Source organism: Neolamprologus multifasciatus, chromosome 3, assembly GCF_963576455.1.
Source record: "Neolamprologus multifasciatus chromosome 3, fNeoMul1.2, whole genome shotgun sequence".
Lineage (NCBI taxonomy): Eukaryota > Metazoa > Chordata > Actinopteri > Cichliformes > Cichlidae > Neolamprologus > Neolamprologus multifasciatus.
The window spans coordinates 35,116,553-35,187,396 of NC_140441.1; the positions used below are offsets into that span (position 1 = coordinate 35,116,553).

A 70,844-nucleotide genomic window follows, 5' to 3' on the forward strand; every position below is an offset into this window, starting at 1 on the left:
CCCTGTTTTTCTGATGAGATCATGAGGGGGATTTGACATAAAGAGTGGGTGAGTGAACCACTCTATAAAACTGAGAGAGCCCTTGATGTAAGGAAGTTCACTTTCGGTTGTGCTCTGGTCTGTGTCTCTACAGCTTGATCGCCTCCTTTTTGTCTGTTTTTTTTTTTTTAGTTTTCTTGGTGTATTGAAAGTTGAAAGTTTCTTTCAGTGAACTATTCTGCATATTAATGTTCCATCTCCTGTGGAGTTTTTTTTTCTTTGCATGCTTAAAAAATGCTTGTAACATCTGGCTTGATTTTTTTTTTTTTTATTCAACAGCTGACCACTGACAGCAAATTTTCTGGTTTCTTTGCTCTGACATATTTACCAGCTGAAGGACTGGTGTAATCTCAAAACTTCAAAGAACAGAGAGGAAAAACTCAGAATCTGAAGCTGAAACACACTTTGGTTTTCTGTGGAGAAAGAGAAACCAGCATATTTACTGCTGCAAAGAGGACCAAAAAGAGCATCTCACTATGGATCTCTGAATTCCAGGAGAACTCGGGCTCTCGTCATGATAAGGTGATGAAGATTTTCTTTTTACTGATCAACAGAGTATATGTTAGGTCTGCATTATGGATGAACATAAATGCCATGAAACACTCCAAGCTGCAGCAGAAAGGAAGAATGATGTTTTACACTCAGCAGCAGAGCCAGAGACCAGAGCTGGATTCTTAAAATATTCACATAAAATTACACTGGATCCAAACACAGCACATAAAGAGCTCTTACTATCTGAAGGGAACCGAAAAGCAACATTAAAAGAAGGCGGACAGTTTTACTCTTGTCATCCAGAGAGATTTACTGAATATGAACAAGTGCTGAGCAAAGAGAGCCTGACTGGACGTTGTTACTGGGAGGTGGAGGGGAGAGGGGGAGCAGTTTATGTAGCGGTCGCATACAAGAATTTCAGCAGAACAGGAGGTTTATATCACTGTGGATTTGGACTAAATGAGAAATCTTGGGCATTACGTTGTGACACAGACAGTTATATATTTTACTACAACAAAGTCCAAACTGTCCTCTCAGGTCCTCGGTCCTCCAGAGTAGGAGTGTACCTGGATCACAGAGCAGGTATTCTGTCTTTCTACAGCGTCTCTGAAACCATGACTCTCCTCCACAGAGTCCAGACCACATTCACTCAGCCGCTCTATGCTGGACTTGGTCTTGTGTGTTATGGAGTCACTGCTGAGTTCATTCAAGTTGAGACTGAAACACTGGGTGGACCGAGCTTTTGCTGTTGTGGCCCCAAAATTAAGGAATAATTAGCCCTCCGTATTAGGCTGGCCCCAACACTTGAGATTGTTAAATCACTTGAAAAAACATACCTTTTTTCCAAGGCATTTGATTAGTAGTACCATTCAGTTTTTGGTCACTTTTAATCTTCTTTAGTTTGTTCATTTCATTTATTGTATATTTTATTTTATTCATTTTTACTATTTTTTATTTATTTATTTTATTGTTATTGTATTTTCTTTTTGTGTGTAATGATTGGTTTTCTAACTTTTATCACTGTTTTTCACTGGAAAGTACTTTGGTCAACCATGTTGTTTTTAAAGTGCTCTATAAATAAAGTTGGATTGAAGTAAAACCAATAGGTTTATCTTGAGCCCTGATTTTCAGAGTGTGCCTCAGGGAAATACAGCCCTCCTAAAACAAAAGAGTGCACAAAGGTATTAGTATGTGCAAACTCATTCGGGGTCGGAGTGGGTGGGCTGTCCCATCTTGCTTCCATCGCAAATAACGAAGTTCAAAAAGACTGAAAACAAACGTGCAATAAAGTCACAAATTTAAGAAATGCCTTAGGATTTTTTCCTCAATGTGGCCCTAAATCTCCTTTGTAGAGACACACACCAAACGTTTAGCGTTTACTGAATCAGGCACGTAGTACGGCCGAACGTCAACACGAAGGTCATCAAAACGAGCCCGACACAGACGTCTGTCATTTTTTTCCCCTGTCCACACGTTACTCCAGTAGGTGGCAGTAATACACCTGTAAGCTGGTTTGCCAACTGCCATCAAGCTCGGAAGAAGGAGAAGGAAGGAAGTGGAGGGCAAAGTGTGGCTGTTTGAGTGGAGCGGTGTGTGCAGACATGGCGGCTTTTTAACGAAGCGAACTGAAGTCGGAAGAGAGACACAAACCAAAGTATCGATCCCGTCACGTCAGTGTGGATCTGATCCCAACGTCGGTTTCACGTCATCGATGCTTGTATCGATCCGTCCAGCCTCAGCAGCGATGAGATCGTATCAGTATCTGAGAGAGTTCATCAGGCAGAGACTAACTGCTGTTTGTGAAGAAATCTTCTCAGAGGTTCAAAAAACCATCGTCCAGTATGAGGAGGAGATCAACCGTCAGCACAGACTGCTGGATATCAGCCGGAAACCCGACAGAAACTCACACATCATAGGTATGGACATGTTTTTAACTCTGTGCTGTTCAAGCTCAGATTCTTCAGTGTTTGGTTGATTGGTGATAAATCTGACAGGTTATCAGCTTCTCCAGGATTTCTCTAAGCTGATGTTAGCTGAGAGCAGGAAGCTGTTACTATGGTGATGAATTCAGAGGAGCAAACGGTGATAGTTCAAGAAGAGCACACACACTCTTAATGAGACAGGGTGAAAACTGTCTGCTGACTAACATTGATGAAGATGAGTGTCCACATCTACTGTTTATTACATTTATTGTTCATGAGAGCATCAAAGTGAACACACACATAAAAGGGACTGTTTGATTGGTTAGGGTCTAAACCAGGGGTGGGCAATTCCAGGCCCCGAGGGCCGGTGTCCCTGCAGGTTTTAGATGTGTCCTTGAACCAACACAGCTGATTTAAATGGCTAAAATAGCTCCTCAACATGAAGTCCTGTTCTCCAGAGGCCTGGTGTTACGACCCGTCTAGGGCCAGGCAATAACATGAGTGAGGCACTGGTTCCCCCCCAGACCCAAGCAACCACAAGAAACAAATCCGTTAGTTTCAATGTGATTTATTTACAATGTGAAAAAAAGGAACCAAAACGGGAGTGTCAACACTTCAGGGTGAGCCAAGGCCAAAATAAACGAAAATCTACACAAATCCTGCACCCCTGACCTTACCAAAATAAAGACAGAGTCTAACCTCCTTAACTAACTCAAAACAGGAGAAAACGGGTGATCAAAAGAAACGGCAGCTCACCCCTACCCACTCCACTTCCACAACTTTTAAGTGCACTGCAGCCAGCGGCTGCCAGAGGAATACTGCTGGGTCGTGAGGAGAAACGCGAGGACCTCTCCGGCTGTAGCTCTGCAGCCTCCTTTTAATGGGCGGGTCCTCCAGCTGGAACCAGTCACGTCAGGGCAGTGTGTCCACGCACCAATCGGAGCAGGGCCCTGGCACAGCTAAATTAACATAAAAAGATACAACACCTGAACAAAACAAACACATGGACATGCAAGTTCGTAACACTGGTAACAAACTAATCATATGATTCAGGTGTGTTGACCCAAGGTGAGATCTAAAACCTGCAGGGACACTGCAGGGATACACACTTTTCTATTCAGTTTAATTTAGTTTTAGTTAAACAGCACAAAAGCAGTTACCTTGAGGTAAAGAAACCTGCTGCAGAGCCAGGCTCAGGGAAGGGCAGCCATCTGCTTTGGCCTGTCGGGGGAGACCATTGTAAAATAGTTTTTTTTAAGTGTGTGTTTTTGTCATGACATTAGTGATTATTGTTCTTGTGTTTCTTCGTTCCTCAAGACCCCCTACAACAACACAACTGTAAGGAAGAGGAGGACCCAGAGCCTCCACAGATTAACAAGGAACAGGAGGAGCTCTGCAGCAGTCCGGAGGGAGAGCAGCTTGGACTGCTGGAGACCATCTGTGAACCTGATATAATGTCACACAGAATAGGTATGTAAAACTGTGATGGTCGTAATAAAGAATGAATTAGGCCTGCAGCTATTGATTGTTCTATCAAATAATGGATTAATTGGATAAGAAGTACTTCTGTCTCATTAATGTACAATAATAAATATTATAAAGAGAAAAAACACTTTCAGAGTGAACTGCTCATTGGTTTCCATTTATGTTTAACAGTGAACATTGTCTTTTTGTGCCATGTTAAAATGTAATTTTTTAAAGAAATCTTCTTAAATCCAAAAATAAATCCAGAATTTCAAGTACAGTAATGTTAAATACAATAAGGTATGCATGCAACCTCACATAAGGCATGAAAAATGAGCCTTTTCTCTGTTGGAAGGTTTTATCTCCTGAATATGGAAGATTTGGTTTGTGTTCAGATTTGTTTTTTTCATGTTTAAGTGTGCAAGGGAACGACTGAGTATGTATTGTAAGCCTTGCAGTGGGTGAAATGAAGAAGAGCGAGCATGTCAGCATTCTGAATTTTGTTCTGATCTTTGATGCAAAATTTTGTGCTGCCGAAAACGAGACGTTATGACAGGGCCTTTTACCGACATGCATGCTCAAGCTGTAATCACCATTAAGATCTTTACTAGGAAAATTATCAGGAGTCCTTCATCAAACCACTTGATCAACAAACTCTGACAGAAAAGCTTTGCACCTGCTCCATCCACCACTGTTTCTTTTACACAGAAGTTGTTTTAAAGTATGCAGATAAACTATTAACTTAGTGTTTAAATTATGCAACTTGCTGAAGCTGGCCTATTTTATACAGAAGCAGTTCTTGTAGCAAACAGGGGCGAGCCAAAAGGGGGGCATGGGGTGTACTAGATCATATTAATTTCAAGGCTAGCGTAACATTTTTCAGATTGAAGGTGAAATAACATAAAATATTATATTAATTAAATAAAAATTTCACAAGCCAATAAAAATGTTCAAGGGCCAGTAAACTCTGAGCCACAGTCTTGTTGAGGGTTGTCAGGTTGGACACTGAAGTATTATTATTATTAAATAAAATCTACACCATCAAAACGTCTTGTTCTCTTTTCAACAGCACAAAAACTGTCCTTTGATTAAAATCAGAAGGTCTTCCAAGAGGACAAAATACAAAAAAATTTATGCCATAGTTTAGATTACAGATATCTATATAAAATTTTTTTTTTTACTTTGATCTTTGACTGTACTTGAAATTAACCTAAATACTAAGAGAAAGATCATGTGTGTCCTGCATGAGGATAGCGATTTGTGTTGGTGTGTGGGGCTGTAGCCTGTAAGTTTATATAAATCCAAACGTGTTGTGTTTTCTTTTATTTTTCTTGGTTTAGCAGTTCGCGTTTTTGGTTTAAGGCACTCTCGAGCCAGGAGCCGGCTCCCTCCGCAGCTCCTGCACTGCAAACACTCCTCCTGTCAGTCTCACCCGTCACTATATATATGGAGAGAGTCATTAGTCAGCACACACACCTGTCCCCTCTGCCGCCCTGACGCCGCCTCAAGAGTTCACTGCACCACCCTTCCACTGCAGCAGGCCAGAGACCACACCCCTCCCATAGTAGCATACTGCATTACTTTAAAGAACGGTTATGAAATACCTTCAACATGCACACACATACAATTAATGTACATGTATGTAATGCCTTTGATATGCTGCTTAGAGATAGTCGGGACTCTCAAAGTGGAGCCAGTGAGAACCTGATAACAATAAGAGAACCATTATAAATTTGAATTGTTAAGTGATATTGAGAATGGAATTGGAATAACTAAATTGTCATCAAATCTGATCACTACTGAGGGGTCAGATCAGAAAATGTTTTCTCAGTGGCTTGTTTTTCTGCATTTGTCTCTTCAGACCTCCAACAGCAGCATGTTGGCGAGGAAGAGGAGGGTCTGGATGAGCAGCAGGTCTGTAACCAGGAGAGGAACTCCAGTCTGGACCAGGAGGACCCAGAGCCTCCACAGATTAAAGAGGAACAGGAGGAGCTCTGCAGCAGTCAGGAGGGAGAGCAGCTTGGACTGAAGCAGGAGGCTGATACTTTAGCAGACAACACTGCTGCTTCAGAGAGTCAAACTGAAGCAAAGGAAAAGTCTCTACAGTGTGACACTTGTGGGAAAACATTTAAGTATAAATGCTTACTGGCTGCACATTTGACAGTTCACACAGGAGAGAAACCGTTTCCTTGTAGCAAATGTGGCAAAAAATTCAGTCAGCTGACACGCTTGAAAAATCACATGAGAATTCACATATGTGAGAAGTCGTATCCTTGTAGCACCTGTGAGAAGAGATTCATTCGGAAGATACATTTAAAGAATCACATGAGAATTCACACAGGTGAGAAGTCGTATCCTTGTAGCACCTGTGGAAAAGAATTCAGTCAAAAATCAGCTCTAAAATCTCACGTAAGAGTTCACACAGGCGAGAAGCACCATTGTTGTAGCACCTGTGGGGAAAGTTTCATTTGGAATATGCAATTAATACGGCACAAGAGAATTCACACAGGTGAGAAGCCATATTTTTGTAGTACCTGTGAGAAGAGATTCATTCGGAAGATACAGTTAAAGGATCACATGAGAATTCACACTGGCGAGTGTCCGTACTCGTGTAACAGCTGTGGGGAAAAGTTTATTGACCTATCAACATTGAAAGCTCACGTGAGAATTCACACAGATGAGAAGTCGTATCCTTGTAGCACCTGTGGAAAAGAATTCAGTAAAAAATCAGCTCTAAAATCTCACGTAAGAGTTCACACTGGCGAGAAGCACCATTGTTGTAGCACCTGTGGGGAAAGTTTCATCTGGAATATGCAATTAATACGGCACAGGAGAATTCACACGGATTAACAGTTTCATGCTTAGAGAATATAGGCGGCTCCTCTGTGTCGGTAGAGCCGACACAGAGGAGCCGCCTTTTGCAGGAGTCTGCTCCTGTTGTGTAGGCTTGTTCAGTTCAGTTGTTTATTATCCAGGGATCGAGTTCTGTTATTGTTCTACTGAAGCCTCGTCTTTTTCTTTTTTAATCAAAGCAAGAGTAACCAAAGCTGAGTGTGTTCATTCAGGTTTTTAAGGCTCAGTTAAACATCTAGTTTTAGTTTTTATATATACTTGAATATTAGAGGTGGGAATCACCATACATCCCACGATACGATATTATCACAATACTTAACGCACGATACGATATTATTGCAATTTTTTAAAATATTTTGCGATATTCAGATTCTGTACATAAAGGTAAACTTTATCAATATTCATTTTATCTAATATCAAAGTCTCACACTCAGTCTTTCTCTCATTTCAGTTTTATTGTTGACAAACTGAACGGTTTGTATTACAGTCTAGTCCAACTTAACTGAATGCAACCATCTGGTACAATTATAGCTATTCTGAACTATGCAGTTTATGAAAACTATGCAGCCCATTCAGCAACTGAAGAATTTGAAAGTAAATTAAAACCAAATATAATTTTATATTAAATAAAAAAGTTTTAAACTTAATTAAAATAAAACATATCTTAAATTAAAATAAGTAAACTGTCATGTTTATTGCTGCCAAAAAAAAAAAGTTAAACACATTTGGACAGTGAAGGAATGTCAGGATTCTTGCTCAGAAAAAGGAGCTGATCAACATGCTCTGAAGTCAGAGCATGTTCCAGTCCACAAAAACTGTTTTTGTAACAAAATATCGATTTCTGCTGCCCCTGTATCGATACATTATTAGCAAACAAAATATCACGATACTACACAGTATCGATTTTTTCCCCCACCCCTATTGAATATATTGTCACACAGTGTAAGGATTTTCAGGCATGGTACTTGAACTTTGCTGATATTGTTGTTTTTTTTAATATAAAAAAATCCAGCTGTGTCTGCTAAATACAGAATAAACTATAAACTAAATAAAGATTCAAACTTCTTTTGACAGAGTTTCACTTTCAGGAGGAAAATGTTTTAATAGGGCACTTATTGTGAATTACAAAGTCTGTGGCACACCATTTGCAAGAAATCCAACAGCAAATATATTGTCTTCTGCCTGTTGTGGTAGCTGCTACTAGGAGTGTTTATTTGTTGGAGGGTGACATGTTATCAGAACGAGTGCATAATCAGCTCAAGCCTGTCTGTCTAGAACACTTCCCTTGTGGGCCAGTGGTGCAATGGACAATGACTGACTACGGATTTAAAAAATCCAGGTTCGACTTCTGGCTGCTTTAGTCTCTTTGCAGCCTCCCTATGAGGGCGAGAACACACTTTATGGACATGTAGATACTGGGTAAGGGAGAAATGCTGGTGCTATTAATCGTTTGGATTCAAATGAAAGTTAGAACAGCAGCTCTAATGTCTTGTGTGGATCTAACTGTATACTGAAAATATACATACATATACATATACAAAATATATATACAGACACAGTGTCACGTCAGTGCACTCATAGAATAAAAAAACAAGAGCTTCATTTCTTTGAATAATAATTTTGTTTATGTTGTTTCTCTTCTACTTCACGGAGAAATCAGTAGTTCTTTATTGGTCACAAAGATTTTTTTCTCACTTTGTACATTTGTGAAGAATGTGTCATTACTTCTACATTGATCTGTTTGTCTGCTGTTTTTGACTCGGCAAACACTGCAGGAAGTTTACTTTTCATTATTATAATCAATGAGTTCATTGTATTTAATGTGAACAAACTCAGGTTATTTTTTTAAAAAGGAAAAAGTCTTGTGTTCATTCCAGGATCTGACAATGTGAAACTAATCTGAGAGAATAAATGAAGCAGTTTTCCTCCTCGGTGCTTTTGCACTGATTTTAGTTTCTGTTGGCAGTGAGTTCATGAGCTCTGTGTGTCTGACTTGATTTCATATGCAAAAAAATGATTACACACAACTAAACCTGCAGAAAACATTAAAGTGAGACTGAAAGACAACTGTCACACAGAGCTGAGGGAGACACCTGGTGGACAAACACAGACATGACAACAAAAAACACTAAAGCGCAGAGGGATGACAAACAGCTGGAAATAACTCCAGGAAAGGATTGCTGTGCATCAGAAAAACACTCAGCACACACTAATATCTTGTTGGCTTAATTAAGGAAGTGAAACTGGCTGATAGAGTGAAGACACCAGGCTGTTTTTTAATAACTGGTTTGTTTTTCAATCTGAGCTCCAAAGGTTGAAAACACAAATCCTTTTTCATGATTTCCTGTCCTGTCGACATATCACTGAAACAAGCATCGAGGTGAACGGTGGCTTTAAACCTGGAAGAGAGGAGAACTAGGACAGAGCCAAGCTAACGACAAATAACAGGACACTTTCTCTCTCTTAAGAAAGACACAAATCATTTGTGTGGCATCTTATTTAATGCAGAACAGATAAATAGCCTGAAAATAGTTATTTCAAAAAAGCCTTGGCTGCATTTTTAGGTAAATAGCTGCATATAACTTTGTCTGCAAAACTTATGCATAGATTTTTAATATTTACAATTTATATTTGCGCTTCAAATTATGAAAATGATTCGTTAAACATGTTTGTGGTTGTTACAGTAAAAAATATCACTTTTTTCTACTCTGATTTTGTTTTTTTTGTCTGATTTAAGATCAATTGTGTTAATACAGTATGTCAAAATGAAAAAAATAACTGTAAATTCAAATAGGTTGTGCTGAAAAGAATGATACCAAACAAGGGAAGATAAACTGTTTTTAAAGGTGAAATGTAGAGGGAAAATCAAAAGTAGTCAAAAACGGCCAACTAGACCCTGGACCCCAGAGGGTTAACCCTTTAAGGCCTATCGGAGCAGGCACACTTTGTTTTGCATAACTATTTTTAAAACCTAGTAGAATTGCAACCACATAAGCTAGCAAAGGATGAAAATTATGTTTTCTATTCAAAGTAGGAAAAAAATGGAGACCAGGCAAAGTCAGAGCTGAAAACTTTTTCTTTTAACTTTTTTAAATTTTCACCTTGAAAGCAGAGCAGAGGCTTTTACTGAAATATTTTATGAGTTGACAGCACCATGTGCTACTTTCTCTCTGCTGATATGAGTAAATGGAGCTCACCCACCTGTCTGTTTTTCTATGTCTATAAGCAGCAGGTACACCACCTACTGAAACTGGGGTGAAGTGCACCAAAACCTTGGTTAGTCGTGATCACGTGACGTGGGTGTTTTGAACCACGCTTCAGAGTTGTGTTTGAAAACATCTGTGCTCCAGAAGCTTGACTCAATGTAGAAACGTATTTTTATAGCTTCCCATCTGCACTGATAACACATCTTCACTATGCTCCAGCTGCAAGAGTCAACTGTAGAGTCAAAGTGAATTCCCAAAGAAGGAAAGCTTATAACTCTCTCCAATCTCTTCAAATCTTCATCAGTGAGCCTCCACTGTTTTTTTGTGGTTCACTTGTCCAGCATATTTATTCACGTAAATTAATCATAACAAAATTTAAACCAAAACAAACCTTTCATTCTGAGCTTGCAAGGACCTCTCTCACCACTGACTGGTTAGTCAGTCCTACTTTTGCGCACTACTCCTGGCATCGTAGTGGGTAAAAATCAGAAACAAAGAAAAACTTCAGCTGAATAAGAGAACACTCTCATGCTGCATTCACACATTAGAGCAGGGGTGGGCAACTCCAGGCCTCGAGGTCCAGCTCCTGCAGCTGATTCAAATGGCTAAATTACCTCCTCAACATGTCTTGAAGTTCTCCAGAGATTTGGTAACAAACTAATCATGTGATTCAGGTGTGTTGACCCAGGTTGATATCTAAAACTTGCAGGACACCGGCCCTCGAGGCCGAAAAAACAATGAACAAACAAAACAGGAGCATACTGAACTTTAACCTTTATGAAATGTAAGATGAGTTTGGCTGATACAATTATAAGAATAAAGCAGGAAACCAAATAAACAACGTCTTGAAATACTGTGTTGAACATGAATCATCTTTTCACTCAGGTGTTGCAGTGATTTGACTTCTGGTCAGTATGAGTTCCACCAACACATTGCTATGACTCAGGGCTGTATCACATTTTCAAAGTATTAAACATTTAACCAGTGTGAATTTTCATGTGTTTCTTTAAGTTCATCCTCTGACTGAATCTTTTACCACAAGTGCTGCAAGGATATGGCCTTTCACCAGTGTGCACTCGTATGTGAGTTTTTAATGTTGATTTCTCATTGAATCTTTTCCCACAAGTGGTACAACAATGTGGCTTCTCTCCTGTGTGAATTCTTGTGTGAGTTTTCAAGTGTGCCAGCTGTTATCTGACTGTTTTGTTTAGCTAATGTGCCTTATGAACTGAAAAATATGGTACTACAAAAAAAAAAACAGAGACAAAAATGAGAAAACACCCACAAATGTTTCCAAAAATGTAGTGTTTTGTTTCTTTTTTTGTAATCAAACTGTTTATTAGAGGGGAAGTGTGTTTTAGGACACTCAAGCCTAACATTAGCTGGCATAAAGTTAGCTCAAAACCAGCCGTTATTGTTGTTTAGCAGGCTCCTTTTGTCAGCAGTCCAGAGACCAGAGGTTCACATGTCTGATCTCCTGAAAAATCAGTAATTGCAGCAATAGCTGAAATAAACAGGATGTTTCTGTCCATGTTCATGTGTTAGTGCTCTGACTTCAGTTCAGGAAATTAGGGTGTGAACAGTTAAAAACACGTCCATACCTATGATGTGTGAGTTTCTGTCGGGTTTCCGGCTGATATCCAGCAGTCTGTGATGACGGTTGATCTCCTCATGCTGGACGATGGTTTTTTGAACCTCTGAAAAGATTTCTTCACAAACAGCAGTTAGTCTCTCCTTGATGAACTCTCTCAGATACTGAACTGAACTCATTGCTGCTTCAGCTGAGGCTGGGTGGATCGATCCAAGCATCGATACAAGCATCAATAGAAGTGATACAGACGATGGTATCAGATCCACACTGATGTGACGGGATCGATACTTTAGTTTGTGTCTCTCCTCTAACTTCAGTCCACTTCATCAAACAGCAGCCATGTCTGTTCACACTGCTCCACTTGAACAGCCACACTTTGCCTCTCCACCTCCTTGCTTCTCATTCTTCTGAGCTTGATGGTAGTTGGCAAACCAGCTTACAGGTGTATTACTGCCACCTACTGGAGTAAAGTGTGGACAGGAGAATAGCAAGAAAAAAATTTAAAACTATATTCTTTCCATCAGCTTAAAATCTGAATGTATTCATAAAATAATCCCCGGTTTATCATAGAGTTTAAACATAGAGACCTGTTGGGAGTTTACCTATTTGGATTGCATGAGTTAATCCTCTGTGTCCTATTCTCATCCAAGTAAACAGTGTCTCTTCCTTTGGGTTCCTACCCTGCGTCATGTTCAAACATATATACTTTTAGATATGGTGAAGATGTCTTCCCATTTCAGCTGCGACCAAATATTCCAGCCAAATATTCTGCAAATAAATGTAGAATATTCCTTTACTACACCCACTCTAAAACCCAGAGAAGACACTGTTTACACTCTAAGATATGGGTTAGTCTCTGTTATCATTCTCTCCCAGGTCATCCCAAAATTTGATGTTAATACGATGGGTTTTTACAGGCTTTGCCAGTGCTACTATAACTGCCTGCTTTCAGACTGATGGGATTGTCCCTGTGCGATATGACCAAAATCTCATATCCCGATATAAGACAACTATCGTCCCGATAACAATATAAATCACAAAAATGTAACATTTTCTGTAAATTCTGTGAATCTTGGGCAGCTGAAGTGTTTCCAGCTGGGCGTCGTGTACCTGGAGTCAAGTGTTTAACCGATGTATTAAACCATACATTTTCAGACATAAGTTGTAACGGCCGCCGTTTTCTTTGTGAGTATTTATTACACGGCGTGCTGCGGGGAAAAGCCTGTTCTAATGTTTGAGTCTAATGTTTACTTTTTAGCACCTGACGACTCCTTTTTGCTTCTCATCCGTAAATACTCTGCATACTTTTTCACATGATTCATTTTATTTTGAAAAGTCTCAACAGGATCTTGAGCTTTATTGTGAAAGGTTTATGTGGAAAATAAACAAGCGGACATGCGAAGATTTTACTAGTGATGGGATTTCCGGCTCTTTTTAGAGAACCGGCTCTTTTGGCTCCCAACCGGCTCTTCAGGTTGTTTTGCACGAAAGGAATTACTAATGTAAAAAAAAAAAGTGGTTTTATTTATATATGTTTATATATAAATATATGCGGTGGCCCCTAGAGACAAAGCACGTACAAACTCCAAAACACATTTCTAGCGTTAACTGAACTTCCAAAACAGCTACCTAGATCACTTAAATTACACAATTGAAAGCATATGTGTATTGTTTGTGTATTTATACACAAGCACTCATATATATTCAAATAATTTAAAAAAAATGTTCATTTACCTGTTACTACCACACACCAAATCCAGTCTTGGTACTTCCTGGCTTGTGTAGCCACTAGATAATAATAGATAATAACACTGCGCCAAGCATTCTGGAGCACTTCTGTTTGGTTTTGTACGTGCTTCGGAGCTTGTACGTGCCGTAAATATACTTTAAATATACTTTTATTTATTCACTCCACATAAAATGTATTAAATAAATCATATAATACAAAAACCAACTATATATATTTAAACGTTTAACCATTTAAATTTTCAGCTTTTTCCTTTTAAACAAATTTAAAGTGAAACAACACAAAACGCTGCAAACCACAACACAATTAAATATAAATTAAAATATGAAAACAAAAAGAAGATGCATATTCTCTGTCATATGGGCCTGCATGAATAAACTTTCCACTAGGGCTGCAACGTTTTGTCTCTATAAACAATCACGCGGACTTTTAAAATTCGTGGATGCGTAAAATTCTGAAACCACGTAAATGTGTTTTTATAACTGCTACACACTACAGGAAGCTTTGGGGGCAGTGTCTGAAAAAAATTATTAACAATCAAATTTGTGATTAGTAACAGTCTGATTCTGTTTTATTCTGTTTTAACTGTATTAGGCACAGGCGTATAGATGAGTTTGTTCTGAAAAAAGGGCTGATGCACCTCTCAAATGGCTGAAGTCATGACAGAGAGCATGTTTAGTATGGTTATCAGCTGCAGCTGGAAACATCATGTAAAAGATAAGATTACTGATTACTAAGTTACGGAAATAATCGCTGACTAATCAAAGGGATATTGGCAGATTAGTCAACTGCTGATATAATCTTTAGTTGCAGACCTAACCTCCACCTCTCTCAGTCTCCCCATAATTCCTGATGGCTGTACACCCATATACAAGAAAATCCTACTGTGATTTCAACCATATTTTATAAAATATATCTCACGAAGCTTGTCCAACAAATTTGAGATGTTTGTTTATTTTTATTTACCACTGGCTACAAGGTTTCTTGGTTTGCACGTTAAAAAGGCAAATATCACGGAGATCCACCAGCCATGACTAAAAATGGGAGTTTCTCCCTTTAACGTTTCTTCCACTGTTTCACCACGTAGTCCTTTAACATTTCTCAGCTGATTTCACAATAATCATTTTCCTGTCTGTGCTGAGCTCTTTGTCCCTTCGATCATAAACAATATTAATTATTTCTTGCTCACAGTCAGAACATCTTCCTGTATCACCATCTTGCCAGTTTCCACCACATCTGTTGTTATTGTCTGTGCTCTCTGACTCGGGTTCAACCTGCTGCTTGGACACTTTCCCCACACTACACCTCCCTTACACTTATTTAATTCAGTCCTGTGTACCTTGATGAACCACATCCCTACAAGCGCTCATCAGAGATCCGTATCTCAGTATTTTAGCACTCTTCATCTCCCTACAGGCGTATTTATCGCTGTTGTAGCTGAATCTGGTTCCACTCACCGAACGACGACCGTCTGGAGACGACTTTATGATCACTTTAAATCCGTCCTCGTGTCTCGTTGTCAAGGTTACACTGCCCTCACTGTCCGTTTCCTCCACGTTACAGGTTTACTTTCGCTTTGGCTGTTTTTGCCTATTTTTCACCTTATTTCCGCTCTGTCATGAACATCTTCATCTCTCGCGCCATCTACTTCCTTTCATTACACTTCCTGATACGTCACTTTCTGCCCTCTCTGCTGTGGTTTGATCGAAAATGTGACGTCAATCAGGGGTAAAAGCGCAAAGGATTGTGGGTACGAGTGGCAAGCGGTACTAGCGCACGCAGGCTTTCACATGAAAACAGTCACACATCGATAAAAAGAAACACAAATAATGGCAAGAAGCTGTTGTATGATTAACTGCAATAGCTGGTCGCATGACAGCCACGGGAAGCCGACGGGTAAAGAGATCGTTTTTTATCGGATTACGTCGTGGAAGAGAAATTGTTTAAGCCATGTTTCCGAAGTAAGAAAAAAGACAAATAGATTGCGTTGGCCTGTACAGGAGATAAACAGCTGTCAAATCACCAAAGTAAACTGGACCTGGGCTTGTTGCAGGGATCTGAAGTTACTAAACATTTTGTGAGTGTACGCACTAAAACTTAGGACCATATAATAATAAATATGTGCGTGATGGAAGTTGGGCAGCACACTAACGTCCTTACTCCACTTTGTATGCTCGTATGGGTCTGACCCTTTCAATCCTTTGATTTTTTCCTCGTACTTTTTTTTTTGCCTTTTCGTCAAGTCTGTCTTTGTATGGACCTGACGAGTTCTCCGTTGTTTTGTACAGACCTGATTTCTCGATCAGATATATTTATTTATTTTTTATTATTTTGTTGTTTCAGCAACATTACATTTAAAAACTGTACTTTTGAGTTAATATATATATATATATATTTATAATTTTAATAAATGACAAATTAAAAAGGAATGAACATGTTTTTGTATCGAAAAAATATAGAAACGTGACTAGGGATGGGTACCGGTATCCGGTGCCATGATGGCACCGGTTCTGACATAAACGGTAGTAACCAGACCGAAAAGCAGCGCACATTTCGGTGCTTTATTTCGGTGCTTTTTTTTTCCTGAGATGTGACACACTTTGAATTCTAGCCAATCATTTTACGTTTCCGGGGATAGTAGGCGGGTCCAGGTACGTACGTTCTTTTAGAGCAGAGCTACAGATTAAAAATGCCCAAGGCGAAGCGGTCAAAAGTCTTGCTGTACTTCACAGCAAAAGATGCAAACTCAGCAGCCTGCAACAAGTGCTTTAAGGTGATACTGTGGAAAGGAGGTAACACCTGAAATCCGATGAAACACCTGGCGACGCATAGCGTTTTTTTTAAAAGCCGAAAAATGCGCCGTATTTGATAGCTTGCTGCGAGACCTCACACCGAGCGCATCTACTGCAGGTGTGGTGCCTGTTATCGGACGAAGAGTTAGCAACATCCCCCAAAAAGCTGAAGAGTAGAGTCCTGGCCCCTAGCCCTGCCAGTGTAGCAGAAATGATGAGGATGATGATGGCAGCAGCAGCAGCCGTTCTTCTCTGCGTGAGTAGCTTAATGTTGTTCGTGTATAATTTACGTAGAGTAGGCTAACCACGTTATTACATTAATGCATGTAAGGTGAACTAGCAAACATCATCATAGCTACATGCGGCTGTCTTCTTGTTTGATGGCAGATACTCCCTTCACCCTGGCCAAAAAGGCAAAAATGACCAAATAAAAAGTGGGAAACAGTTAAACATGAGAGGTTTTTGGATAAAGTTTTTGTTTTTTCCATTGTTAAAGCACTGCTTCCAGCCAAGAGTGATACCATATATGCCCTATAGCTGCAGAAAAGGCTAACATTGTTATCTTTTTACAAAAAAAACAGCTGAACATGAGAGGTTTTTGGACCAATTTTGTGTTCTCCATTCTTTAAGCACCGGTTCGAGCACCGTTTAAGCACCGGCACCGTTTCAAAAGTACCGGTTTGGCACCGGTATCAGATAAAACCTAAACGATACCCATCCCTAAACGTGACACCAAAGTATCGAACCGAACCGAACCGTGAATTTTGTGTATCGTTGCACCCCTAATATATATATAATGTTTTTAAATAATAATATTTAAAAATATTTCTTAACGTCATTATGTGGCCCGCAAGTAAGGGTGACATAGGCCACGAGATTGACACACATGCATTAAAGCAGAACCCTCTGTTATGCTGCTTACATAGAGATTATATTAGAGATTACACCTCAGGGAAATAAACACTCAAAAGATTTTGAATAAAATCTTTATTTGAACCATAATTCAATTCGATTTTGATTTATAGAGCGCCAAATCACAACAACAATCACAACTGCAAGGTAGACCCTGCAATAATACTTTAAGAACACATAATAAATCAAATAACTAAACAATGAACCAACAGGCCACGAGCATGCAGCATGTTAACCTTCATGAAATGTAAGACCAGAGTTTGCCTGATACAATTATAGGGATGAGGGGAAAAAGGCCTAATAAACAATGGTGAGAGTTCTTCACTATTCTGCACAGAAAATACTGACTTTAAAATGGATCATCTTTTCATTCAAGCATTGCAGCGATTAATTTCTGCTCAGTGTGAGCTCACACACAGTTGTCCCACATTTTGAAAGTCTGAAAGTTTAATGTGTGTGAATTCTCATGTGCTTCTTTAAGCTGGTCCTCTGAATGAATATTTTCCCACAAATGTTGCAACCATGCGGTTTGTCACCTGTGTGAATTCGTACATGACGGGCCATATCCGATTTCTGACTGAATCTTTTCCCACATGTGCTACAAGGATACGGTTTCTCGCCTGTATGAAATCTCATGTGTTTTATCACTCCCGAGATGTCAGAAAATCTTCTTCCACAGATACTACAACAACGTGGCTTCTCACCTGTGTGAATTCTTATATGTGTTCTCAATGATGATTTCTCAGTAAACTGTTTTCCACAAGTACTACAGGAATACGGCTTCTCACCGGTGTGAACTCTTATATGAGTTTTCAATGTTGAGTTCAGACGGAATTCTCTCCCACAAGTGCCACATGAATACGGCTTCTCGCCTGTGTGTGTTCTTACATGACGTTCCAAATCTGATTTGGAAATGAATGTTTTCCCACAGGTGATACAAGCATATGGCCTCTCACCAGTGTGAAGTCTTGTGTGGGTTTTCAATGTTGAGTTCAGACTGAAACTCTTCCCACACGTGCTGCAAGAATATGGTTTCTCCCCTGTGTGAATTCGCAGATGTGTCGTCAGGTGGTTTTTTTTGCGAAAGGTTTTTCCACAGGTGTCACACTTTAAAGACTTTTTTATTATGTCAGTTTTACTTTGACTCCCTGACACAGCAGTGTTGTCTGCTCTCTTATTGTAACTTCTCTTTCTGTAATGTCTCTTCTCCTTTAGCTCTGCATTTTTAGTAGATATTGAGTCCACATGCTGGCTTTCTTCCTGATCCCGGCTCTCTTCTTCAGGTGAGCTGTGAAAAAGGAGCTGCTTACTGTTTGGTTCTGGTTCACTGTAGTCACTTTTCTCATAAGTCGGAGTCACCATCAATGAAGTATCAGCCTCCTGCTTCAGTCCAAGCTGCTCTCCCTCCTGACTGCTGCAGAGTTCCTCCTGTTCCTCTTTAATCTGTGGAAGCTCTGGGTCCTCCCGGCCCAGACTGTAGTTCCTCTCCTCGTCCTTAAAGACATGCTGCTGGTGGAGGTCTGGAGAGACAAATGAAGAAAAGAAAAGACAACATATGTGAAATATGAATTACCGTCAATGTAGACAGCAACAGATATGGGATTTTTGAGGATTTATCACAGTTAATTGTTGTATTATCAGAAACAGACTGGATGTAATTTCCAACTTGACCTCATTCAGCTGCAGACTGATATCAGACTGACTCAGACTTATGACACTATTTACGGGAGGTTTTAGTGACAGTGTTGGTGTGCTCATTTTGCAGAACAAAATTCATTTAGCGTTGACTTATTGAATAAAACAAGCTGACAAAATTTAACTCCAAGGGCCATAATTTGCAGCTGAAAAAAGATGACAAATCACTCAGTATACTCAGTATATTGCCAAATGCTAAATATCACTATATCAAATCATGAGTGTCGTATTGTGATAGTATCATATTTTGGGGTGTCTGGTGATTCCCAAATCCCACCATTTTTTACTCTGAAAAAAGTTGGATGTTAATTTGATGTCTTCATTGACAGAAGACCAAAGCCACTTAGAAACTAGATTATTTGCCTCGGTTTCATTAGTCAATGATGTTAGCAATTGCTAGTAAATAACAGTTAGCTCATGTGGTCCATGAGGTCAGCAGTGCTTTACTCACACTATACACACTGCAGGTAGAGCTTCCACTACTGCCCGGGCCACTTTCTGCTTGGCCTATTGGTACCTATCAACTGCTTCCGAAGTCCCACAGGTTAACAATGCCCGACAGGACTCCTTCTATAGCTTGGTGGCTCCCTTCACCTCTGGTGTCCACCATTTGGTTCGGGGGTTACCACAACAACACGCACCTTGTGCCTTGTGGCCACAGCTCAGTGCAGTGGCTTCAGCAATGGAGGTACTGCACATGATCCATTTGGACTCAATGTCCTCAGTCTCCCTCAGAATACTGTTGAAGCTCTGCTGGACGTGTGCGTTGAAGATCTCGCGGACCAGGGCCTCTATCAGGAATTCCCAGCGCACCCTCACTATACGTTTAGGTGTGCCAAGTTTGTCCAACATCCCCCGCCACCTGATCCAACTGACCACCAGGTGGTGATCAGTTGACAACCCAGCCCCTCTCTTCTTGTCTCCAGAACATATGACCTTAGGTCTGGTTATACGATAATAAAATCGATTATCGACCTGTGGCCTAAGGTGTCCTGGTGCCACGTACCATTATAGACACCCTTATTCTTGAACATGGTGTTCATTATGGACACTTCATGTATCTCATAAGCAACACACTTTAGTTGTTTATACAAAGCGTAAAGGTAAAAAACATTGATGGATGAGCAGAAGAAGATGAATGGATGCATGAATGGATGTAGAAAAAGATGCATTCATGCTGCTTATTGCAGTTTGACCTTTAATTCCTGTGCTTCTAAAACTAAATGTAACTTTGAGCTCTGGTTAGGATCCTACATTAGTCATATTCATTGTTATTAAGTCCATCACAGTTTTACATACCTACTCTTTGCAACTTTATCACAGGTTTCCAGATGGTCTTTAGCAGTCTGAGTCGCTCTTCCCCAGTCCAGACGATAATGCCTTCAGCCTCCTGCTTCAGTCCAAGCTGCTCTCCCTCCTGACTGCTGCAGAGCTCCTCCTGTTCCTCTTTAATCTGTGGAGGCTCTGAGTCCTCCTGGTCCAGACTGGAGTTCCTCTCCTGGTTACAGACCTGCTGCTCATACAGACCCTCCTCTTCCTCATGTTGGAGGTCTTGTGGAACAAAGAACCACTAAAGTGTTATTAATCTTATAATATAAAAACACACAAAAACTGTTTACCATGGGTCCTACAAGGACAGAGTTTCTCACCTGTGTGAACTCTCTGGTGTTTAGTAAAGTTATATTTTTTGCGAAAAGTTTTTCCACAGACGTCACATTGAAAAGATTTTCCCCTTGTTCCAGTTTGACTCTGACTCATTGACACAGCAGTGTTGTCTACTCTCTTATTGCAACTTCTCTTTCTGTAACGTCTCCTGTTCTTCAGCTCTGCATTTCTAGTTGATCCTGAGTCCACATGCTGGCTTTCTTCACTTTCCTCATAAGCAGGCGTCACCATGAAGGTATCAGTCTCCTGTTTCAGTCCAAGCTGCTCTCCTTCCTGACTGCTGCAGAGCTCCTCCTGTTCCTCTTTAATCTGTGGAGGCTCTGGGTCCTCCTGGTCCACACTGGAGTTCATCTCCTGCTGCTCATCCAGACCATCCTCCTCCTCACAGTCATTTTGTTGTGGGAGGTCTTGAGGAACAAATAAAAAGAAGGAAATGGTCATTACTGTGATTACACAAAACTATTTTTACAAAAGCATGTGTTAAAACCTGAAAAAAGTTTTAGGTATTGGAGAGACGGCAACCACAGACTGCAATATGAGTGGTGTGCAGTGAGGTGTTGATCGTGTCAAATAAAATATATGAATATACAATGCTTTCATCAGCTGAGGTGCTCCCTGGTGGCACGCTCAGGTGCCATGAGATACTGCAGTAGTTTGGGGTATAATTTAAAGGTATCAATGATGCAGAAATTTTCAGGTATTGATGATGCAGAAAATACATGAATTTTTTTCCATATTTGAAATAATCAAGTTCAAAGTTTCAGATCTTAAATGTGCAATTCTCAAACACAAGCAGCAACAACAAACCTGATCAGACACTTAAACATGAAAAAATAAAACAATGCTAACAAAAGAAAAGTGGCTAAAGCTAAAGTTTCCAGAGCTCAGAGCCAACCATTGGCTAGCAGCCTCAGTGTAAGCAAAGCCTCAAAACAGGAGTGAAATTATAGAAACAAGGGAAAAGAGAAAAGGCTGGATGTTGGATTTATAAGCATACTGGTAATGACACCAGCATGTACCTGACATTTGTTTGTTCTGTAAATGTGCTACACCTACTTTTGTTTGCTAAGGAAGAATATGTCAGGTAAAGGTGGGTATACAGAAACTCATTTTCAGTTCATTATTTGTAACCTTTTCCAAAATTACAATTGTGGACTTTAAAAGTTTACTTTTGTTTGTAAATGCTGTCAATTAAAGCTCTTAGAAAGAAATTCAAATTCACTTGGAAATCAGAACGGGCCAAAGTAATCAATGCACGTGTACCACAAGTTTATAGACTATATAGGCTGTAGAAACACAGACACACAGAAGACATTACAAAATTTAACCAAGCCTATTATTAGACAACACTACAGTAATGAAAGCAGTATTATTGTGATTATGTACACAAACTTGTATCTTTGCAGTTTTTAATTTTTTTGCATTTTGCTTTTTTTTTAGTCATTTATCTTTTAGCTGAACCACTTCATTCAAGACTTAAAACTCTTTCTAAGGATTTTTCTGAAATGTCAGTGAAGAAAATGAATGGAAAATCATTTTCTTCACTTAAAGTGAGTCCTTAAAAAGACTCACTGCCATTGTTGCTTTTGTCAGCTTATGTTAAGAAAGCCTTTCTATTGAAACTATCATTTGGATTATTAAACAAATATACGAGTTGTGTTGGGGCTCACTTGAATGGCACGCAGATATTTTTTGTTTTTCTTAAACAGATTGTACTTATATAGTGCTTTTCTAGAACAGGTTTTATTCACTCATACACACACATTAATTTCTAAACCTAAACACTTCCTGAAATTCACACATTCACAATACAATGGATGCATCAGGGACAGCCCAGGATTCAGCACCATGGCCAAGGATACCACATGCAGACTAGGGGAGCCGGGAATTAAACCACAAACCTTCCAGCTATGAGACAACAAGCTCTACAAGTGAAACCACAGTGGAAACAGAATATTCACTGCTTACTGCATTTCAGCTTATGTTACATGTGCACAACAACAAAACAAGCAAGTGTTACCCGTCTTCTTCAAATGGCCTATTAGTAACAAGGTAGCTGCTTCAACAACCCCCAAGACAGCAAAATATCATGTGTTTCATATGCATCATATGCTTTCTGATATGGCACAGTGTAATTCCTGACCATCTTTAATGCTCTCAAAGCAAACACTGCAGTAGAGCTCTTTCTCTATCTCAGCATGTAGTCATCACCTCTCACCTTTACCCAGCTTCAGCAGCTCTTTCCCAGTTCTATGGTACTGATCATCAGTTTATCCCTCTGTAGTACTTACTCCTTACTATCCCTGCACTTCCTGATTCACTAGCTGTGCCCCATCTGTTCTTCCTCTGTCATTCTCTGCATTCATCAGCTCCTCATTCTTTTAATATTCTCATCACACTCTTTACTTATTTGTATTTCCATCTCTATCCTGACCCACCCTATCTTGTTGCACACCCCTTCCAGCTCGATCTCTCTGTTTAACCAGTCGATAAAAATTATTTTCTCTGCTAGCTTTTGCTGCAGATGTAAAGACATTAATTACAGCATTATTTGTAATGTGGACAGCTTTTGTTCTGCTTTGGAGAGTCACTGTGTGTGTTCACTTGAGGCTCTCATGGAGAATAAATGGAATAAACAGTTGGTGTGTAAGAGTGTGTGTGCTCACTATCACCGTTTGCTCCTCTGAATTCATCACCAAAGTAACAGCTTTCTGCTCTCAGCTAACATCAGCTTAGAGAAATCCCGGAGACGCTGATAATCTTTCAGATTTATCACCAATCAATCAAACATCGAAGAATCTGAGTTTAAAGAGAACAGATTTAAAAACATGTCCATACCTATGATGTGTGAGTTTCTGTCGGGTTTCCGGTTGATCTCCTCCTCACACTGGACCATCCTCTTCTTGATGCTTTGATCGGTACCTGCGTGTTTTGTCTGTCCGTTGGTCCTGATTCATCACACATCAGCCATGTTTCTGTAGCCAACACTTCGCTCCTCCCCATAGTCCCCTGCTCTGCTGTAATTCGCTGTCGTGTGGTCACGTGACTCAGCAAACGCACGCAGATTCGTTGAACTGTAAGAGTTGAAGATTTGTGTCATCTCCGGTTACACGACTGCACCTGTGTTTATTTATTTATTTTTCATGGATCCCCTTCTTTCTATAAATGAAGCCAAGTATTTTTCTCCTCAGTGTTAGTGGGATAACCGTACATGTACACTTATTCTAAATTTGTCTCACATTCCTACATGTATCCTAGATTATTTTATACAGTCCAATGATGTACACTTACTGATGTCTGAATGACAGTAAAGTGGCTGTTCTATTCTATTCTATTCTATTCTATTCTATTCTAATCTATATAAATCTACATAAATCAAGTGTTTATATGTGATTATAAATATAAACACAATTTTATACTCCAATGTGGTAAACTTGGAGTATAAAATTGTGACTTGAATTTGCGGTATGATGAGGAATATTTTAAAATGAAGATAATTCATTTTGAAATATAACAATAAATGTTAAGGTCTGACTGATATAATGTGGCTGAATGATGAGTATACCCAAAGAGCTACTGTCTGTATATTTGTATGGTGCAAGACCACATTCTGCAGAGAGAGATAACAGGCTATCAATGACAGAGTTCAAACAGCAATAGAGGACAAATTACAGCAGACAACAGGCTTATATGATTTTTTTTTCTGTGTTATCAATTGGATGGAGAAGCTGGTGGATGCTGGGTAATCTCAGACCAGAGGCTAAGCAATATCAAAAAATAGTCTACGAAAAACAAATAATTTTATAGAGTGTTAATATACAAGTTCGTCAACTGGGAATAAACCAGCCAAAATACTCTCCACCAGTTAGGGCCAATTTTACTTTCAAACTGATCTCTTCATATTTCTCCTTGAGTGCAAATAAAGTGTTAGAGTGTGTGCTGTGGTTTTCTCTTGAGGTTCGACAATTCTTTCTAACAAGTATTTCCAGCTGTTTGTCTCCCCTACGCACGTTCTGACTGTATGTGTCCACCAGGTGTCTCCCTTGGCTCATTTAATCAGTGAGCTTCATTTGACTTCACATATGAAGTCAAATGAAGCTCACTGAGCTCAACATGAATTTCTAACAGAAACAACAGAAACAAAAGTGAGTGCAAAGGCAACCAAAATATTTGGCGCATGCTGTGAGGAGTGAGTGGTCAAAATTCAGGAATTCCTTTTTACCATCGAGTTTTACTGTGCTGATGTTAAAACATGTTGTTAGGTTTTAATAAGACTCACATGGCTCTAGATTTGAACTTGGACTGGCTGTATTGTGTCTGGTCAGTTTAAGTCTATTAGTGAGTGATTTAAAAAATGTCCTCATGTAAATCTTAAATGGTCTATATGGAGGTAGTGGAGGGCACATACTAGTGACATAGATGAGTGTTTACAGCCATTCAAACATGTTATGATCATAAACTGATTTTTTTTTTTCTTCAAAAAAAGCTTTACAGGACCAACAAACACCTGGAACATCAGTTTCCTGGTGAACTTTCAACCCAGAAGTTGAAAGAAGTAACAGAAGTAAGTAACATTAAAGAAGTAAAACAGTAAAGAAGTAACATTAACAAGCTAAAATGCACTCATTCATTTTTAGTTTGCTGCAGTTAAACTGAGACATTAGGTAGTTACTGCGCCTACAGAAGGGTTTTTTTTAATCCACAGCAGAAAAGCTCTAAGCATAGTGAACTTCCATATTTTCTCTCCCATGTTTCCTCAGTATGTTTCCTGTATTAAAACTTAAAAAAACAGCAACTCATTTTCCAGACTGAATACAAGTCGTAGTCACTGCTGATACAGGAGTATTTGTCTTAAGTATTAATAACTAATATTCTAAAATTCCACTTTCTTAGATTCATGCTGCTGTGGGAAATAAAAATGAGGAGTGATGAATGTTAAGAAATGTTAAGTGAAATTAAGCTCATTGTGAAACCTGGCCCCACCCTATCATGTGATTTCCTGAGGTCAGATGGCCCAGGATGTGAGTGGGCGTTAAGGCGTCTGGGGAGGGAACTCAATGCTGGATTATAGATGGCAGACAGTTGGTGTCGTAAACCACCGCCTCCGTTCAAAGATGGTCGCTCACAGTGGACATAGATGGCTTCTTTCACTCCTCTTTCAAACCATCTGTCCTCTCTGTCCAAAATGTGAACATTGGCATCCTCGAAAGAGTGTCCTTTATCCTTAAGATGCAGATGGACAGCTGAGTCTTGTCCTGTGGAGGTGGCTCTTCTGTGTTATGTTGCGCTTGTGAAGTGGCTGTTTGGTCTCTCCAATGTACACAGCCACTTCCAAAGCGCATGGCACAACATAGAAGAGACTCAGCAGTCCATTCGTTTCACAATGAGCTCACCTGAAACCCTGGCTGATTGGGACCCACACCCAATTTCACACCTTGGCTCAGGCAATTAGAGGATCATCAGGGGGTCCTTTTGTCCCTCTGTGGGGGGAAACTCCCACTATTTTTAAAACTGGGACTCCCCACCATTTGACCTTAGAACTGAAGAAGCTTCTCGGATGAGAGGTGAAACGTCTTCAAGCAACTTAAAGAAGTCCAGACGCTTTTCTTTGCAAGCTCCTTTGACTACGATGACCTGGATGACTGAGAACCTTCACAGACATATTCAGGTTTTAGTTGTTTTTCCAGTTTAGGTTTTGTTTGGTTAGACTTTGTTTTGCTTTCGCTTTTTCCTTTGCATGGTTCAGCCATCAATAAAGGATCAATTTTAATTTAGTTTCAGTCTCTGGTGTCTGCATTTGGGTCCACTCTACACTCCACATGATCTGCCAGCTCAGATCCTGACATCGGGACAATATTTTGTATGTCAGGAGAAGGATTTTAAATCAAAGTCTGGATTTAACAGGGAGCAAATAAAAAAAAAACACAAATATGTCTTCATTAGTTTGAAAGATGTGTCCGCCTCCTCCGAGAGCCAAAGCAAGATATGTATCAGTTAGAATTAAATAAACCTATTTTTAATCCAATTTTAAACTTCAACATATTTTAGTAATTTAGTTTAACATGTTTTAGCTTTTGTTTTATTTTATACAGTTTAATAGTACATCAGATGAGTCATTTATAGCTGCAGATGCTGTCCCTGAAAAATAGTGTTCACAACAAACATTGTCTTCCACAACATGTTGGATTAGACAATGCAGCTATTATTATTTTTCTGTAAAAATAACAACAACAAAAATTAACAACACTCTATAATCAAAATCAATTACTGCATTCAATCAAGAAACAAGGACATATCTATTATAATATCAGGGTTGAAGGACTCCAATATCTCATTAACATTTTAAGAGTTACAATACAAACACCAAAGATATTAACTTTTTGTAATATGAAAAGAAAAATCATTGTAGCATCATAGTTCAGAAATGTCACAAATAACATTTTAATCATCAGGAAAATCCACTACAGCGAGTGGAAGCCAGTGATCAGATTAATCAGACATTTAAAATATCTACAATGTGAAGAGAATTTTAATTTAAACTAATCAACTTTGCAGTGTCGCCATAATCGAAAAGCCAAAGTCCAGCATAGAGCGGCTGAGTGAATGTGATCTGGACTCTGTGGAGGAGAGTCATGGTTTCAGAGACGCCGTAGAAAGACAGAATACCTGCTCTGTGATCCAGGTACACTCCTACTCTGGAGGACCGAGGACCTGAGAGGACAGTGTGGACTTTGTTGTAAAAAAAGGTGGAACTGTCTGCATCACAGCGTAATGCCCAGGATATGTCATTGAATCCAAATTTTCTTTCGCGTGAGCTCTCTGCTCTGCTGATGTTCTTGTATGTGACTGCTACACAAACTGCTCCCCCTCTCCACTCCACCTCCCAGTAACAACGTCCAGTCAGACTCTCTCTACTCAGGACCTGAAACCACTCAGTGAATCTGTCTGGATGATCAGAAGAAGACTGTTGGGTTTCCATAAATGTTACTTTTCTGTTCCCCTTCAGATAATAACAGATGTGTGTTTGCTGTGTTTGGATCCAGTGTGATTTCATGTGAATATTTTAAGAATCCAGCTCTGGTCTTGCACCTTTATGAGCAACATTCTATACTTCCATCATAGCTAAAAGAGCCCTCATTAATTTGATAATATTTGATCATGTCCTGGGATTCATCTATTCCTGGGACAGATGACACCGTGAAGGAATTTCCAAACCTGGGTGCATCACTTTAGGTAACTTGTATCAAAAACAAAAAATGATTTCAAGCAGCCATCAACAGACCTTAGATTGCTGCAAAAAGCAGAAACAAATCTATTTTCTGGTACCAGGCAAGATGGGTTACTTTGGTGCCGAATTCTTCTTCCCGATAGAACAAAGCCTTTCCCTGACATTGCGTAGACATCACTTCAGAAATCCAGTTGCTGACCTATGTGTTCTGTAAGGACTAACCATGTGTCCTGTAATTTTTTAAACAAAAGAAAAGGGTCAGTAAATTAAGATTTAAAAGATTATCTGCAGTTGTTTGGTTAATGTCAAGTTGTTTATAATCCTGCAGCAGTGAGCTCCAACACTATGGCCTGATAGATTTAGATTTATTTACAAGAAATACTCACTTTTCTCCATAGTGCTCCGTTAAGTGTAAAATAAGTATTTGGACCCTCCATTTTTCATGTGTGGATATGTGCTCTCAAGACTGGCAACCAAAGATTCCCCCTCACGTGTACCTCACGGATGTTCTAAAGTTAAACAATTAAAGTTTAAACATTTTTAGTTTTAATTTTAGAATAACTGAATCTACTTGTGATGGCTGCAATTACAGCCACACAGGGTTAATATCTACCGAACATCAGCGTTACATATATATAAGTTACAAAAAATAAATAAATAAGCAAGTGTGACTGCACAGTTTGTGTACCCTGGATTGATCATTCGGACTATTAAGTCAGTGTCTGTGAAGTAATGACAGGCTGCTTTCACCCAGTGTCATAGAGTAGGTAGCACTGCCTCCATCTAAGTGAAGAGCAGATTAGCTGTATACTGAGCAGGGTCTGAGTGCAGCCAACATTCTCAGCCCCACCAGGTTAACCCTTTAACACCTTAGCCTTTTGTTTTGACTAAGAACCAAAAGGCTTAATACAAATGATATTCAGGAGTCAGTAATTTTTTGCTATTCTTTGGTTACATGTAAACTTATGAGTGGCAGACCTTAAAGCTACCGAGGTCTCCGAGTGAGGATCGAAGATGGTGGCTAAATATTGGTCATGGCAGTATGGTGTTGTCATCACGTTTGTATTAGCAGCAAGCAAGCTAAGTGCAGGGATGCACGTGCACTTCGTCTAATGAACGAGGGAAAAAAGGGGGTCAAGGTAACCTTAAAAAAATCTAGCCTTAAAAAATCAAAATGGGACAAATTATGATTTCCTTTATATTTTAAAATGAAAAGATGTTGTTATCAACATAAAAGTCATTTAGGTTAAATTAAATAATGACATTAAATAATAAAATAATTTACTATTAAATAATTAAATAGTCCTTTTTTTTTTTTTTTTTTTTTACCTTTTTCCCACAAATGCAACACCCTATCTCATACTTTCTTTGTTCTGTATACAGTGATCTCTAAACAGTTTGTCAAACAGAGCAACATCAGCCTCATTTCAAATTATAGCTTTAAACGATGATATCAAGCATTTTTAAGTAGAAATAACTTTCATCATCACAAGCTAGCTGGTGTTATCTGTTAAAATACCTTTAATGAGTAGGTAAAGTTTTAAATTAAACCAATAAATTGCATAATCAATCATCATGATTTTTAAACTATTAGAATTTACTTTTTACTTACCATGTTTTATTTCATAGTAGTGGAGAAGTCCAGTGATATCTGATCAGGTCACTCTAATTGAAAAAGGCAGTTTGTGATTAATGATGTGGCTTCTTCTGAGGCTTATTTTCAACCCAAACAATTGGGTAAAATTTTGACCCAATATTTTATCAAAGCGGCCAACCTATGACCCAACAGAATTAGTCAAGCTGTGGAGTGAATTGAAGAACCCAGCACATTACCAACCCAACTCTTGAGTCATGACTTTTTAACCAATATTTGGTCACAATAAGCCAACTTACGAACCTACAGCTTTTACCCAGCAGTTGAGTTAGGAATATAACCCAGCATTTTTAAGAGTGCATAAATACTCCTAATAGAGCTCTCAGGTCAGCTGATAAGTTGCTTCTAGTTGTCCCTAGAAGCACCTTAAAAAACAGGACACCAGGCATTTGCGATTGCTGCGCCTAAACTTTGGAACAGTCTGCCTCTTCAAATTAGGATCTCTCCAACACTCGACATTTTAAAAGCCTGTCTGAAAACACATTTTTACTCTTTAGCTTTTAATTGTGACTGAGTTTTTCTTTTGTTATATTCATTGTGTGTGTTTGTTCTACTTTTTGCTCTTTTACTATGCACAGCACTTTTGTCAGCCTGTGTTGTTTTTAAATGTCCTTATAATAAATTGATTGATTGATTGATTAAACCTAACCCTGGCCTGTCTCCCCAATGTGACGTTTGTGTAATGTATGTATGGATGGAAGTGGTCCAGTTTCACTGAAGGCAACTGCAAGCAAGAAATAAAAGCTCAGTCATTCACCTGCAACCCTAGATTGCTCAGGGTGGCAGAGCAATAGAAACAAAGAGAAAGAAAAAAAATGTTTATCTCATTGGACCTCATATTGAGAGCGCCAGAGAACAAATGTAAGTTCAAGACTTTGAATGAAGTCCAATTGTTGTATCTGCTTCATGTTTCCTGGAGTAACAAGGGAACAGGTGTCAAAACCATTTAACGGAATGAGGGAAACAAGGGATTAGACTCTCAACGTGACCCTTCGGATGCGGTATGGTGGTTGATTCTTATCTAGCTGGGAAACTGACAATCACTGTTACATGAGATTTTAGACTTTGTGAGGTATCTGCAAGAACTGGTAGGTATATTTTAGTTTTGCTTATTTATTTAGACATAGTTCACTCAATCGTAGGAGGGGTGTTGACAGTGCAATAATAGGTCTTGATCGGTCATTGCATACTGCTGCTTGTTGTCCATTTATTCCTGAACAATACATTTTTACAATTTATCGGATTAAAGGGTTTAACTGCCAAACAGATAACATTGTTTATTGTTTTAACAGTGTGTTTAATTGTAGTTGATAAAATATGAGTTATTTATAGCAGGTGAAACTGTCCAAAGTACACCAATTTTATTGATCATAAACAGATTAAGGGACATTAAACTTCCAGAAACATCCACCATATAAACCAAAACAACCACTAGATTGGTTGAGTGTGGTGAGTAAAGCATGCATTTCTGAGCAAATAAAATATTTCTTGTATAATTTTGTTACCATAGTTTGATGTATAAATGATGAAGTCTGATAAAAAATCTCTCTTCAAAATCATAATAAAAGATATTTAATAATATCCAAAGGTATTCAGCTTACTAAAAACAAACCAATAAAACTCCAGTGTATTGCTACATTTAATTAATTTAAGACTGATTAAGAATGCTGAATAGGAGTAGAAGTATATTTTAAACTTATAATTCTAGATCATAATGAAAAATTAAGGTTTATACTTATGCAAGAAATGTAGCTACATGTTTATTTACAGCACTATATTTTTTAGACACTAACTTTCAAACTTTCAAACAGAAGTTCAAACATAAACCTACCCACTCTGTCTATTTCAATTTAATGAACTCTGCCGTGTCTCCTCGCACAAAAAGCATAAGTCCAGCATAGAGCGGCTGAGTGAATGTGGTCTGGACTCTGTGGAGGAGAGTCATGGTTTCAGAGACGCTGTAGAAAGACAGAATACCTGCTCTATTATCCAAGTACACTCCTAATGTGGAAGCCTCAGGACCTGAGAGCTCAGTTTGGACTTTGTTGTAGAAAAATTTATAACTCTTGCTATCACAACTTAATGCCCAAGATTTGTCATTTAACCCAAAGACACAATCATTTAGCCTCCCTGCTCTGCTGATATTCTTGTATGAAACTGCTACATAAACTTTTCCTTTCCACTTCACCTCCCAGTAACAACGTCTAGTCAGACTCTCTTTACTCAGGACCTGCCAACAAGGAAGAAATCTGTCTGGATGATCAAAATAAGACTGTTGTTGTTCCTTAAATGTTGCTTTTCTGTTCCTCTCAGACAATAACAGATGTGTGTTTGCTGTATTTGGATCCAGTGTGATTGCACATGAATATTTTAAGAATTCAGCTCTGGTCTTTGGCTCTGGTTGTGGTGGTGACAATAAAACATCCACCATAGTCACCACCCGTGAGATTTTTGTCCATTCCTCTCTCAGAATGTCCTGTAGTTTATCTCTGGTCTCTGACACAGCTGCTGTCACATCCTCAAAGTACCTCAGAGGACGAATATTGATGCTGGATGAGTGTGTAGACTCACTGAGTGCTGACAGTGAGGGGTAGTTGTGTAGAAACTGGTTGTGATCCTCTGTGTGTGAGAGCTGCTCCAGCTCGCCGTCTTTCCTCTTCAGCTCAGCGATCTCCTGCTCCAGCTTCTCCTGAAGCTCTTTGACTCGACTCACTTCAGTTTCCTGCTGGGATCTGACCTGCTGCTTCACATCAGAGCTTCTTTTCTGGAGGAGACGGATCAGCTCAGTGAACATCTTCTCACTGTCCTCCACTGCTTTATCAGCAGAGCCATTGATGGCCTCCACCTCCTGTTGAAGCAGCTTCACATCTTTCTCTCGCTCCTGGATTCTCTGCTGGATGTTTAGTCGTCTCACCTCGAGCTCCTTCTGCTTCTCAGTCCTTTCTGCTGCAGCTGGGACTGTTTCATGGCCTTTATGTTCATCCATCAAGCAGAGATAACAGATACTCTGCTGATCAGTACGACAGAAAATTTTCATCACCTCATCATGACGAGAGCAGATGTTCTCCTGGAGCTTCTTGGAGGGAGCCACCAGCTTGTGTTTCTTTAATGGAGCTGCATCATAGTGAGGTTGGAGGTGTTTCTCACAGTAAGAGGCTGGACAAGATAAACAGGACTTGATGGCTTTCAGCTTCCTCCCAGTGCAGACATCACAGGCCACATCTTCAGGTCCAGCATAGCAGTAATCAGCTGGAGCAGCTTGGAGTCCAGTCTTCTTCAGCTGCTCCACCAACTCTGCTAACAAGGTGTTTTTCTGCAGCACAGGCTTTGGAATGAAAGCTTTCCTGCAGTGGTGGCAGCTGTGGATTTTCTTGCTTTTCTCCTCTTCATCCCAGAAACCTTCAATACAGTTCATGCAGTAGTTGTGTCCACAGGGAATAGTTACTGGATCCTTTAGTAGGTCCAAACAAAGTGAACAAGATAATCTTTTTGAATCCTGCTGATTTCCTCTCTGTGCCATTTCACCTCTCAGCAACAATGATTGGCTGTAGAATAGAGCGGATACCCAGCTGTGTGCAGGAAAAAGCACAGTTTGAACTTTGGAAGCAGCTTGTCCCTCTTATAAACTTTATAATCTGTACTTTGAAAGTTTGAAGCCATAAAAGTTTAACATGTAATCATACAGGATCACAGGAGCATAAATCGCTTTGTATGAACTTTGAGTAGAGTTTTTTTGTCCATGCAATGTCTTTACAATTAGATGTGCTTTATTTAGGTCAAAATAAAATTGCTGTGTTTGTGTTGCAGCCAAAGTATGACAAACAACATAGCTCAATGAAAAAAACACAACACTTGTCATGGCTCTGTAGGGCCTTGTACCCGTCCCCTCTCCTTTTGCTTTCCTTGTTCTTGGTCCCTTGCATTTGAATTTGAATTTCTCTCCAGGTCTCAGGTGTTCGTGTGACTGGGGTTTCCAGCAGGCATGGTCAGGAACTGCAGTTTTATTACGTCTGAGTGTCCTCACCTCATTTTCTAAAGTACTTATGGACAGGCTTTTTTTCTCCTTTCATCACCAAATTCTTTAGTTAGCTATGAGTAGTAATATCTAAGTCTAAATGTCTAGTATGTATTTGTGTGTGATTGCCTTGTATTTTGGAGAAAGTCCTCAGTGTGCTGAACTCCACTTGCCCTATTAACTGGAATTTCATCTCATGGATTTACTGCTGTTTGAACATTTCTCCTCAAGCTTCAGCTTATTTTATACTCATAGGAAAGTTTAATTGTCTCTGTCTTACAGGTGTGTCTGTCTCCTGTTAGCTTACCTAGCTCAAGTCATTTTTAAGAGTCCAGAACCTTTTTATTCTGGTGATTTGCGTATGTGGATAAACTGCTGGTCTTTCATGATAAACTGGTGGGGAGTAGCGTGCTTGGAAATCTGCTGCTGGCTCAGCTTTCAGTTCTCTGAGATCAGTTATGATCTGTGTTTCGACTGAAAGCACAGCTAGCATTAGCAAGTTAACGAACTTTATTGATTTAACATCGTAACAGATGAGTTTCCTCTTCCTGACCACTTTGAACACCTTGTGTGATGTAGAGAAGATGGGAAAAAAGTTGTTGTGAAAAAGTTGTTAATAACGTCTTTAGTACATTAGCAAAGAAAGCTGTCACCATGATGGTGAGGATACGGCAGCATATTTTTTATTCCCCCTGAATATATTGTAGCGGGTCAGGGCTGTTTGGGGTTTTGTTTTGACAGCTATGTTCTGTTGTTATGTTGCCATGGTTACAGGTGACGCTTTCTCTCTGCGATTGTGTTTTTCTGGGTGGAGAGAGAGCCATTTTGCATTGTTGCTGTTGTTACGCTAGAGCTGCGCCGAGCGGTGGTGTTAGTGTTGTGTGTTCGTCCGTTGAATGCTAATAAAGGGCTGTGCTCCCTGGCTAGCTTGTGGGAAGTAATACCAAACAATACCTCTGTCTGACATTGGTGTCAGAAGTGGGATAGCTCACCCTCGCCGGAATGGAGAGAGACACTCAGAGGCTGGAGCAAGCTGTCGAGGAGAGCATTCCCTGCTTGGAAAGCGGGCGATCGAAGAGAGAGCAAGCAAGCGGCCATGTAAGTCCCCCGATGGGTCTCGACGGCGCGAGCGCACTGCGGCAGCGGCCCGTCGCGACAGACTCTAGGACAATGCTTCATGGGCTGCCCCTGTCGACCGACACGCGAGCCCCCGACAGCGAGCAGTAATGCCTGCAACGTCAGCTAAGGTACCGAAATACAACGGGCTAACCCCGTTAGAGCCCTACCTCTCACAAGTACGGCTAGCCACGAGGCATAGTGGCTGGAGCGATGAAGAGGCTGCTACACACCTAGCGCTAGCATTGGAAGGAGATGCACTGCAGGTACTCCTTGACCTAGCCCCGTCAGAGCAGAATGAGCTCCAGGCCCTCACTATAGCACTCAAGAGGCGATTTGGGCAGTGGCACTCCACTGATCAGAGCAGGGAGCAGCTGACCAATTGGAGCCGTCGGCCGGAGGAGAGCCTGGGCACCTTTGCAGCGGATGTGTTGCTGTATGCTCGTCGTGGCTACCCGGAGTTCCCAGCAGCCAGTGAGGAGCTTAGCCTGCATGCTTTTCTGCAAGGACCTTTTCCAGAGCGACTTTTTCCAGAAACTCTCCGTGAGGCGCCCCTTGAGGCTGAAAGGGCCGAGCTGGTGCTCGCGGCCTAACCAGCAGGTGTCCCCCCCAAACTACCCCCAACTCAGAGCCGCAGACTGCGACAGGGAGGAGGAAGTCGCGAAGATATGCCAGCTGCAGCCCTCGGTGCCCTGAAGTTGTCCCTGTCGACCGACCGACCGCTGCTACCGGTGTGATAAGCCTGGCCACGTGGCGCGCGACTACCTGGCGCCCGCCCCGAAGAACTATGTGGCCTCAGGGAAACGAGAGGGGGAGTGGTGTAGCGCGGGGACCACCGCTCCAGCTTCCTGCCCCCCTCCAGGAATGATGCACGGTGGTAAGCCTAGTTGGGCACCTCAAGGGACTCTACCTGAGCTGCTGTGTTGAGGACCAGCCCTGCCGGGCCCTGGTGGACACAGGGTCCATCATTTCCCTAATACGACCTGGTGTGCTCCCTGGAACATCCGGGCCGCTTGTGATGGGTTGACCGCCCACCGACACCCAGCTGATGACGGTGACGGGGGAGAGAACTGACATGCAGGGGAAGAAACCATTGCGGATCCGAGTGAAGGATCTGGAGCTGGTGCACGACTTCTGGCTTGCTGACATCCAAGACCAGTGCATCATCGGCTTTGATCTGCTGACCCGCTGGGGGGCCTGCGTTGACACCGCGAAGTTGGGTATCACTCTCATGCCAGTGGCTCTGGACCATCTCTACTCACCTCAGCCCCAGTCTCTAGGCCAGACAAACCTCTCTCGACCGAGACAACCCAAGCTGCTGATGACCTGTGGCAGTGCAGCAGCATCGGTCTCACCGTTGACCAGCGGCAGCGCTTGAGGTGCCTCCTGGATGACAACGTGGACATCGTTGCCGCTAGTGAGGAAGAGTGCAGGCAGACGCAGTTGGTTCAGCGCACCATCGACATCGGCTCTGCTCAACCCATCTGTCTGCGCCCACACCGGCTGCCCCCCTCTAACCGACAGGAGGAGCGGGCCCAGGAGGCCCTGGGCGTGGCTACTGCTCAGGCCACAGCCAGCAGAGGGAGATGGCTCCCATTGACCACGCAGCAGCTGAAGCGGGAACAGGAGGCTGATGCAACGTTGGTTCAGGTGGGGACCTGGCTGGAGGCGGCGCAACGCCAGGCTGGACGGGGGTGTCGGAACAGGGGCTCGACGTGAAGGCCTACTACTCCCAGTACAATAATCTGGAGACCCACGACAGCTTCCTATATCGGAGATGGCAGGCCCCCGGACAGGGCAAGGATCTCCTGCAGCTGTTGGTGCCTCACTCGCTGCGGTCGCAGGTGCTCGAGCTTGTCCACGGCTCGGTGGGGGCCGGCCATTATGGGAATGCCAAAACTCTCCGCCGTCTCAGGGGACAGTTCTACTGACGTAGTTGTTGACGGGATGTGGAACTTCATGTGCACTGCTGTGACACCTGCACGGCATGGAAGGGCGCCACTCAATGCCCCACTGCCCCCCTGCAGCAGTATCTGGTGGGGGCCCCAAGGGAGAGAGAGGGAGTGGACGTCCTAGGGCCTTTCCCCGTCACCGAGTCAGGGAACTAGCGCATGTTGGTGGCCATGGACTGCTACAGGAGGCAGAGGGAGTGGCCGCGAGTGGTTCATGACTACACCCGCCAGGCCCAGGCCAGTGCCGGAGTACGACAGAAAAGAGCCTGCAATACCAGGTGTACCAGAAGACACATGGACATTTGCAGGACTTTTTGTTGGGTAATGGGGTTGTCGGGGACGACTGACCCCTTAGGTGGGGGCTATGTAGTGGGTCAGGGCTGTTTGGGGTTTTGTTTTGACAGCTATGTTCTGTTGTTATGTTGCCATGGTTACAGGTGACGCTCTTTCTCTCTCTCTCTGTGACTGTGTGTTTCTGGGTGGAGAGAGCGCCATTTTGCTTTGTTGTTGTTGTTACGCCAGAGCTGCGCCGAGCGGTGGGGTTAGTGTTGTATGTTCATCCGTTGAATGCGAATAAAGGGCTGTGCTCCCTGGCTAGCTCGCGGGAAGCAAGACAAAACGATACCTCTGTCTCCTCCTTGTCTGAGCTCGCCACAATATTAACAGTTAGCCATCTCACACACTGCTCAAACTTTTTTTAATTCAGCAAAAAAATTTTATTGTTAATATCATATCATATTTTGATATACTTAAATAAATCAAGATGTAGGCCTGTGTTCCTGAGTCAATGAACAGCTAATTCTTTTCTGAGATTTATACATTTTATTTATAGGTGCCTTTCAGACCCTCAAGGTCACCTTACAGTAACACGTAAACAATACCATAAAAAACATAAGAAAAATGTATATATAGCAAACATGGTAGCTAAAATTTAGACATAAACAGTCATAAAAGTATAAAAGCAAATATAAAAACTGAGTAAGGTAAAAAAAAAAAGTGACCTTGAGGGTCTGAAAGGCGCCTATAAATAAAATGTATTATTATTATTATTATTATTATTATTATTATTATTATTATTATTTATAGAATATAATGAGGGGGAAAAAAACTGAATATAAAGTACTTAAAATGACCTAAGTCTTAAACATATGCAGAAGTAGTATCTTTCAATTTAATATTGATGGAGAACATTTTTCTGCAGAATTATTCTCACTTTTGATACTTTATATCATGGTCCTGGGTATGACCCAGTGTTTTGTGTTTGATTTTTACTTCTTGATTATTGTTAAAGAAGCTTGGAGTTTCTGTTTCTGTACCCTCCCTGTGTTTCACGTTTGGTTACTCTTTGTCTCTGTGCTTCACGTTTCCTCTGTCTCCCCGGTCAGTCATGTCTCTCTCAGTGTCAAGTTCGCTTCTCTGTATTATATTTCCTGTTTTACTTTGAAAGAAGACTGACGAAGGTGAGTCATCCTAAAGCTCAGGAAAAGAATCACTCTCCTCTTGGTTCAGGGCAAGGTTTTTAGCATTGTCCTCCTCCGAAGACATAAGGCCGTGGACCAGTAACTCCAAGAAGAGCAAGCCAGATTTTGCAGTGGCCTGTCGCGCATGAAGAAGATCTTCATCTTGCGCACCATCATCAAGTTTGGAATACCAGCAGCGTCTCTTGATCAATTTAGTCAGTTTCAGAAAGGCGTTCAGTAGGTGAGATTCCTTCTATAACATTGCGTGGTTACATGACATGAGCAGTTCGTCAAAATATTCCAAACCCTCTACCTTCGATCCAGTTGCTGCGTCCGCACAGAGGATGGCTACACAGATTTCCTCACCATTGTGTGTGTTTGTGTGTACACGTGTGTACAAGACCAAGAACAAGACCAAGGTCATGAGGATTGGCACATGGCGGCACAGGATGCAGTCTTACAGCGCTTCTGGCTGATCCGGTCGACCCCAAAGATTGACCTGGCGAAGAAGATTCATCTGCTCAATTCCATCATTATACCCACTGTTATCTATGCATTTGAGGTGTAGAAAACATCAGCCAAATTTTTTTTAAAAAGAAGGACTCAGTGAGGCACAGCAGCAATGTGTAAGATGGATCCTGCGGGTCTCTTACTGGGACCAGAAATCGACAGCCGGACTGCCACACGTCCCTTCCGTGACATTGTGTCTGAGCGGCGTATGCACTTTGGAGATCACATTTTATGCCAGTTGCACGGAAGACATCCGGAAGACTTGCTGTTCAATGCGCCGAATGGCCAAATGTCTTGTGTGTGTTATTGGGAGAGTTGGGTTTGGGGGGCAGGGGGTGGGTCATCTCTGCTTGCCTTTCTGTAAAAGTACACCACTATGTGTCAAATCTGTGTTATTTGTGTTATGTTATCTATCCATGTCTCTATGTTTGTATGTATCACAAGTTTCCATAAAACAGCACTTCAACATTGTATCATTGCATTAGTTTAATTTTCACAGTTGAATGCATTTGTTTCCTCAGTACAAATCAGGGTATCCCCCCCCCTCTTCTCCAGCTTAATATCAGCAAACATCCATGTTTCATATGAACACACATCACATTACAGATCATTATTAGCAATAACACATGTCTACAACATGTCGTTAAAACTCTTTTCTTCACTCCTCTCCTTCCACATCAAGCCAAGACTAGTTTTCCTAAAAAGCACCTCAAGGTGAACTTATGGTTAATCTTCCACAGCTTTGAAGAATTTTGAGCTGCAAAGCAAGCCTTTTTTTTCTTGTTGAATTGTCCAGTTTGATTGTGTTAACAAATCGATTGTGTCTAAATTTGTAAATTAAAGATTTTTCATGCAAAAATCCTGTTATTAAATGATTTAAGACATTCTTTAGTAAATTGTACTGACTTAAAGATCAACCTCAGACTCAGATTTCTTTTTGGAAAACCAGCCCAGTTTGGTTCAAAATCCTAACTTGTCTAGTGCATAAAAATAAATAAAATAAAAAAAATCAGCTGCTGTCTATAATGAGGCATGATGTAAAATGATCACACACACTCAATCACATCCCATAAAAACACAAAGGACCCAGTAATCACAGCCACCCGGGTCAAAGTGAAACTGAATCATCTGTTTCCAACTTTGCTCGAAACAGTTCAGTGTACTAATGACATAGTAAAAACTTACAGGTCATGATCATCAGGGTTTTACTGCCAAAGTTTTTCATTTACAACCAAAAATAGAGATTTTTTTCATTTGACAGCTACCTTTCTTTGGAGAATTGCAAATGTCATGGACCAAACATCTAAAACATGTAAAACCAGCCAAGCTGTATACAGTGATAATGACAACGATGTACTGACGTGCAAGAATGTTAAATTATTTGCTGGATGCTTGAAACACCCAAAGAAATCAGTAAATTTCAGGTCACACATCAGTTAGACTAATGCAAAAAAAACAAAAAAAACAACCCAAAAAAACCAATCAACTGACTTTGAAAACATAAAATTCATATTAAACTTTGCATGAGAAATTGTTTTCGTCCCAATAATTTGACTGCAAATTGTGTCCCAAAAGTCCTTGAGAAGATTTGGTAAACCATAATAAATTTGACAACTAAAAGTAACAACAAAGGCAGGAAATGAAACTAAAGTGGATTTGTGAAAATGGCTGGTTGAATTAAGTTAAATTTGCACAATGGGTTCAAAGTCGACAACAGCAAAAACTAATAGATGCTGAAACGCATCAACACAAGTGAAACATCAAGTTTGGCTTCTTGTTGACGCGGGTGGCTGCAACAGTAGCAACAAAAGGCTCTTCTTGGTTTGGTATGAAGTATAAAAAGGAAACAATTAAGACTACTGGGTTCATAGCAGGCATAGAAGGTCAAAGACCGAGCCGCTGACTGAGAGTTTGGCTGCCGCTGAAGGTCTTCATGAGTGTTCAATGTAAGAAGATATGTATGGCTAGCTTGTTAGCAACATTCTAAATACATCGTTGGTGCTACTGAATATAATACTGTCAGTGTTACCGTCAGCAGTTACTGAGTACATGACCGTACCATTGTGATTTATAATACTGCAGGGCTGTAACAAAATGTCCAAACATTAAAACATATGACAGTAACTGGTGCTAATTTGGTGTTAATGATATAATGCCATTCAGAACACAATTAAATTGTTTTAATTCTGGGGCTTATTTTATTGTTTCACCTAAAAGAAAATGACCCCAACAATGTATCTGTCAGCAGCTATTGTTCTGCTGTTCATCACAGGCCATTTAATTGTTTAAAGAAAACAGTCACGTATTCAAGGCTCTGCAAAAGTCCCTTTTCTAGACATTGATGTGTTTAAGAATTTGAAACGTGAGTGTACCAGCAAGGTAAAGTGTGTTTTTTTTTACTTTTTTTTGTGCAGCATGCATTGGTTATTATTACACCAATCATTGGTCTTCTTAAACAGTTGCATATGACATTTTCTTTTATTAACTTGTTCATGTTGCTGGAATTTGTTGTAGGTATTAGTTTATGCATATTTATGATTGTATTATTTATTAAAAGCTTGTTCCGTGGTTCCTGTAATTGCCTAGTTACAGTCAGGTAGCTGTAATTTTTTAATGTGTGAAATAAATAATTTTCTGCCCTTCAAAACAGTTTGTGAGCTCGAAGTTATTTCATTAGTCCCACTCATGAACACTTCAAATGCCCCTGCCAAACTCTCAATGAGCAGCTCCAGCCAAAGGTCAAGGCCATGGAAAGGTTATGCTAAGCTCAAAGGTCATGGTAAGGTCATAACACTGCATTAGGTCAACGCATTTACCCAGATGACGATTGACACTTGGTTTCAAGTTTTAAAGAAAGATGCAAACAGACTCAGAACTTACAAACCTCATACATTCCAGTTTTTCCACAGGACTTCAAACATTATGTCGTGAAAATCAACTACCCATGCACACAAACACACTTTTTTGTCATTGTTGTTTTTAAAAACAGGCATTCCTTCATTCTCACTGATGTATGATCAGTAATATCACAGACAGCATGATGGATGTGTGGATGGAGCAATATGATTGGTGACACCTCACAGACGCATGACCACATGATGAAAGAGCTCTGTCAGTGTCCAGTCCTTCGTTGCTACCAAATCTATCAAGAACTTGACTTTAAGGTAAGAACTCTTACGTCACACCCTTCAGAAACTCCCTATTTTTTTTTTTTTAAATTTAATAAGTATCTATTGAGAATGACAAAATGTTCCAATATCAATGTGGAAAATCATTTGTTTCATCAATGAGACTTTTTTTCTTTTTCATTGTCGTAGTATTTGTTCAGGCTGCTACTGTTTCCCTACTTCACAACTGACTCACACAGACAAACAGACAACAACAGACAGAGTGATATTTACATTATTTACAACATATTTTATCCTCCGTAAACTGCTGTGAACCGAGGAGAGGCAGTAAGCTTGGGGACTAGACTCAAAGGTGACCTTTATCTCAGTCATACTGCAGGTAGAAACTTTAAAAGGTTGTTGAAATTGTTTTTGAAAATGTGACATTTTGAAGTCCCTCAGTTCATTTCAGATACAGTGCGAAGCCTGGGGGAACAGGTAAAGGGCAGAAGGCAAGTGAGACGACAGGACGTGTCCTTCAGAGGAACAAAAGGAGTCTTTGTACATAAGGCTCATTGTTTTTGGTTTTCAGTGTTCAGAAACTGGCTTGAAAAAACCTTCACTGAAAAATTCCAACTGGAAATTATGCTTTTAATTTAACCATTTATCAAAACCTTTAACTGCTTAATTTTACTTAATTTGTTTAATGACATATTTTAAATATTTGCTAACAATTTGAAGTGCTGTAGTTTAATATTTATTTAAACCTAGCTTCCTATTTTAACAGCATATTTACTTTCTGTGCAGTACACAGTTATGTGAAAAAGAAACTAAGTGCACCGCATGATTTTTATCTTTTACAATCAATTGTAATCTTTCTCTGTATAACTTTATTACAGCTAAAGTTATCAGTCTCTCACTGTCGTGCGGGAATTTTGGTTCACTCTTCTTTACAACCGGAATCAAATGATTAGTTCATTACCAGGCCTCTGGAGAACTTTAAGATGTGTCAAGGAGGTGATTTAGTTATTAAAATCAGCTGTGTTGGATCAATGACACATCTAAAACCTGCAGGACACCGGCCCTTGAGGCCTGGAGTTGGACATCCCTGTCTTAGATCATCGAGGTTTATGTTTATGCACAGCTCTGTTAATGTCCTGTTAGAGGACCTCAATCAGGTAGAGGTCAGGAGTCATTGCAAGCCCTTGATTCTTTTGATTTTCCTGTTACATGACCCAATTTCAGCCAACCTTCTGTTGTAAAAAAGATGGCCTCAAATTTTACTCTAGAATACTTTGATTACAGAGAAGTTCATGGTCAACTCAATGCACGCAAACCATACTTGTTCAGGCTTTTCTGGCTATACTATAAACTATAAACCTCAATGTTTGTGTGTAAATTTTCATTTGTTTAATCTACACACAAACTTGGTGTACGTGCATTAACGTAAGATTCCATACAGAATACACTAGCAAAATGTGAACTTTGGACAGAGAATTTTTTCTTTTTTTCCCAGTCTTTTTCCAGCTGATGAAGTATCCTATGTTTAGATTTGCCAGTATCTCTCAGTAGGAAAAGTCAATTTCCCAAAATGCAGACAAATTCTGAATGCTTCAAAACCAAAGCAAACACAATGAGCCTTCATGTGTGGCTATCATAAATATCAAACTTCTAGGGACTTTAACTTGTAAGAGAAAGCAATTAACCAGCAGTGTAAACAGGCACAGTACTCAATCACCTCCCCAGTTTGCAGGTGCAAGTAGAAGAAATGAGAGACGTCCTTCGGGCCAGCAGAAGGAGGGCTGGAGGGCAAAGGCAGAAGAAATGCGACGTTTCCCGGAATAAATGGAAGACATCCTGGTTGCCTAGCAGCAGGGACTACAGAAACGATAACCTCTAAACCAGAGGGAGCATTTGAAAATGAGTCAGGTGTTCATATCTTAATGAAAGTAGTTGACGCCTTTTTACAGCCGTCCAATCAGTTTTTCCAGTGTCATTCAGATAAGAGGTAAGAGCCATTTACAAGAAATGGTAATACAGTCCAATCAGACACTGGATCATAAAACAAGATGAGTTGAATAGCACCTTCATGGTGTCCCGACATCGATATAGTGTGCGTCCTTCAAGTAGCCGGGCATTGTGTCTCACAACAAAATGGGCATTTAATAGCATTCTAATAGAGCTCATCAGCAGCAGAGACGTGTCTTGTAAAAGTCTTCAGTAGTTTTAATGGCACAGACCAAAGGTGGGATGGTGTTCACAGGATAAACAAACAGTAGAGAAACTGGTTTGCTATCAGTGCAACAAACTCCCATTGTTGCAGACTTGTGCAGCTTCCACTAGAAATAAAGAAGAAAAAACATACAAAACCCCCCCCCCAAACAGTACATCCATCCAACCAAGGGAAGCAAAATGACTCCAGAGTAAAAGTAAGGGAACATGACTGCTTCCAACAAATCAAAATAGTGAACAACTGTTCCAGACACTAAACTAAGTTTGGGAACACTTACTTGGTTGGTTTGAGATGACACAGGTTGTATTCTAAATCATGTAAGAAGGGAAGCGTTGGGTTTTCACTTGATCTAAGGAAACTTATTATTTCCACTAACTTACATATTTGGTTTTCCAGATGGTATAGGATGGGCCACATTTGCTTGTTTTCCAGTCCTCCTCCTCCTTTCCTTTCTTCAGTCAATTTATAGAAAACAATCTGCATTCTTGACTTGACTTTTTGGATTCCACTTGGTGAATAATGAATGTCTCCATGACCCGATAGGGGATATGTTCTAGACCTGAGAGAACCTGTTTATTTGTGATATGTTTGGGGTAGATTAGAGAGAATGTATTTTGATGAAGAAGATTAAACTGAACATACTTTAAATCACATTCAATTTACTTTTTTCGGTTCTTGGCCAGGGGAGCCAGAGTGACCATATTTAAGGAACTTGTTTGGTTTCCAGACTAATGTTTGCTTTCTAATTAGCAAAGTAAAGATTATAAATTAATTAATTAATTAAAGATCAGTGAGGGATCTTGGTTGGTTGCCAGTGGCTGTAATGGGCTTCAATCACATTTCTGATTAAAGAAACAGTAACAGGTTCTGCACCAGATGTTCGATTCAAGGCTGAATCAAAGATGACGGGTGACTGACAGGACTTGCTGACTTGCAAAGGGAGAAATTGGATAAATTCCACATCACAAGAGAGGGAAATTGTTTTATACCTCACAACCAAAATGGGAATATTTGTGGAAGAAAATTGAACCAAATCATTTTGTTTCACAAAGCATGATGGGACTTGTTTCATGTCAAGTAGATTGAACTAGGTTGGTTTTAAATGGTGGGACCTCTTTTCGGTCTTTAGAAGGATGAACATGTCCAAGAGAAAGAGGTGTAGAAACTTCTTCAAGTCCGATATGTTCTGTTCAGTTTCCTGAAGATGAAATTAAATAAAAGCCAAGAGGAAGTGATTGGTTTGGTTTTAAATGGAAACGAGAGAAAGCTGTAATTCAAAGCAGAGTTGTTGGCTTCTAGAAGTTAAAACTCATTTAACTAAGGTGACATGATGTCATGTAACAGGTTCTGGACCAGATTAAAGGGAACCGATCTGGTCTGGGAATTAATGAGATGTTCAGATATAAAGAAACTTTCTGGGTTTCCAGTGGACCAAACAAAGACTGTTCTGTTCTTCCATTCAATAAGGGGTGTGTGTTTTAGACCAGAGGTGAGGGAACTTGCTTGGTTTCAAGTATTGGGGATTCTTCTGGTTCCTCTGTTTCCAGTGCGTCTCCACTGTTCTGCTCTTCAGCGCTGCTCACAGTGTTGGATTCTATAGGAGCCTCATCCTAGACAAACACACCATGTTTTACTATGAAAATGAAAATAAGCATTGCGTATCGATGACCACCAAATTAATAATTACTGTATTATTGGAGTATTGACGAGATTACGTGTCTGAGTGCTCTTACCGTCACCCAGGGGTGCGACAGGACCTCCTCGGCAGTGAAACGGGCATCCACATTCACTTGCAGCATCTGACTTATCAGCATCTGAGGACCAGATCATGCAACAGTTACCAGTCTGCAGTACACCGTACCAATGTGCTGCTTACTAGGTCACACTGCTGTATTTTATGCTATGTGCCTTTGCTTTATGTGGTTTCTCTTTTCACTTTGTCCTGCTGAATAGCCTCTAATTTTGAGATGGTTAAAATTCAGTTTTGTGCTTCCTAAACCCACTAAATAAGAGATCAAACCACTGAAACCTCATAAAAACTGGAAAAACATTAACTCAGAAACCATCTTATGCAGGGCTTTAGTCAATGTTGAAGCCACAAGATAATCATGTTTGTTCTTGAGCTGATGTCGGATACCAAACAATGTATTTACTGTTTGCAAACTTCATGAATGGTACCTTTGCTGGAAGGCTGATGGTGTCCCAGTCTGGAGACGGAAACTCCAGCTTCCCTCTGAGGATCTGATCAAACAGCTCCTCCTGAACATTATTCTCACTGAGGAAGAGCAAGAATCAGGAGAAGCTGTTTATTAACATAACCAAAATGATGGTAGGTCACATGATACCAAAACAATACAAAAGACAAGACTGCGTTAATACAACAAATGAAACAATTAACACATGCATGACTGGATAAACAACAACTTTATGCTAACTCACCTTCTGAAAGGAGGAAATCCACACAGCAGGATGTAGGTGATCACGCCTGCCGCCCAGATGTCCACCTTTAGACCATAACTGCACACATACACAAACAGAACAGTGTAATATAACAGACGGCCAACTATAAATAAACGTTTATAAGAAAAGGTTTCTTACTTTTTTTTATCTTTACAAGCAAAAAATAAAAGAAATATATATTGATACATTTCTGACTTAAGTTATACTACATGTTGTAAACAACACTATTTTTTTTTATAGCAACAGGATACAAAGCAATTATTCTGGAGGTCAAATTTTCAAGACTTATTACATTAACTGTCGCTAAATTTAAATATTTATATTTATTTAACATTCATATATATTTTAATAAAGTGAAATTTTGGTCTTTTAATTTGAATAATTCTTTTAAATTGAAGTTTTTTCATTCATTTAATTCATTCATTATCCATTTAAAATTAAAGCTTTAGAATCAGACAACAATGCATCATATGTAATGTACATATATATATAAAACCACCAAATGTATTACGTTTATTTAGACCACTACCAAATGTAAGGTATATGTTATAGCTGCCCTAAATTCACAGTATTTGTAATTAAAAATTATTATTTTTGTACATTTCTCTAATGGTTACTCCACCAGTATGTTCAAACTCTTTAATCAAAGTGATGTTTAATTGCTAAAAATAATGTTGTCACCCTTTCAAATTTACCATTTTATAAAACAGCTGGAAAATAATGTGATGCACAACTTTTGAATGATGACAAATTAATGGGTTTTAGAGGTATTTATTTTAATTTATTTTATTCTGCTAAGCAAAAAACATATTGCATTGTATCAAGAGCCAGCCTTTGACCAAGTCTGTCATACAAAAATTTAAATTTAAATTGGTTATTTATTATTTGGATCTGCTATTTTACATTTTTTATGAATGCAGCTGTAGAAACCAGACCGAAAACAGGTCTTTAAATGTGCTCTTCTCTTTTTTCTGCAGACCTAACAATCTAATATTCCTGCTTTCAACCATCTGTCCCAATCAACTTCAGAAAAGGAGATTAGCATAAATTTGGGGTTTTGTGACCTCCCTTACCCGGTCTCAGCGATGATCTCCGGGGCGACGTATGTCGGCGTGCCACAAACAGTGTACAGCGGTCCTTCCACTACTGTCGCCAAACCAAAATCCCCCAGCTTCAATGACTTAGTGCCATCTGGATATTCACAAACCTGCGGGATACAAATACATGAAATCTTCCCAAGGTGCACACAAAGACTGCAAACAGGAGGTAAACAGCTCCACAGGTGTATTTTACGAACCTGATAATCATGTTTCCAAATAAATCAGGAAGTCAACAGAAGTAATAATTACTCAGCATAATATATAAGTATAAGATACCTTTATTAGTCCCACGAGTGGGAAAATCGTCAACCTATAGTTTTTTTAAAGAATGACCTAAAAAAAGTATTGTAAATAAATTACTTACAAGGTATACAACTATATTTTACCTTCAATTTATGTTCAAAGTATTCAAAAAAGTAAAAAAATTACTCATTAAAACGTGTCATGTCATACGTTAGGTAATCATTTTTAATGGTAAATGACCTGTATTTGTATAGCGCTTTACTTAGTCCCTAAGGACCCCAAAGCGCTTTACACATCCAGTCATCCACCCATTCACACACACATTCACACACTGGTGATGGCAAACTACATTGTAGCCACAGCCACTCTGGGGTGCACTGACAGAGGCGAGGCTGCTGGACACTGGCGCCACCGGGCCCTCTGACCACCACCAGTAGGCAACGGGTGAAGTGTCTTGCCCAAGGACACAATGAGCGAGACTGTCCAAGCCGGGGCTCGAACCGGCAACCTTCCAATTACAAGGCGAAATCCCAACTCTTGAGCCACGATCGCCCCCAAAAAATATTAAAATTGTAAATGTAAAATAAACAATGAAGAGGTGCATTGTTTGTAGACGACAGTTTATATGATTTAAAATTCAGAAAACTGTTAAAATAAAAGCTCCACCATTTTTTTTCATCTTTTCTGAATCTAAAAAACGTAACTGCAAAATAAAATTCAAGTATTGTGAATACGGTGTGTGCATGTTCGTACCAGCAGGTTCTCTGGTTTGATGTCTCGGTGTACGATGTTCATTCGGTGCAGGTACTTGATGGCTCCGGCCAGGTTGAACACCATGGCGCTGGCGTCTCGCTCGCTGTACTTTGTAGAGGAAGTGATGGCGTCGAACAGATCTCCGCCCTGAACAGACAAAGGCATGAAAATAATACATTTGTTGTGTTTCATAAAAAGAATAAGATCACTGGAGTGTTAGCAACTTTTGTGGTGATTGAAAAGTTCTTTGGTTTCTTTATTTTTCTACATGAGAAACAGAGGCAGCAACATTAGCTGAAACCTGACAAACATTCAGTTCATAGTTTTTGCTTCAATAAGCAGCTGAAAGTTCCCAATGTAATAACACTTTCTGGAGAAAACAGGAAGAAGAGGCGAAACCTTGACGAGCTCCATGACCAGGAACAGCTGAGTGGGCGTTTCGTCCACCTCGATTAACTGGATGATGCTCGGATGTCGAACCCTCCTCAGGACCGCCACTTCATTTTCTATCAGGTGCTCCTGTTTACACACACAGAGAGGTTTGGTGTCTTCATCATTTCAGAGGACTTTACATAAACTCAGTCAGAGATCAGTGAGTCTTACCTTCCCACAGCAACGAGCTTTGTCTATGATCTTCAGAGCGTACTCCTGTCCTGTTGACCTGTCAGTCAAACAAAGATAAAATATTACAGATTCACACACCTGCTGAATCCCAGTGTTGAGCTACTGCACTCAGAGGGCCACACTGAGCCTGAGAACAATACACAAAATCTGTCTGTGTTTGTTTCTTTGACCACAAACTTCTCCAAGACCATCAGACCATCAGAAGTTCAGCAGCCAACAGGTATATCTTCGGTCCCTTGAGGTTCTTATGTATATCACATCATGTTGCCTAGCAAACATTTAGCATTTCTGGACCTATAACACCTTATACCTTATAAAAGCATTGCAACGTTTTAATAATAACATCTAATTTATATCTACAAAACTTGAATTATGCATGATATGTTGTAACAGCATCATGTTACCTGGCAACTATCTAGCAAAGGGCTAACATGAGGCATTTTTTGTATATAAACTTCACCTACCCCTCCTAGTTTTTGACTTTTCTCAGTGTGATTAAGTATATCAGTTTGCAAACAGCAGGTGCATTCACTGAGTTATGTGATGGTTATTTACCTCTCCACGCACTCCTTCACCACAGCAAAGTTTCCGTCTCCGATCACCTTTCCAACCTTGTACTTCTCGTTGATGGTTGAGGAAGAAACTGTTCGATTGCCGTTCACTGTGAAAAGAAGACTTTTAAAATGTCACTGACTTCCTAAAGTCTGAACACACAACCTCTGAGTTAACCTGAAAGTTTCAGAGTTTGACAGCTTCCTTCAAAGAATCACCTCAAAAAATCTGCTTCAAACCCACAGTCACAGATGTGCTGTCATCTTTACCCCCTCCTAAGCCACTGAGCCTTTTCTGCTACAGAGGTTTTTAGCCTTTATTTGGTCTTTTGACTTCAAGCACTTGTGCGACCCTCAGAGTGCAAGCCAGGGAGCATGCACTGATGCCAGAGGCTCAATGCTTTCAGCCTGGCACTGGGCACACAGTGAGGTTCTCAGCCACCATGTGTACTTTTATCAAGAAGCTGTTTTTAAATAATTCACTTTGATATTCAGCCTATAGCCTCTCAGGTCTTTCAAACAGCCATCAAACTCACTCAACTTCTGTGTCATGTAGGAGCTTTTTTTTGTAAAGTTGCATCTGTTACCAAGAAGTTCACATTTCAGGGTCACTGACTTCAGATATTACACTCACAAACTGCAGACTTGATTAAAAGATAAACACACACCTTCACCTTCACCTTCTGCAGTGTCATCTGGCTGTTCGGCCTCTCCGTTTACATCAGTGGAGGAAGCACGACGAGGTGAGATCTGAAGACAAATGTAAGGATGAACCATTAGACATTTTTATTGCAAACAACAATTACAAATAAAAACAATCCATCAATCATCTGATCATTGTGACCTTGAGGCTGCGTCGAGTCCCGGGGCTGGTGGGGGATGGGCTGGACCTGGATGATTTTCCAGAGGTCTCATTAGCTGAAAGCAAGAAGGAAGTGATCTGATTGGTCAAAATAATTGTATACACATACCTGTGTGAGTTTGAAGACAGTGATGAAGAAGTATATGGTGGAAGAAACAGATGGTTAAGTGTGCTAAGAAATTATTCATGTACTTAATTCTTATTTGAGTGCCCATTTTCTGCAATTTAAACCTGGTCCCTTGTGAAAAAATGCCCACAATTCTACTCAGAGAGAACACTGACAGATGTTCATTATTCCATGCAAACAGGGACAGCTGTTTACCACCAGTTTAACCAGTTTGTGAAAATATTATGAAACGATCTTGCTTTGTAGCCCTTGATGTAACTAACTGAACCATTGCAATACTAATCTAAATCCCTTTAAACCAGGGATAGGCCATGTGAGTCTTCCAGTGATATCTCTGTGTGACTATCAACACTAAATAAGACTTTTACCTACCTCAGATGCTTTAAATCTCTTCGCTAAAAAGCAGCAGAAATCAATTACCACACATGCTTTGCCCAATTGTGAGTGCTGACACTGCACCAAGAGCTGGCACACAGTCTGCTGTGGAAATTTCACCGCTAATTTATTTATATTTTGCTGAATATTTTGCACTGAAATATGAATTTACTGTTAATCAGATCTTTGCTTTTTTGTTATGTTTTTTCCCTTTGCTCCTCCATGGCACGTTACATAAAGCGCTATGAGTGGAAAAGTGCTTTTTGAGGACAGGCTGTACTGCCAGATGACATATGCCAATAAGTTTTTTTTGGCTAACAGCTCTTTAGGAATCACTTTGTTGGTGCAAAAATGTTATTTAATTTCTTTTAAAGTGTCTGAGATTTTTCAGAGATTCGAGTAAAGAGGCAGGAACAAGTGATGTGTTTTGCGTTTGTGTTTTGTTGCAGCAAAGTGTCTAAAGATACATTATTTTTTACTACGTAAGCTGTTATCATATGTGTAGAAAACACTGGCTGATTATACGAGTTGTTAAATTTTTTTTAATTTGAGTGAGAGAGCACTATGTGAATAAAGGGTTATAGTTCAGATGCCCAAGGCTGAGAAACAAGGACTTTTAGCAACACTTAGATGATAGAAGAACTGTGTATGTACTTTTTGTGACATCAACCTGACAAAAACTTCTTGTTATATCTTTCTACTGATAGTTATTAGCGGCGGTTTTCTTATTGCTTCATACCTGGACCAGGTGACTTTGTCCTGGGCGGACCTTTGGGTGGAGTCCTAGAGGAGGAGAAGCCGGAGCTGCTGGGGGTCTTGGTTGTTTTCTGAGGGGCAGATGAGCGAGAGACCTTGGTCCTGCACTCTGGAAAGAGAGAAAAGGGTCGTATAAAACTGAGAGCTACACTTTCTCTCAGTGGTTAACAGGTTTTTGATGTTTTTCATATTTGTATTTGCACATGTAAATACAACTGAATAAACCCTCCCCCAATTTTGTGAGTCTTTGTTTTTCTTTTTACGATTCAAATAATTTGTTATTCGCTAACAAAAAACACAAAAACACTCTACAAACAATACAAAGATGGGTGTGCGTCTGTGTTACCATTCACAAAGGCCGGTGTTTTGCCGCTGTGTGTGAGCACAAAGTCGTCCTGAGCGTAGCGAAATTTCTCTGGACCGCAGGCCATAAACACATCGTCATCCCCAAAAAAATCCTGCAAACAGGTCAGCTGCACACACAAAGAGAAGCACACGCTGTGATTCATCAGATTTTAGGAAAAGCTGCAGCGGCATATGTGTGTTGAGAGTGTGTGTGTGTGTGTGTGTGTCTGTAGCAACACCAGACGTGTGCATGTGTGTGTGTGTGTGTGTGAGAGCAACAGAGCAGATGACAGATGGGAAATTTTGAATCATGTTTACAGCTGGCAACGCTTCAATGGGCTCTGACACACACACACACACACACACACACACACACACACACACACACACACACACAAAGGCACAATGTGCTGTTTAAGGAACCGTTTTGAGGATTAAATAGAAATTGCACATCAAACTGTCCGAGATTCAGAGAGAGGGAGGAGCAAGAGAACAAAGAGTGGGAGAGGAAAAGATGCAGAAAAGAAGGATGAACAAAGGTATAGGAACAGGTATAAAAGATGAGAGGTTTACAGTTAAGGCTCAGTCATCAAAGTGAAATTCATCCCTGTTTCCTCACACAAACGCTGAGACTGCTCATAGGGCTGGTTGGAATATGAATATGAAAAGATCCACTCACATCCCAGTTTTTGACGCAAGTGATTGCTAGATTTTAATCAACCCACAGAGCCTCTCAGAGTAACTACAAACAAATTTGATTTTAGCTAATTAGCTCTTTAAGTTGTCCCAGTTTATACATTAGTCACATTAAATCATTAAGTCCCGACTCGGCACTGTGAAGGAGTCCTCTGTGGTATAGACAAGTTATTTTCCTCCTACAGTGGAGCTTCCTCCATTTAGACTCTGGTCCATGCTCTCAAAATGGCTCGCCATTGACCGACTGCACAAATGATTGATTTACTGAAAAAGGCAAATACTCAAGTATTGAGAATTAGCTTATACTCGTGGTTTCGTGGTATCTGGTCATAGCTTCAAATGCTGGTGTGAAGAGGACACCTTGGTGTTTCTTCAGGTTCAACAATGCAAGTGACCAATTACATTGTTCTGTAATGTGGAAGAAAACTGCACATCTTTACTCTATTTGTGTTAGGCTGAGGTCAGGGACGGGGTTAGGGTTCTGGGGTCAAAGTTTCCACATCACAAAACTATGATATCACAACAATGTCATTGGTCACTTGTAATGTTGAAGCTGGACCTATTAAATATTAATTATGATTACCATGAAACAACTCCAACATGAGGATATCAGACGACATCTGCAATTACCAGGTTTCCCTAGCAGCCAGTTTCTGTATCATATCAAGTATGGTAGACCACTCTCGAGCACGTGTCACGCATTTCATTCATTTATTAGTATTCCATTTTACTTTTTCCACTTATAACTTATTTGTATTTATTCTTATCAGTCATCACACTGTAAAATGTAATTCTAGATGTTTGTTATTTCAACATATTATTCTATATCAGTTTGACGATAGATGACTGAAGTTGTTGTTATAACATAGAATTACAAGTTAAAAACGTCCCAATTTCACCAAAAAAAAGCTAACTTGAAAACTCATGTCCCGCTAAATCAGCAACTTATGTGAACTTGACAATGTGGGGAAGTTGAGCACAGCAGGATTCAAAACTGTCCCACGTGACTGCTATCGAGGTGCATCATGGGGAATTGGCGGTTAACGACATGGTCACTTTACTTGGACGTTTTCTAATTGTCTTCATTGGAATATGCTTTCAAGGTGAGTAACATTGGTTATAACTATAAGGAAAGAGAGCTACAAAAGCTGGAACATGTTTTGGATTTATGGCATGACGTGGGTTTTCTCTTTTACCGAAATGTTTGCTTTAGCTAATGTAACTTTAGCTGACAAGGTCCAGCTTGTGTGTCATGACCAAACTTAACCTAATAATATGGCCTTTTTTATGGGTTTAATGTGGTACTGACCAAATCACAAGTATTGTGCCACTAGCTTTAAGGTTGTGCACTCAACCACTGTTGCAATATTAGCAAGCTAACTCAGCTAATTAATAAAGCTTATGTCATATTGTCCCTGTACTTGTAAATTTCTTTCAAGTTCACCGGCTGTTGCATTTTGGTGGAAGTTCATTTTGGCAATATTTCCAATAACTGGCTGGGTTCAAAAATAATGTTTTGGCAGGACTCTGATGCTTGTTGTCATCTGTTTACCCCTATGTAATCACTTAAGTTGTTATTAACTGCTGCATGCTAAGCTGCAAGAGTGCACTGAGGATTGAGACAAAATATGGTCTACAAACCAGCATTATGTTAGTTTTTATCAGATATATGCTCACAGCATACAATTGCCTTAGTGTTAAGGACAGTTTTTATTTTACTCTTTGTTTTTTGATACTTGCAAGTTCTCATTCTCACTTTTGTATGTCCCTAAATGACTACACTTTACATTCCAGATTAGACAATTGCTCATTTGTTCATGGTTTAAGAAACGTATGTGAACAACAATGTAATGGTGGACTCTGCAGATGCTTATCTCATGCAAGTCAGTAGTTTTTCCTTTGTTTTGCAATTGAGCAGACTCAAACGAATGTTTCTGAAATATCCATCTTATCAAATGTTTCAGAAGCATGCACTCATTTTCAGAGCGACTGGTTCTGTGGAATTTGTTGCAATTGTAAATGAAGACAAATACTAAGAGTTCTTAGTTGTTATAAACTGATCTTTACTGTCACTTATCAAAGGTTTTGTACTATTTTAATATTTCAAGTTTTATGCTAACAGGTGTGACTGAGCACAATGAAGTTTAAAAATTTTGCAAATGTAAAGAATTACTTTTCTAAAATAGCAAGTGTCCCGTTGATACATTACATTAATGCAGACTTTATGTTGTTAATTTTAACACAGCAGTTTTTATCTCATCCTGTTGAAAGTCTGATAAGCTCATGCCATGGTGAGGGTTCTGTTGACCAGCTGTCCACAATTCACAAGAATCACTACGGCTCCTAGAGTATTGGTCAGAATTTAATCTTCCCCCAAACTGGGTTCAAGACCAAGTTCAAATTTATTGTTTCACAGGGAGCAACCTTTGAGTTTTGATGGATTGTGAGCCTAATGAGCTACGTCACTGATTTTTCTGTTTCTCAGATGACTAAGATGGCACAATAAATGTTGAATGTTGGGTGCTCATGAGTAATTGTCTTGTCATGTTCTTAAAACAAACTTTCTGCATGAATTGATCAGATACACTTTAATGGAATCTGTGGGTTTTATTTTTTTTCTGTAAACAGCAGAAAATTAATTTAAAGGAATGTAGATATTTAAACCTGAGATCTAAGATAAACCTAACTATTTTGCTAAAATGGATGTTGGAAAGCTAAAAAAAAAAAAAAAAAGAAAAACTCAAGATGTTCAATACACATTTTTCTTTACATCCAGTCAATCAACTCTGATAATTAAAATGAAACTGATTTACGAGTTCACTCAGCTACCTTAAGGAGCTCAGTTAATTAATAAACTTAAATCAACTTAGCTAACAGATTATGTTAGTTAAGCTAAAATAGATTCCTAAGTTAAAAGAACTACTAAAGTATTTGAATTAACTAAAAAACCCAAGTCAACTGAACTAGGACAAGAGTTTAAACAATAGATTATTTTAATTTAGCTGAAAGAGTTTTCCCAAGTAAAAATGACAATTAAAGGAGTTGAACTGACTAACAAATATCAGTAAACTAAACTAAGACGAACGTTTAGACAACATGTGATTTTTCATCAACATAACATTTGGTTGTGTTACAAGAACAAACTTTATTTCTTGACTGAAAATTTTAAGGCAGCCCTTTACATCATATTTTTAAGTTGAAACAACAAGTTATATTTTACAGTGCAGTGTACACTGACAATATACAGATGAAATAACTTAATATGAGCCAAACCAATACATTAGACTAATTTCTTCACTGTTAAGCTGCTTTCCACACTCAGAAACTGATACAGAGTCATTTCAATGCTGTACGGTTGCCATGGGGACCACACTCCCCCTAATGGTTCCGGAACTGGACTGAACATTCCGTGTATGTCTGTAGCAAGGGGTTGTTCCTAGATAGCTGGTTGCTACGGTAACCACACTGCAATGTCAAAGTATGCGAATGTGTGTATGTGAAACGGGGTTTCTGTCCCACTCTTTAAAGAGGCTGCACAAACTGAAGGATCAGTGCAAGGACACACACACGCACACACACACACACACACACACACATACGCACATTTTGGCCTTGTTCCTGTAAGACTGACTGAATGAAAATGAAGCAGTCTGAGGCAGAAAGAGAATAAAAGCCTTCATTACAATTCATGCCTTTCAAAATAAAAACATTCATTATATTATTTGGTTAGAGGTTTTTTTTGTTTTGCCATTTTCTTCTAATAATTGTATTTAAAAAAAGAAAATGGCAATCTGTCTGCTGATGTTCTCAAGTCAGCTGCATTTATTTCTAGATATAAAATACAGTATAAATACAGCAGAAAACACCAGCATGTTATTCAAGACGTTGAAGAATTGTGTAAATTAAAATTTCCTGCTGCTACAAGTCAGGGTTGGGAATTTCCAATACCTTATATATTTTCTAATTACCGACAAAAATCATCTTCATCATTTTCATCCTCTTACAGACAGACAACCATTTACACTCACATGTACGAGCCATTTAAAATCACAAATTAACCTAACACCACTAACTGTATGCCGTTGGACTGTGGGAGAAAGCTCTGAGAGAACCCATGTGAATATGGGGTGAACATGTGAACTCAACAGTACCAACCACCACACCACAGTGCTATGTTGGTGAAGAGTTGGAGGAGGTAGGTGGGGAGAGAGGAGCCCGAGTATGTATTCCAATCCACTCATTCCAAGTTTTTTAGGGATTCACCAAATTGGTAATGGTGATTGGTGAATCCTTTTTGTGGATAGGTTAATTAGCTCTTTCAGTCTTTTATAATTTTTTCGTACTATAACTTTTCAAGTGGGATATCAGATTATTTTTTTTAGTTCTTCTTATGAACTTTTAAAAAGGGTCAATGTTTATATATAAATCTTGCCTGGGGGAATGCTTTTAAAGTAAAAACAATGAGGCTGTTAAGGAGGCAATGGATGGAATGCAATGGATACTTTTATTTTGAAGGGAGCATCTGCCAAGTGTGCTTTTATTTTTCCTAAGGCAATCAATGGCGCAGCAACATCTTAACAAATACAGACAGTTTTGTGCCTTGTGTGTGTGTGTTTCTGTGGGTGAACTCAGTAGACTTGTGTGTAAGTGTCTGTGTACAAGTCTGAGCTGCATTCACTACAACAAGCTTCTTTCAGTCACACCGGCGCCTCGACATGCTGTCTTTGCTTTTCTTCAGCTCTCCGTTGTCAGCGTCACAGTTATCTGTAACTTCAAAGACAGAGCGCGTGCATGTGTGGGGTAAAAATAACCCTGCCAGTGAACGTGTGATGCGTTTAAATCCTTAACCCAATATGAGCTCACAAAAGCATTTTAAGGAGGATCAGCTCCTAGTCAGACTCTGTTCAAATTAACTTCAGCTGACTGCTGCAGTTCCAGGGCTTCAAACACATGTACTTAAAAAGAGCAGAGGCTGCAGATTTAAACTTCAAGGAGACTACGTTAACCAGCCGTACACTTTAAACTGAAAATTGCACCTTAAATGAACTCTTTTATATATGATGAATCCCAAAATGAAACACATTCCTGGAGTAATTTTATAATGAAGTGCTGTAATTTGATTTCCGCAGTCAGCCCTCGTTCACTGGCCCTGTGTTGTCTGAGTGTGCGTCAGTTTAGAGCTCAGCGAAACGGCTGAAATGACTTTAACTGTGTGTCACAGTCAGGCTGTGAACATTACCCACAGTATGTCTAGTTCAACCCTAGCTGAGGTCCATTTGTTGCTGTCATTTTTTCTAATTAAACCGTAAATTGCTGCCAAAAAATAGAGAACTTTAGAAGAGAAGATATGACACTTAAAGAATGCTGAATAGAAATCAGTGGGAGAATTCTCCACTGCTAGAGACGACAGATGTCCTGCTCCTGAACTGGGAAATGCATGAGCCATGTGTTGTCACTCTAATGCAAGTTCATGGCAGTTCTAAGTAAAGATGATGGTAAGTGGCTTTCGGTATCTATAACCTGCATTAGCATATGATGAGTGCTTTAGTGGTAGGAAGCACAAATGTTGATGGATTCTAGCTTTAATAAGAGTTTTGTGATTGGTGGTTTCAGGATCTCAGCCCTGCTATTTGCAGATGATGCAGTTCTGTTGCCTTCAGCTCCCAAAGGGGAAGTTTATAAGTGAATGGGAACTGCTCAGATAAAAATCAGCACCTTAAAGTCTAAAGCTATGCTGCAATTCTGAAATGTAGCAGCCCGAGTTTGAGTCAGAATACCTTTGATGTGTGTCTTCACTCTCTCTCCCTGTACTCACGTCCCCCCCAAAAAATCATCTTCAGCTTTATTCTTCTAATTTTCATGAATAACTGGCTCTTATAAGGCAAAAATACAGTGGGCTAAATGAGTATAAATAGATGTCACTTTTGGTACATACACAAGATGAATCTGAAATACCTGCATTGACTCCATCAGACTAACATCGAACAGTAGAAGCACTTAATAGCTTAATAATTCATGGCACAGGATGCAGGAGTGAACTTTTCAGATGTGTTCTCCACTGAAGCTGCTAAAAGTCTGAACATACTGTGTAAGCCTCCATGTTTGCTGCTTTATCAATCCATGAAGTACCTTCATGTTGCAGCTTTTTCAATGTTTGTGTCAAAGAACAAAACAGGAACACCAAAAGTTATCAAACCTGTTTCCCGTCCAGCGTGTAGAGCTTCTTTACTGCTCCAGAGTCCAGCTTGATGGCCTCGGTGATGTCCGCCAGCACCTGTTCGAAGGAGTGCGCCGTCTTCTTGTTCAGGAGAATCCTCACTGCCTTTCGAGGCTTCACGCCGCTGCGGATCACCGTCACCAACTTGGGTTTGATGAAGTCTTTGCTCTCTCTGCCCTCTCGACTTTCGGGGCGATCTTTGGGGACGGTCGTCGACACTCCTGTGGATGCCGTGGAGGCTCCACTTGATCTTGCTGTTCCAGGGCCAGCGCTGGCACCGGGCTTCCAGCTTGGGACGGAGATCTTGGTGTAGTCGACCTTCCGGTAAGGCTCGTTGGAGGCACAAACGTAGCACTCGCCTGAGCAGCAAGGCAGGGTGTGAGGAGGAAAAGTTACATTAAAAACAAATACTGCAAAGGTTTTATAGGAGAAACTTTTGACTAAAATTAACCAAAAACCATTAAAGCTCAATATCGTACACTGAAAAACAGCATTAAATATCTTACATAGTTAACTTAAATATTAGGCTTTTATGAAATGGTGTGTTCAAGGACACCAAATGCCACCAAAGACAAACGCTGTTTTAGCACGTTAATTGCAATTTCTATTTCTATTTTGTTGTGTGTTTTAACCGGGGTTAATAAAGCTATTAACTGTATTTTAATTTTCTAATGTATTTTTTTATTTTAATTGTACATCAGTTTGTGACTTTGTGCCAATTAAAAGCACTTTACAAATGCCCTTTACTTACATACAAAGTGTAGCAGTGGGCAATGGGCCCTGAAGTACACTTTGCAATATCAACAGCAGCATGGAGAAAGGCAGGCACGATTAATCAGCTGTCATGACTACAGTCCTTAGGCTTTGAACCACATTTAAATTATATTAAAAAAATCCTTCTGCTACATTTTGTTCACCCGGAACGCAGCCCTGTTCTTCATCCGGTGCCCAGTTTATTATATTTGCAGTTCATTTCCGTGTGTCTCAGAAGTATTTTGCTGCCTTCTGTCTTTTCCTTACTTGGATTTTTATTGCATGTTGTTGGCAGTTTTGTGCATTGCACTAATCCTTTCAAGTAAAAATTAAGTTATCGGTTCTTTAATAGACCATCAACACAAAGATTTTGACTATAACAAAGCAACAATATTCAAGCAACAACTTTGATAGAAACATTAAAGCAAAGTGAACTGGCCCTAAAAGACTGCCTTGAATACAGGAAGCCATGCTGTGTCATCTGTACCTGCTGGCTGTTGTCATGAACGCAGTTAAAAGGTGAAATAAGTGAGCGATGTACAGGAGGGCGTTCAGGGTCACAGGCTTATTTGAGAGCGCGGTAATACAAGCTTTGTGTGTGACAGTGGATGAAGAGAAGGTGACAGCAGATGTCAGATTCACTCCTCTCGCTCGGTCTCATCTGCTGGAAAACTAAACAGCTCGTCACTCGTCAGAGCGTTCAAGCACCCAGGCAGGAAATATGGAAGCATGCAGTGTTTTATATCGCAGCAGCTCCAATTAACCTGACTGCGATGAGTATGATAATAAAATGCAAAGTCAGACTGATAATCCAGTTTAGTTTCCACATAAACTGTTATTCAAAAACAGCTTGTTTCACTTAGTGGTCATATTAGAATTAGTTATACTACCTTAACAGATGTACTAGCTATGAATAGAGCCTTATTTACATAAAGTGTTCCCTACAAAATAAAGACGTTACATTGCTATAGTTTGCAACCCAAATTAATTAAAAAGACAGTTTAATCTATTTCTTGCAATTTTTTTGGTTGGGGGGAGGGGCTAAGAGTAGAGCTGCTATTACTACACATCAGACTGAGCTGGATGAGGTGTTGGCATCTCACTACAATGCCTCCGGGATGCTTCCTGGGAGTCTTACTGGTAGGAGGCTTCAGGGCAGACCCAGGACATGCCAGAGAGATTATGTCTCTCAGCTGGCCTGGGAATGCTGCAGTGTCTCTCCCAAGAAGAGCCGAAGGCTGTGGCTGGTCTCTGCTTACACTGCTGCCTCTGAAACCCAGTCAGTAACCAGCAGGAAATAAGCAGTGGAAACCTAAGAAAGCCACCATTCAAACCCTTTTTAATTCAAGGGGTTCTTTTTTTGTATTGTGTTTTTTTTTTTTAAACTACAGCTTCAACATGTTGAGATCTCCAAAATCTGCCAGGAGTGGTTAGAAAATGATCATATTATTAGGGGCAAATTATGGCTAACCTATTATTTAAAGACACTTTTAAACACACTATAATTACAAATTTTCTTCCACATCAATGATCTCATTGTCACATTAAAGGGGAAAAGAACCCGTTATCATTTCACATAGACCAAGGTTTCATTTTCAGATTATCAGTCCAAAATCCAATATTTTAAATTTACAGTCAAAAAACATTCAGTTGGGGGGGGGGGGGGGGGGGGGGAGGGGGGGTGTTAGGCTAACTGATCATTTTAAAATTGACCATGCGTTTGAATGTGAGTCTCTGTGTTAGCCCTGCAACAACCATGTACCGCACCTCTAACTTCTCACCCCATCCCACAACCCAGAACTGGATAAGCAGAAGAGAATGGACAGATATACATCCATGATGTGACCATCTCTTCACTGCTTGTGCTTATAGTGCCTGCAAAACACATCACACCCTTCATGTCCAGGACAACTCTGAAGGTGTCCTGTAGAGCCTGGCACCAGGACATTAGTGGCAGACCTTTAAATTTGTGAGCTGGAGCCACCATAGATCATAGCTGCTTTTCCTCATCAGCATCTGCATGAAAAGGAAATGCCTAAGATGCAAGAAACAAAAACTATTTGACATTTTGCTGATCAGAAACAACTAAACTATTAAAATAGATGTTCCCTTTGGCAATTTTAACATTTATGGCACAGTTTTTGATGTATGTAAAGAAAGAAAAGGATGAACAATAAAGTTCTACCAATGATGACAAACAGTTTAATTCCTTTATTATCCTCTTACTTAGATTAGCGACTAATGTGCATGTGCCTAAATTTATTTGAGCTTTAAATCTGTCATCAGTTAAATCCATTAGGTTGTTTGTATAAAGAGTTTTAAATATAAGATAAAATTATAAATCATACTAAGGCTCCAGCAGACTGCAGCTGATCACATGTACAACAGCCTCCAGCCACTGTTTTACCTTATATGGTTAAAAATGGCTCACCTAACGCTCCTCTCCCTCTACGTCTTTATCATACTACCTTTCCAACGTGCACACCTTTCACTCTCTTTTAAAATCAAACACGATTATCTGTGCCAGCAAGCCTCTAGAAAAATGCCCCTTTTTTCCTCCCTTTGTTTCATCCCCATTACATGTTGACACACACACTCTTTCTCTGCAGGTATTGTGTGTGTGACCTTGTCTCTCCACATGCAGGCTTCCACTTTGCAATTCAAACCAGATGGACAGGATTGCTGCAGGTATTTATTCAAATACCTCAGTGACTAAACACAGAAGCACCGTCTGTGTGTCGATACGACATTAGAGCTGAGACACCGGCACAGTCTCTGTTCAGCAGCTGTTTAATGTAAAGATGCGACAAACTGGAAATTTAATGAAAGGTACTTTTAATATTTCAGCTTTTAAGGTTAAGAAATTATCGTATTGATTAATTAACAAACATTTGCAGCTTATTTGTGGAGTTGGGGACAATTTTTTAAGCATTACTTTCAAAATAAAAACTTTTCTAAAGCTATTGTCTTTATTATTTTTATTGTGTCCATTAAATTCACTTGACTCAAGGTTTTTTTGTCTATAAAAAGCTACAAATTGCACCTTCGTGGCTTTTTATAGACAAAAAATAAACCTTCACCCAGGAGACTGAGGTTTGAGCCCCCTTTTCCCTATTATTTTTAGACTTTTTCGTTTTGTTTCATTTTAATTAGGATTTAATAAAACAACGTGCTTTACAAAGGCTTATAATTTAAAAGCAATGGAAAATGATTCAAATAAGATTAAAATCAAAAAAGTTTAAACACTTTTTTTGTGTGATTATATTGTTAAACATAGGGAAAAATTTTAAAAGTTCAAAGAAAATTCCTAGTGATTCATTAATGATGAAGCAAACCAGACTTCCTCAAGCACTGAAATGGTTTAGTTGGGTTTTCTAAAACATGCTTTGGATTAAAAATAATAATAATTTTATTACAACTATAAAACATGATGTATATGACCTGATTGTTATGGCTGCTGCCAAGCCTAGAAAAACCTGAAAGGTTATGATATTTGAAATCTCTGTCACAGTACTTTTGAAATGCTAAACCAATAATCTTGACATTCAGCAGGACACACTCAGATCAATCATCCCAGTGCATTAGCTGCTTTCCAGCACAGCTAATCAGATCCATGTTTCCCCCTCTGTTACAGCCCGAATACTCAGTTAAGTTGTGAGCGATGACTTTTCCACTTCACACTCGCAGCTTTGAGCCGCTGTGGTCTGTTTGTCGTTGTTAAGTGCTTAAGAGCGATGCATCTGTCTTTTATAGATCTCCGGCTGAACAGCTTCCTGGCACTAACGCTCATCAGAGGACATTAAACCAGTCACTCATCAATATTGATGATAAGTGATGTTACTCAGCCACTGGTCTGTTTCTCACTAAATGACTTTGGGGCAACAGGATGAGCAGAGTGAGTGGACCTCGGAGTTGCTGTTAAATTATCCAGGAATATTGTTCATGCGTATAAATTTTAGATGTGGAAGATTTATAAGCATTTATGAGATACATGCTTCTTTATAAGATAAAGTACACTTGATGTTTACAAGAGGATATTGGAGACAGGATATAACACATAATGATGACTGTGCACTGAATATGTGAAGGCATTAGTGGAACTGCTCAGTTTGGTCTTCTAGATATTATCTTTATTACTGTAATTAAGTCACAATAATTTTGAGGGGTTAAAAAGTGCTTGAATTCTGTCAAAAGTGGTGAAAACTTACATAATTAAAAGGTTTTATACACAAGATGTTTCAAAATTGTTCTGTGTATATAGCACCATTATAGCATATCAATAACATAGCCTGCACGAAACCCAACAGGAAGTCCATTTTTACGGCATTTGCACTAAGCTGAGGTTTTGCCATTTCAAAGCATTATTCTTTAGAATAGTCATTTGTCAAACATTGGCAAAAAACTGCAATGTTAATCCCATTGAAGACTTTGAGCTGACAACTAATTATTCACGTAATATATGGGCAGTCCAATCTAAACATCTTGGTGATGCTAAATGACGGAGCTGGTGGGCTTTCCCTGAACGGTCTGTTGGCAACAGCAAAAAACAAACAAACAAAAAAACCCACAACTGTAATTGTTGGATATTCTGTAATGTCACACGTTGGGCAAAACAATTGATGGATGTATGTGTGCAACAGCCAGTTATCCATCCTGGGCTTAAAATATCCACAGGAAGCAGGTAGACCTGTCAAAGGTGTGTGATCCCAATCATCACTGCCTGCAGTTTCAATTAATTGGATATCAGTTTAAAAGAGAAAGGAGTGTAACTAGATGGTGAGAAGGTATCATTTTCAATAAAATGTTAAAAAACACAATTTTCCTTTGCTTCAACTTTAATGAACTATGTGTTTACTGGTGGGTTCAGTTATCCCACATATAGTGTCACCATGGGCAAAATCTATGGTAGAGATGATGGGATACGTCCCTAAGATTTTTCCAAGTACCTTAAATTGCTCCCACCAAAATTTAACCAACACATATGCACTTATTTATTAATCACAAGCTTTACTTGGAGTCTCCAGCTTAAAATCTTCAATAGGATTAACACTGCTGTAAATCTGCATGTGCATAAAAACTACACAGGGACAACTTTCTTATAGGATTCTTCACCAAATTACAGGATAAATAGTGTCAGGGGTCGATTCAGTAGTAGACAACATGATACTTTTTATACAGAAACTGCTGTAACACGTAGATTACTTAATTTGATAGACTACTCATACAGTAAAAACCTTGAAACTACAATATTTTCCTTAGATGCAGAAAAAGCGTTTGACAGAGTTAACTGGAAATTTCTATTTGCAACTTTACACAAATTTGGTTTTGGATCTTCTTTCATCAACTGGTTAAAAATATTATATAATTCCCCAACAGCTTGTGTCAGAACAAATGACCAGACATCCTCCAGCTTATGTCTCCTGAGGGGCACCAGGCAGGGATGCCCACTCTCCCCTTCACTGTTTGCAATTTTTATCGAACCACTAGCAGCAGCAATTAGACAGAATTCAGCAATTAAGGGCATAAAATGCAAGAACGTAGAACATAAAATCAGCCTTTATGCTGATGATGTGTTACTCTTTCTCCAAAATTCACAAACCAATATCACTGGGGTGATTGAATTGATAAACTCTTTTGCAAGAATATCAGATTACTCAATTAACTGGTCAAAATCTACAGTCCTTCCTATTAATTGCTGCTTCCATAATTCCTCTTCTACTCCACTGCAATCGGGAAATATAAAATATTTAGGTATTAATATTTCTCCCAAGCTTGCAGATCTAACTAAATTAAACCATACCCCACTTTTAAAGAAAGTAGAAGGTGATCTGGCTAGATGGAAATGTCTACCCATATCACTCATGGGAAGGGTTGCTGCTATAAAAATGATGGTATTACCAAAAATAAATTATTTATTCTCAATGATCCCAACTAAACCGCCGCAAGATTGGTTCAGATCTCTAGATTCATATATGTCCAAATTCCTTTGGAAAAATAAGCCCCCACGTATAAGCTTAAAAACACTACAAAAGACCAAGGATAAAGGAGGATTAGAACTACCTAACTTTCAGCACTACTTCTTAGCCAACAGGCTTCAGTTTATCTCAGGATGGCTAAAACATACCCTCTTAGATGAACCTTGGCTAGATGTAGAACAAGCACTTTGCAATAATCTAGAGATTTCAGATCTACCATTTATCAGCTCAAACATCCAACGACATGAATGCTTCAAAAGCATCAACATCAGCTCTTCTCTGACAGCATGGTGGGAGTTTCTGAAGTTGACAGAGTCTTCATTAATCCCATGCAAACGTACACCTATCTGGAACAACCCTGACATATTACAAAACAATAATATGATAAACTTTTCAGATTGGAATGGTAAAGGAATCAAATATGTAGAACATATACTAGAAGGAACAGAATTTATTTCATTTGACAGACTAGTTACACAATATGGGATCAACAAGAAAAGATTTTTAGAATATCAACAAATTAAATCCATAATAAAAAAGAAATTTAAACTGGGTCAAGTTGAACTACAAACACCACCAAGTGTGGTTCAATTTTTTACTCTTAAAACCCCCAAATTACTATCCAAAATATACAGAATGCTTTCTAAAACAGATGAATCAATATCACTTCCTATTGCAAAATGGGAAGCGGATTTATCAGTTAACTTAGACCAAAACTTCTGGTCTCAGATTTGCTTAAAAACCTTTCATCTAATCAGAAATCCCAGTCTTCAATTAATTCAATACAAAATACTACATAGAGTGCACTATACAGGTCATCGGATGTTCAAGATGGGCTTTGCATCTACCAACAACTGCTCACACTGCCAAACCAATTCACCGGACAATTATATCCACGCTCTTTGGTTCTGTCCACCAGTTCAGAAGTTTTGGCGCGAGATATGTGAAGACTTATCAAAGTGTCTGAAATGTAACATTCCAACTTCCCCCTTAGTGTGTTTGTTGGGCAGCTTAGATAATGTCACTTCAGAAAAGAATATAGCCCATATGGTTTTCACTGCTCTATGCATAGCCAAGAAAACAGTCCTCATGAACTGGAAAAATAAAAACAATCTTAATTCTAACCAATATAGAAATTATCTATTAGATTACATTAGTCTTGATACAGCCTCTGCCACCACATCAGATCAATCGCTCTGGGCTCCTCTGATCAGCTCCATAACCTAGTGGGGGTGGGGGGTCATATTTTGGTCTCGCCTTCACTGTTGTGATTGGTGTGGGGGTAGGGTCAGGCTTGGGGCGTCGGGGGGTTCCCCAGGAGCATCTTCCTTGGGGGGCTCAACCCGGGGTAGCGGTCATGGCCAATTAGGGGCTCTGTTGGCTCTTAGGTGACGGCTTCCTCGTGGCTACGTGCAGCGGGGCTAGGGGAGGGTCTGTGCTGACGGACGGGGGTTACTGACCTGGTAGCCTGGCTGCCCCTGGGTGGGTCCGGGACGGGCGTGAGGTTCTGGGGGCGCTCCGGCTCTGGCCTGGGGCCCTGGCCGGGCCTCGGGGGCCTGGGTCCTGGTTGGTGTGTTGCCGGGGTTGTGGGCCGGTGGGTATATGGGGGCCCGCCACTGGCGCAGGGTGCCGCCGGTGCGCCGAGCCAGCTGGGGGGCTCTTCAACTGGTGGGGGGGGGGTTGTCACATCTTGCAGGGGCTTTCCTCTCTCAGGAACTCTCTCTGCAAGAGGGGGAGATACAGGAGAGGTGGAGGAAGATCTCAGCCTGGGCGTCTATTGTCTTATGTAGTCTGGAAGATGAGTGGATGATGGGGTGGGTGCAGTTTTCTCTGTTGTGGGGTTGAGTGGACTGCCCCGGGCTCTGTGGGGCCGGGCGGCGCCGCTGCGCTGGGCCCCGGTTCGGATGGGCCTGGGCCCCCCTTCCCTGGTGGGTCGCGGAGTATGGGGGTGCCTACTGGGGTCAGCGGGGGAGCTGGCCCCAGGGAGGGGTCACTTGCTCCTCCCTTCCTTCCCTCCCCATCTCCAGCTGCCTCCCTCTTCCCGCTCCACCACAACCACCCACACATGCAGGGCCTTGGAGTGGGGGTGTGTCACCAGGGTGCAGAGGAGGTAACCCCCCCCCCTCTGTCCCCTTCTGGCTGCCTCTGCCTCAATTTTATCCCGCAACTTAGACATTCAATTTACTCACATTCTCATTACACATAAATATAGGATCTTGGGGGTGGGCACGCTACACGGAATCCCAATTACCATCAGGGTGTACACCTCACCCCCGGCGTCGTTGCCCACCTCTCAATTTTAAATACACGTAGACATTGAGGGCTAGCAGGAGGGACTATGCGCTTACCTGCTGCTCTCTGGCAGGTAGCTCCATGCCCTCCTGGGTTTTAAACGCACCTTAGAACACACATACATCAACACTACAATGAGCGGGTGGAGGGAGGTTAGGAGTCTTCTCTCACCCTCGTTCTCTGCTTTCTGCTGGAGCAGGGGGGCTAGGAGGAGGAGTTGGCCGTCCGACTGGGGTCCGGAGTGTGGGGCCTCCCTGCTGCTGCGGAGTCGGGGCGGTCTGCTTCTCCCCACTGCAGGGAAAAGGGTAACACAACCTGGGTCTGGGTGCAGTTCCCCCCTCCAGGGGCAAGGGTACCTAGACCCGGTTCGTAGAGTACGCTTGGGGAGTGTGATTGTGTGTACAGCGTCTCTTTATGTCTGTCTCCACGTTGGTTGAGTGTGGAGTAAGTGCATATGAGAGCATGAGGGTGGGAATGGATGTTTGTATCTGTGTGTGCCTGTATGTCTGTGTCTGTATGTCAGGTTGGGTATCAGATGCCACCTCTCTGAGGACAGCTCAGGCCCTCCAAGGTTTGGAGGCCTATCTCCCCCCACCACTTCCCCTGCCGGGGGCGGACTCCCTCAGACGTCGGTGCGTTGGTGGTTCTTTGTGTCCGGGGGTGGGCGTCCGGGTACACACCGGCTCACTCCTTGGCGGCTGCTTATCGGGGCCTGGAGCCTGGGGCTCGCTTGGGCCACTTCGGAGGTGGGGTGCCCCCGGCCTCTCGGCCTGGGGCTCGGTCACTCAGGCACAGCTGGCTGCCGGCGGAGCTCACGGGCACGTCACTGCAGCCCCCCCTGGCTTCTGCTCCGTGGCTGCTGGGTGACCCCTCATCTGGGACTCTCCTCAGCTCTTTCTGGGACAGTGGCGCGGCTGCCCCTCTGTTGGTCTTCCTTGGTCTCTTGTGTTCTGGGGGCCTCTGGATGTCTGGGGTTTTGATCTCCTCCATACCTGCTTCATGCCCTGGAGGACGGGGCAGTGGCCCCCCACACCCTCTAGCAGATCATTACATGAGGGAACCTTTTAAGAAAACAAGCGCGTCCATGCTCACAGGTGTACACACGGGTGATCACACACACAAACTACACCCTTTTTGGCTCCTACCTCAATGCACACTGTGCTGTCGATCTTACGTGCTGCACAATAATGTTTAATATTTAGTATTTACTGTCATATTCCCATATATCATTGTGATGTGGTTTATTGTATTACTCTCGTTTTCTTCTGCTTGTTTTCTTTTTTCTTTCTCAACAGGTGATCCAGGTGATCGATATATGTATTTTTTTTTTTTTTTTTTTTTTCTTCTGCTTATTCTGTTGGTTTTTGTTTTTTGCCCTTCTCCCCCGTCCCTCTTCTCAACTGTTTTTCTTCCCCTCTTTCTTTCTCCCTTTTCTTTCCCCCAGTCAAGTCTGTCCCGTATTCAGCAAGTGAAAATAAAATAAAGAATAAAAGGTGAATCAAATGGACCATTACGGCAAAGCTGGGATGGTCAATTTGGTAAAGAAAATCCGTTGGGCATCTTTCTTCGCCTTTAGACAATAATTCTGATGGCAAGAGAACCAAACGGGACAGGCAAAAAGAAAAAAAAAAAAAAAAAAAAAAAAAAAAAAAAAAAGAAACTGCTGTAAACCTAAGACAGGTCCTGGGTTATTTCCCCAATGAATATTAAAAGCGATATACCCTTGAGTATTACTGTATTGATTATGTACTTATCAGTCTGCTGTTGATGTACACAGAAATAAATAATTCAAGCATGTTTGGATAACAAAAGCCAAGAGGGAGCCGAGAGGAAGGAAACATGAGGAAGTTTAAACAAGACAGGCCATTTGATTGATCTGTGGTGAGAGTAATCAACTGAAGTCTGCACAAAATTATGACTCAGTGACAAATGACTACTGTATATTTATTTTAAGGATATGCAACATTTGCAGACAAGACAAAGATTCAATAGTCAGCAAGACCACTGCTAATATAAAGCACCCTACATCAAAAATCTGACAAAGGGAACAAATGTGTAGGTGGTCAACTAGGAATGGAAATGGCTGTAGACCAATTTTGACTAATTTTATGATGACAAATGATCCAGGAGATCAGATGCTTTCGGCAAAGACATTATTGATGAGTATTGGTAGAGTAAATAGGGATCAAATTAAAGAATGCCAAGACTGGCCCTAACCACAATCCAGATAATAGTCTTAAAATATTCGTACTAACCACAGTAAGTGTGCACCCATAGCCTACTAAAGCGTTACATTTTCTACCTCAGCTGGGCATTTTTGCTCATTGCTTAAAGGTTTGTGATTGACAAGTTGTTAGAAAATGAAAACCAAGCTGCCAGTCTTACCTTCCACCAGCTCATCCATACTGGTGATCTTCTTGCTGCCATCTATAGTGTAGATCACCCGCACTCCTTGAGGCAGATGCAGGTTATCCGCCAACGAGCGTGTGAGCTCCATTAGCAGGGCGTCATACGATCTGAACCGGTCACTAGAAACAGCGTACACCAGGCCCTTAAAGTACCGGTCTCCGTTGCGATAAAACCGGACCTTTTTGGCTCGTTTCTCCGAGGTGAGCGCCTGCAGGGTGCGGGTCCGGTAGTAGCTGCAGTTGGCGCTGTGAGCAGGACTAGGGACCAGGCTGCTGCCCCTGGAGCTCGGGCCAGACCCTCCACCACCAGCACTGCTGGTGGAATCATCTCTCTTGGTCCGGGTGGAGCGTCCTCGCCGAACCTTGTCACGTTCGTCAAAATGCTCCAACTCGAGGGTCTTACTCAGAGACATGGCGGATAACAGTCCAGTAGCATTCAACGAAATCTGTGCTAGAAAAGAATCATCCTTCAAACAGCAGGAAAAAGTTTATCCAAGCTATGTAGTCCAGATCTTGCTCACGTTTAGATAATGTGATAAGTAATCCCTAAAAAATGTGTTATAACTTGGAGACTTCCTTCCAGTACATAGATTCTCATAGACCAGCTGTAGTCCCAAGACTTCTAAGATGATTTGTAGTCCAGTTGGCCTGAGC

At 40.4% G+C, this 70,844-nt stretch overlaps 5 protein-coding genes across 9 annotated transcripts in view; 2 read left to right on the plus strand and 3 right to left on the minus strand.

Moving 5' to 3' along the window:
- The first annotated feature begins 403 nt into the window (after positions 1-403).
- On the plus strand, positions 404-1,404 carry LOC146522800 (tripartite motif-containing protein 16-like protein). Its single transcript, XM_085153377.1, has one exon. The coding sequence runs from the start codon at positions 615-617 to the stop codon at positions 1,302-1,304; it is 690 nt and encodes a 229-aa protein (XP_085009503.1). The 5' UTR covers positions 404-614; the 3' UTR covers positions 1,305-1,404.
- Positions 1,405-2,086: 682 nt separating this feature from the next.
- On the plus strand, positions 2,087-8,698 carry LOC146522801 (uncharacterized). 3 transcript variants are annotated; one of them, XM_085153228.1, is made up of 4 exons: positions 2,091-2,447; positions 3,771-3,923; positions 5,779-6,174; positions 6,259-8,698. In XM_085153228.1, the coding sequence occupies exons 1-4, from the start codon at positions 2,243-2,245 to the stop codon at positions 6,765-6,767; spliced, it is 1,263 nt and encodes a 420-aa protein (XP_085009354.1). In that variant the 5' UTR covers positions 2,091-2,242; the 3' UTR covers positions 6,768-8,698. The 3 variants fall into 3 exon arrangements, with proteins under 3 accessions (XP_085009359.1, XP_085009352.1, XP_085009354.1); XM_085153226.1 differs by having other exon boundaries at positions 2,089-2,447; positions 5,779-8,698; XM_085153233.1 differs by lacking the exon at positions 3,771-3,923 and having other exon boundaries at positions 2,087-2,447; positions 5,779-8,698.
- Positions 8,699-17,078: 8,380 nt separating this feature from the next.
- Positions 17,079-23,396, minus strand: LOC146522802 (uncharacterized). 2 transcript variants are annotated; one of them, XM_085153009.1, is made up of 4 exons: positions 23,217-23,396; positions 20,363-20,785; positions 20,013-20,264; positions 17,079-18,538 (listed from the first exon to the last, which is right to left on the minus strand). In XM_085153009.1, exons 1-4 carry the CDS (start codon positions 23,272-23,274, stop codon positions 17,466-17,468), a joined length of 1,806 nt encoding a protein of 601 aa, XP_085009135.1. In that variant the 5' UTR covers positions 23,275-23,396; the 3' UTR covers positions 17,079-17,465. The 2 variants fall into 2 exon arrangements, with proteins under 2 accessions (XP_085009135.1, XP_085009146.1); XM_085153020.1 differs by having other exon boundaries at positions 18,284-18,538; positions 20,017-20,264; positions 23,217-23,394.
- Positions 23,397-24,323: 927 nt separating this feature from the next.
- LOC146522803 (tripartite motif-containing protein 16-like) lies at positions 24,324-33,794 on the minus strand. Its single transcript, XM_085153431.1, has 2 exons — positions 31,283-33,794; positions 24,324-27,089 (listed from the first exon to the last, which is right to left on the minus strand). The coding sequence occupies exons 1-2, from the start codon at positions 32,778-32,780 to the stop codon at positions 26,908-26,910; spliced, it is 1,680 nt and encodes a 559-aa protein (XP_085009557.1). The 5' UTR covers positions 32,781-33,794; the 3' UTR covers positions 24,324-26,907.
- A 9,144-nt stretch (positions 33,795-42,938) lies between these two features.
- LOC146522804 (serine/threonine-protein kinase DCLK2-like) overlaps positions 42,939-70,844 on the minus strand; it is a 30,979-nt gene continuing 3,073 nt past the window's right edge. The window contains exons 2-16 of one of the 2 annotated variants that reach the window (XM_085152959.1): positions 70,168-70,844; positions 58,742-59,121; positions 51,851-51,977; positions 51,488-51,613; positions 50,229-50,302; positions 50,059-50,134; positions 49,389-49,494; positions 48,813-48,870; positions 48,609-48,728; positions 48,210-48,356; positions 47,187-47,320; positions 46,093-46,170; positions 45,832-45,928; positions 45,387-45,467; positions 42,939-45,263 (exon numbers count right to left, since the gene is read on the minus strand). The exon at positions 70,168-70,844 is cut by the window's right edge and continues 571 nt beyond it. In XM_085152959.1, coding sequence (XP_085009085.1) covers positions 45,132-45,263; positions 45,387-45,467; positions 45,832-45,928; positions 46,093-46,170; positions 47,187-47,320; positions 48,210-48,356; positions 48,609-48,728; positions 48,813-48,870; positions 49,389-49,494; positions 50,059-50,134; positions 50,229-50,302; positions 51,488-51,613; positions 51,851-51,977; positions 58,742-59,121; positions 70,168-70,603 — 2,172 coding nt within the window. In that variant the 5' untranslated portion in view covers positions 70,604-70,844 and the 3' untranslated portion in view covers positions 42,939-45,131. Of the gene's footprint in view, positions 45,264-45,386; positions 45,468-45,831; positions 45,929-46,092; positions 46,171-47,186; positions 47,321-48,209; positions 48,357-48,608; positions 48,729-48,812; positions 48,871-49,388; positions 49,495-50,052; positions 50,135-50,228; positions 50,303-51,487; positions 51,614-51,850; positions 51,978-58,741; positions 59,122-70,167 lie in introns of both variants that reach the window. The other variant, XM_085152950.1, reaches the window with a different exon arrangement.

What these genes read in the sequence shown, in the direction of transcription:
- LOC146522800 (XM_085153377.1), top strand. Translation starts at nt 615, where the DNA reads ATGGATGAACATAAATGCCATGAAACACTCCAAGCTGCAGCAGAAAGG.
- LOC146522801 (XM_085153226.1), top strand. Translation starts at nt 2,243, where the DNA reads ATGCTTGTATCGATCCGTCCAGCCTCAGCAGCGATGAGATCGTATCAG. An exon ending in CAGAAACTCACACATCATAG is followed by an intron (nt 2,448 to 3,770) that starts GTATGGACATGT and finishes TCGTTCCTCAAG; the next exon opens with ACCCCCTACAACAACACAAC. An exon ending in TATAATGTCACACAGAATAG is followed by an intron (nt 3,924 to 5,778) that starts GTATGTAAAACT and finishes TTGTCTCTTCAG; the next exon opens with ACCTCCAACAGCAGCATGTT.
- LOC146522802 (XM_085153009.1), bottom strand. Translation starts at nt 23,274, where the DNA reads ATGGTCCAGTGTGAGGAGGAGATCAACCGGAAACCCGACAGAAACTCA. An exon ending in ACACCAGAGAGTTCACACAG is followed by an intron (nt 20,265 to 20,362) that starts GTGAGAAACTCT and finishes TTGTTCCACAAG; the next exon opens with ACCTCCAACATGAGGAAGAG. An exon ending in GATAAAGTTGCAAAGAGTAG is followed by an intron (nt 18,539 to 20,012) that starts GTATGTAAAACT and finishes TTGTCTCTCCAG; the next exon opens with ACCTCCACCAGCAGCATGTC.
- LOC146522803 (XM_085153431.1), bottom strand. Translation starts at nt 32,780, where the DNA reads ATGGCACAGAGAGGAAATCAGCAGGATTCAAAAAGATTATCTTGTTCA. An exon ending in AGTCCAAACTGAGCTCTCAG is followed by an intron (nt 27,090 to 31,282) that starts GTCCTGAGGCTT and finishes CTGTCCTCTCAG; the next exon opens with GTCCTCGGTCCTCCAGAGTA.